Source organism: Nyctereutes procyonoides, unplaced genomic scaffold, assembly GCF_905146905.1.
Source record: "Nyctereutes procyonoides isolate TBG_1078 unplaced genomic scaffold, NYPRO_anot_genome, whole genome shotgun sequence".
Classification (NCBI taxonomy): domain Eukaryota; kingdom Metazoa; phylum Chordata; class Mammalia; order Carnivora; family Canidae; genus Nyctereutes; species Nyctereutes procyonoides.
In genome coordinates this window covers 96,564,600-96,636,688 of record NW_026575125.1, presented here as the reverse complement: position 1 = coordinate 96,636,688, position 72,089 = coordinate 96,564,600, and positions in this window count along the sequence as shown.

Here is a 72,089-nt window from a genome sequence, read left to right as displayed (position 1 = left end):
GCATCTCAGAAATTGAATGGGTTATTTTTAGTTAGTTGGTTTCAGAAAGATATTCTAACAGCTGAAGTTAGTAATTTTAATAATTACTTATGAACAATGAAATATTAATCTGAAATTGAAAGAATATTTAAGGAAGTAATTTAATGATGTTGCCATGATTACCATTACTAATCTTTAAAGTGAAAAAAATCATTTTCAAAGCATAAATTCTTCATCTAATAGATGTTCTGATCATATCATTTTACTGTGCATCTAAACTTCTCCCAGAATATTCAAGTGAACCTGCAGAATCGGAACGGGATCTGGTTTCTCTATAGAAAGTTCTTTCTCAGGTTTCCTATCTAGAATTTTCCTGCAATATATGATTTAGTTAGGCTAACACATTATGCTATTTTCTCATCAAAAGTGCCAAAAATGGGTTTTGAAGGGAAAATGGTGCACGTGGCATATGTACATTCATGTTTAGACTCATAGTTATGTAGGTACTTAAATGGAGAAATAAAATTTGTCTGTATGTAAGTCAATTTAGATTTAAAATGTTCACTCTTGGGATCCCTGGATGGCGCAGCGGTTTGGCGCCTGCCTTTGGCCCAGGGCGCGATCCTGGAGACCCAGGATCAAATCCCACATCGGGCTCCCGGTGCATGGAGCCTGCTTCTCCCTCTGCCTATGTCTCTGCGCCTCTCTCTCTCTCTCTCTCTCTCTCTCTATCATAAAATAAATAAAAATTAAAAAAATTAAAATGTTCACTCTTGAGAATATTGTTTGCTTTTGTCTTGTAAACATTCTGTCGTTCAATAGTTTGCAAATAGTTTCCAAAGAACAGCAGAATAAAAACATCTTTCTCCCCACTTCCCTTCATGTGTATGATAAAACAAGTGATTTCCTTAATAAATGTAGTACAATGTGTCTAAATCCTTACTTCTCCTGCAACGGGTAAAATATTTTGCCTTCTGTTGTTTACCTTTTGAAGGTCACAAATAAGACCATTGGTTCAATTAATTCCCTTTCAAATGTCACTAATCTATCTATACAACTTATATTAGCATTATTTTAATAAAAGTTTTTGTTTTAATTCCAGTTAGTTAACATACAGTGTTATATTAGTTTCAGGTGTACAAAATAGTGATTCAACAATTCTATACATCACCCAGTGCTCATTATAAAAAGTGCAATCCTTAATCCCCATGATCTATTTAGCCCATCTTTCCACTCACCTCTTCTCTGGTGACTATTGGTTTGCTCTCTATAGTTAAGAATCTGCTTCTTGGTTTATCTCTCTCTCTCTCTCTCTCCCTCTGCTCATTTGTTTTCTTTCTTAAATTCCACATATTAGTGAAATCATGTTATTTGTCTTTTTTCTGAATGACTTATTTTGCTGAGCATAATACACTCTTGCCCCATCCACATCATTGCAAATGGTAAGATTTCATTCCTTTGGATGACTGAGTAATATTCGGGTGTGTGCATGAGTGTGTGCATGTGTGTGTATTCCATATACACATGTAATATCTTTTTTAAAAGATTTTATTCAGAGAGAGGGATAGAGAGGCAGAGACACAGGCAGAGGGAGAAGCAAGCTCCATGCAGGGAGCCCGACGTGGGATTCGATCCCGGGTCTCCAGGATCGCGCCCTGGGCCAAATGCAGACACTGAACCACTGAACCACCCAGGGATCCCCAATATCTTCTTTATCCATTCATCAGTCAATGATTTAGGCTCTTTCCATAATTTGGCTATCGATCATGCCACTACAGAGATCAGGATGCATGTACCCTTTCGAATCAGTTTTTGTATACTTTGTGCAAATACCTAGTAGTGCAATTGCTGAATCATAGGGAAGTTCTAATTTTAATTTCCATACAGTTTTCCAGAGTGGCTGTGCCACTTTGCATTCCCACCAATAGTGCAAGAGGATTCCTTTTTCTCCAAATCTTCCCTGCCATCTGTTGTTTCGTGTGTTGTTGGTTTTAGCCATTCGGACAGGCGTGAGGTGATATCTCATTTTACATTTGATTTGTGTTTTCCTGGTGGTGAGTGATGTTGAACATCTTTTCATGTGTCTGTTAGCTATCTGTATGTATTCTTTGGGAAAAAAATCTATTCATGTTTTCTGCCTATTTTTTTAATTGTACTATTCATTTTGGGGATATTGAATTTTATATCAGCTTATTGTATTTGTTTTTTTCACTCACAAAGCTCTGTAGGGATAATCATCTATTGTTACTTTAAATATGGAGCAATGAATAGCTCAAAACACACACATTACCAGAAGTGACATTATGTTGGAAGCTTTTGAGGAAAATAATCAAAATAGATCATTACATCTCTTTAACAAAAAACCATTAAACTTAACATCCTTTGTGTATAATCACATTTGCAAAAGCAGTAAACTGTGCAATTATAAGCTTATATGCACACTAATAATCAAGATCTGAATTGTACAGCAATTTACCTATCCTGAATAAAACTGTGACTTAGTCCTCATGACTGCCATCTTTCCCTGTACCACATATGTCTCTGTTACCATTTTTTTTTGCGCAATTTCATTTTATTCCATCTTTGTTCAGTACACTTCAAGTGCTCATTGTTTTCTTCAACTAACATATTATTCAAGGTCACTGAACTAAATAAGAACCTTCTGACATGATGGTTTAGCGTTCTATCACTTTGAGAAAGCACAGTGACTAATTAAATATCTTTAAATTTTCTCAATAATGTGTATTAGGGTCTGCTTACAGCAAAGTTATTAACCTGAAGTAAATACTGCTATTTGGGGTCTCGATGTTATAGATAACCTTAATGTCAGACAATTTGTATGAAATCTGGGATAAAGTCTTTGTCTTTACAGTAACTTTTAACTAATGTTAGAACATGAAACTTATATGTAGATTTGAAGGCAATTATGGTTAAACAATTAGGTGATATTCGGTTAGTGAACTTAAGCACAACCTAATTATCCCTTCAAATCATACTTAGTATAGATGAACACAGAATTTGGAATTTGGGGTTTATATATACTTTATTTGTATTTAAATAGATTAATTTGTGGCAGCCCAGGTGGTTCAGTGGTTTAGCACCTGCCTTTGGCCCAGGGCCTAATCCTGGAGACCTGGGATAGAGTCCCACGTCAGGCTCCCTGCACAGAGCCTGCTTTTCCCTCTGCCTGTGTCTCTGCCTCTCTCTCTCGAATAAATACATAAAATCTTTTAAAAAAATAAATGGATTAATTTAATGCAACAACAGTAGACAATAGAATCTATCATGAGACGGGGAAAAGTACTTTCATAGAAGAGCAATTTTTAGTATAATCTTTAAAAAAAACTGTAGATGCCTTATTGCTTTACAAGAAGTAAGTCAATCAGAGAAGGACAAAGATTATATGGTCTCATTCATTCGGGGAATATAAAAAATAGTGAAAGGGAATAAAGGGTAAAAGAGAGAAAATGAGTGGGAAATATCAGAGAGGGTGACAGAGCATGAGAGACTGCTAACTCTGGGAATGAACAAGGGGTAGTAGAAGGGGAGGTGGGTGGGGGGATAGGGTGACTGGGTCACAGGCACGGAGGGGGGCACTTTACAGGATAAGCACTGGGTGTTATGCTATATGTTGGCAAATCGAACTCCAATAAAAATACAAAAAAATAAATAAAAATATTTTAAAACAGGAAAAAAAAGACAATTAAAGAAGTCCATGGAGAGGCACTAAAAAAAGGTAAACATAATTTTTTAAATAAAATATTAAAGTAGAATTATTTTGGTAATCTCTGGATATGATCAAAAGTAAACATTACTACTGTATACATATTTATAAAAGGAGAAGATAGGTGTGGGCATAGGGTGACTTGAGCCAAAATTAGTGCTGCAGAGAAATGCAGTCTTAGAGATCTTGATAAGCAAACTTCAGATACTTTAGAGTATAAGAGTGTTGAGAAAATGATAGAAAAGAAATAAGAAAGAATTAAAAGAATTCATCACCACTAAACTAGCCTTATAAGAAATATTGAATAGAAAGAAGAGATCATAATCAGGAGTCAGAAAATTTTAAAAGGAAAAAAATTCATAGATAAATACAAACATAATAAAAGTAGCAGATTAATCACTTATAAAACCAGTACAGAGATTAAAGCACAAAAGCAGTAAAATAAATTATATCTATAAAAATCAGGCAAGGGATGCACAAAATCAAAGGATGTAAAGTATGATAACATGTAGATAAAATGAGGGGAGTAAAAATTTACTGCTTTTAAAATGGGTTCAAACTTAAGTGATTATCAACTTAATATAGATTTTTATATGCATAGGACGTTATGTATAAACCTAACAGTAAATACATAATTAAAAACCAGTAGAAGATATGCAAAACATAAAAAGAAAGGAATCCAAGTATATCGCTAAAGAAAGTCATCAAACCACAAAGGAGGAGAGCAAGAGAAGACAGGAAAAGAGAACTACAAAAATACCCATAAAACAAATAACAAAATAGCAATAAGGTCATACCTATCAATAATTGCTTTAAATGTAACTAGACTAAATGCTCCAACCAGAAGACATGAGGTCACTGAATGGATAAAAAAAGCAAGACCTCGTTGAAAATATTTATGCACCCAAATTATGAGCACTTAAATTTATAAAGCAACTATTAACATATATAAAGAAAGAAATCAATAGTAATACAGTAATAGTAGTAATAGTAATACAGTAATTAACCACTTGTATCAGTGGATAGATCATCTAGAGAGAAAATCAAGGAAATAGTGGCTTTAAATAACACATTGGACCAGATAAAGCTAACAGATTATTCAGAGCATTCTATCTCAAAACAGTGGAATACATATTCTTTTCAAGGCACATGGAACGTTCTTCAGAATATCACATATTAGGCAACAAAATGAGTCTCAACAAATTCAAAAATATTGAAATCATATCATGCATGTTTTCCAAATACAATGGTGCAAATCAAAGGAAAAATCTGGAAATAACACAAATAGATGAAGTTTACATAATATGGTACTAAACAATGAATAAGTCAGTCAAGAAACCAAAGAGGAGACCAAAAATACATGGAGAGGAACCTGGGTGGCTCAATAAGTTAAGCATCTGCCTTCAATTAAGGTCATGATCCCAGGGTCCTGGTATAGAAATCCATGTCTACTCCCTGCTCAGTGGAGAGTCTGTTTCTCCCTCTCTTGCTCTCTCTCTCTGCCCTTTTGCCCACTTGTGCTCTCTCTCTCTCAAATAAATTTTAAAAATCTTAATAAGACACATGGAGACAAATGAAAATAAAAACAGAATGGTCCAAAATCTTTGAGATACAACAAAAGCTGTTCTAAGAAGAATGATTATAGCAATACAGACATAGTTCAAGAAGTAAGAAAAATTTCAAATAAACAACCTAACGTTACACCTAAAAGAGCTATAAAAAGAACAAAGCCCAACTCCTGGAAAGAAAGGAAGTAATAAAGATTAGAGCAGACATAATTAAATAGAAACTTTACAAAAGTAATAGAACAGACTCATGAAACCAGGAGCTAACTCTTTGAAGAGACAGATAAACAAAATTGATAAATCATTAGTCAGATTCATTAAAGAGAGACAGAGAGAGACAAAGAGGGAGGGAGAAGATTCAAATAAATAAAATCAGAAATGGAAGAGGAAAAATAACAAATGACACCACAGAAATACAAAGGATTGTAAGAGAATATAATAAAAAATTATATGCTAACAAATTGGACAATCTAGAGGAAATGAATAAATTCCAAGAAACATATAACCTTTCAAAACTTGTAGGGAAGAAATAGAAAATTTGAACAGATTCTTAGGAATGAAATTGAATCAGTAATCAAATATGTTTAAAAAAAACAAAACAAAACAAAACAAAAAAAACCACAAAAAACAGGACCAGATGGCTTTACAGATGAATTCTACCAAATATTTAGAGTTAATACCAATTATTCTCAAACTATTTCCAAAAATAGAAGAAAATTTCAAACTCATTCTATGATGTATTACCCTAATATCAAAACCATATAAAAACACTACAAAAAAAGAAAAATAAAGGTGAATATCTCAGATGAACATAGATGCAAAAATCCTTAAGAGAATATTAGCAAAAGAAATGTAACAATACATTGAAAAAAATAATTCACCACAATCAAGTGGAGTTTATTCCAGAGATACAAAGCTGATTCGATATTTACAAATCATTCAATGTGACGCATCACATCAACAGGAAAAATTATAAAAGTGGCAAATATAACTTCAGACTAATAAATGTAAATATTCAATGAATTTTGAATTGTGTGGTTTATAAGTTTTCATAGAAACTATGTCTATACTCATTTCTTATTAGAGAATTTTATTGAAATTTTATAGAAATTGCTTTACATACTGATTCAAAGTGGAAATAAGAGGGAGTTAATTTACCAAAACTACCATGCAAATTATTTAATTTATTGTTTTCTATGAAAATAGAGCAATTAATTATAATTTTAGGGCTGGAAAGAAAGGTGGAGGCGATGAATGGATAAAGAAGATATGATATATGTATACAATGGAATATTACTCAGCCATTAGAAACGACAAATACCCACCATTTGCTTCGACGTGGATGGACCTGGAGGATATTATGCTGAATGAAATAAGTCAATCGGAAAAGGACAAACATTATATGGTCTCATTCATTTGGGGAATATAAAAATTAGTGAAAGGGAATAAAGGGAAAGGAGAGAAAATGAGTGAAAATATCAGTGAGGGTGACAAAACATGAGAGACACCTAACTCTGGGAAATGAACAAGGGGTAGTGGAAGGGGAAGTGGGCGGGGGGTTGGGGTGACTGGGTGATGAGCACTGAGGGGGGCACTTGACGGGATGAGCACTGGATGTTATGGTACATGTTGGCAAATTAAACTCCAATAAAAAAATTTTTAAAAAATGAAAAAAAGAAAGATGGAGGCAACCTGGTTCAACACCTTCATTTTATAAATTTATAAATGAGAAAAATGGGAATTATAGGAATAAATCTCATCCAAGTTCAAATATTAAGTTAGGAATTAAGACTTGAGGGATGCCCAGGTGGCTCAGTGGTTGAGCTCCTGCCTTGGGCCCAGGGTGTGATCCTAGGGTCCTGGGATTGAGTCCCACATCAGGCTCCCTGCATGGAGCCTGCCTCTCTCCCTGCCTGTGTCTCTGCCTCTCTGTGTGTGTGTCTTTCATGAATAAATAAATAAAATCTTTAAAAAAAGGAATTAAGATTTGAGCTTAGGTTTTAGTACATTCATTTTAATATTTTTTCCTGATTCCTGATATTACTCTGGGCCCAATTTACTATATCTGTAGAATAAGAACAGTAATTGTACCTACTCGTAGGGTTATTTTGAAGAATAAGTGCAATAACAAAAGTAATGCACTTATCATAGTTCCTGTAATATAATAAAAGGAAAATAGAGCATTACTGGGCTTCAGTAAGGTCACCTAGTCAATTATCTGCATAATCACATTGCTCAAAATTGTGTTCTAGTTATGTCTTAGAATTCTAAAATTTTGATTCCCAGCCATATAAAATGTCATGTGTAGGCCTATAAGAACACCCAAGTCAGGGCACACTTCAAAATTCATCCCAGGCATGAAATTAATTACTTTTTCCTTCCTTCCTTCCTTCCTTCCTTCCTTCCTTCCTTCCTTCCTTCCTTCCTTCCTTCTCTTCTTTCCTTCCTTCCTTCCTTCATCTTTCTCTCTTACCTTTTTTTTAATTTTTGCAATCAAACATTACCAATGGCAAAGAGAAGAATAATATTTAATTATCCTACTCAGAAAGATTAAAAGTAAGGATAGAATGACAAAATTTGTGGTAAAAAAATGATGGATTTACCTTTGAATCATAGGAGCAGAAGCAAGAGAGAGAGGAAATACTGACAATAAGATCTTTAACTTCACAGAAATTAAGACTATAAATTTAGCATTCTGGCTTGCTTGTTTCCAGATTCTAATTCTTCTAGGAATATCATCTCTAAGTGTTTGATCCTCAGTGATCTTGTCTTTCTGTCTTTGAATCACCAAAACCTAGCACAGTGCTCACACAGAGTAGGGGTTTAATGAATGCTGGATGAATAAATGCTAATGGTAATACTGTCTATGCCAAATCATGTCATATTCATAATACTAAAAACATCTTTATATCAGTTAGTCATAATTAACAAATTAGTTTATTTTCATTAAGTATTTAGTAAACTCATAAAGTCACCAGCTAGAACCCAAGACCTGGCATTTACTGCCCATGTTTGTACTCACTGACCTTTATCTTACATTTTTCCATAAGCTCTTCTTTCAGGCTTTCCTGTTATCTAGGGCAAATGAAACCTGAAACCATACTCCAGATGATGGTGACTCTCTTAACAAAATCTCCTACCTGCTCAGATCAGTCAGACAGTTTGACCTAAACCTAGCTTGCACCTTTGTAGATGGACCCTGAATTGACTTCTAGAATGACCTACAATAATTTTTACCTCAATAAAATACTAAAATCTCTGCCCAGAGAAAAGTCTCATTTACATAGCATACAATGTATGTGTAAGCATGTTTTTTAAGGCACATGTGTGCCCTTATACCCACTTCTACATACAATGACAAGACTTCTCTATCTAAACATTTATCCAAACCCTAAAGAAAAAGAATCCTTTTTTTTCTTCAACCTCTTTCAAGAATTCACAGCTTCAGAGTCCATTCCAAGTGATTTCCTTATTTGCTGTAAATAAAAGCATTCTTTGTGTGATAACTCAACGTGGTGCAGTTTCAGCTCACCAAGGAGTCAACTCCCGTTGGTTTGGTTATAATAATTCATGCCAAATACCATGCTCCGTACTTTGTATATACTCTTCTTAATCATCATAAGGCCTTAGATGATCTTGCATATGAGAAAATGACATGGCTGTCTCATATCAAAGTCCAAGTCATTTAACATAATATCTATCTTTTTTCACTTTCTCCCTCGTGCCTTTTCCTCATTCTTCCCGACATATGGGCACCCAGTATGTGTTGCACATATTAGACATAGTCTCTTTATTCAGCATCATTTATTTCCTTTATAGTTGTATAGTACTTTAGAATTTTGTGCTTCACATGTGTGATCTCATGTGATTCAATATCTTACTCCATTTAAAAAAAAAGAAGCAACTGAAGCTCAGAGAAGTTAAATGGCAAGCCCAAGACTATACAGCTCTTAAGTGGGATGATGGAACATAAAACATGACATTAAGTTTCCAAGGCACCTCCCCCTACCCCCCAGGTTAACATATGATTTTAAAGTAGTAGACTTTGGGTGGAGACAAACCTGAGCTCTAATCTTAATTCTTTACTTAATAGCTGTGTGATGCTGAGCAAGTTACTTGACTTCTCTGAGATTCAATCTTCTTGTAATAGTAGTCACAGTGATAATTACAGTAGTCACATCAAAGTACTGATAAGTGTACTAAATAAGACTCATATAAAGTACTTATAGGTATTTAATAAATCCCTCGTTATTATCATGATCACTGTGAGGACTAAAGACAGCAGATGTAAAGTATTAAATGCAGTGGTTGGAAACAAGGTGAGTGGAAAAGAAGTTCACAACAGATATTAATAAAACTAAGATAAGCCTTTTCATGCTTAAAAAATCTAAATTTGAAGCAAATCAAATATAGTACAGTTAACTCATGAATCTCACAGGGTTTAACTGTGTGGATCCACTTACGTGCAGATTTTTTTATAGCTATAGTACTGTAAATGCATTTCTTCTTCCTCATGGCTTTCTTAATAACACTTTCTTTCCCCTAGCTTACTTTATTGTAAAAATACAAAATATAACACATAAAAAACATAAAATACGTTAAATGTTTATGTTACCAGTAAGGCTTCTAGTCAATAGTAAACTATGAATAGTTGTTTTTGAGGAGTAAAAATTTATACATGGATTTTCAACTGTGTGAGGGGTTGAAAACCCTAATCCCACATTATTTAAGGGTCAACTGTAATTCTTTCTTATACATACTAGAAAATGTATAAAGTTTATTATTCTTAGTGGCAGGAATACAAAAATAATTTGAGACTTACACAGGTTCAGATATCACTTCATAATTCTTCAGGAAAACTAGGAATTATTGTGATTTTTTTCTAGCCCTTGATGTATGAAAGATAACTGTCACTTTCTTTAATGTATATTTGTGCCCTGTTAAGAGGCAAAATCCTGACTAGGCAGTCTAATATATTAGTAAGGAAGAAGGGAGAGGCAGTTTTTTTTTAAGATTTTAGTTATTTATTCATGAGAGACACAGAGAGAGAGGCAGACACACAGGCAGAGAAAGAATCAGGCTCCATGCAGGGAGCCCAATGTGGGACTCTATTCCAGGACTCCAGTATCACACCTTGGGCTGAGGACAGGTGCTCAACCTCTGAGCCATACAGGCATCCCAAGGAAGAGGCAGTTTTGAGACAATTTAACTGGATCCTTAATGAGTTTCCTGGATTACTGCTGAGAGATGCTTAAACCAAATTCCACATAAATATATGATCCTTTGGGATGCCCATAAACTATGGGTTGATTTCAAAAGCTAATTGGTAATTTTCGGTCCCAGGGACAAATAAATTAGGAGTTATGAGCTTCCAAAATGTTTCACAAAATTCCACAGATATAGATGTGTGATTCTTATCATGGTTTTTTTTTTCTGTCTAGAGGAATAAAAAAACAGCCAATGGTTAAGTTTAAACAAAGATGTACAGAACAATGTTGTGTATTTTGTAATTTTGCCATTCATAGTGTATGGGTAACAAATTTTTGTGGCTATATGAACTTACTGAGTATTCCTACCAGGTAGGTGCTTAAATTTTTCAGGTCTTTACTATCAGTTTGAATAAATCTGGGAATCCATTTAATAAAGGTAGCTTTTGTTTTCTTAAGAAGGAATAATGAGGATAATAGAAATATTGACTTCTATACATTTTATAATGAGCAGATCATTTGTAGATGAGCTACATCATAGCTCCTTGCAAGTACTTCCACTGAAATTTTATCATGGACACTCATTTGCTTTTAGCCTTTGCACTTTCTAAAAATGTGTCAGAGATAGCAACAAGTGAGAGGAATAAAAGTGGAATCCACACATTTGAGTTGTTAACCAACATAGGACTTAATTTCTGCAGACTACCTTAGGAAACCAGAAAAACTCAAACCATATAGCATACTGCGTGAAAAAGAAGTTTCACTGGCTGAAAGCAAAATCAGAAACGTAAGGATAATATAAGATGTTTTTAAAAAATTAAAATTATTCACTTGAAAGGTGTTTTGTTTTGTTTCTGAGATTATGTCTTTCCTATTCTTTGGATGTTAAAATAACATTTCTTATGTGATAATATGTGATAGTAGCTGTTTCTTTAATATTTTTACAACATGAAAAGATTGAAAACCCAATTTAGGCCCTTCTTATTTTCTTTTCTTAAAAAGAGAACCCAGAAATAGATCCTGATAAATATAGTCAACTGATCTTTGACAAACAAGTTAAGAAAATACAATGGAGCAAAGACAGTGTTTTCAGAAACTGATGTTGAAACAATGGAATATTCACAGGCAAAAAAAAAAGTGAATGTAGACACAAACCTTACACATTCCACACAAAAAAAATCAAAATGGGACACCGACCTAAACACAAAATATTAAACTATAAAACTCCTAGGAGATAGCATAAGAGAAAACCTAGATGACTTTGGGTTTGGTGGTGTCTTTTTTAGATACAACACCAAAGGCACAATATGTGAAAGAAATAATGGATAAATTGGACTTCATTAAAATAAAAAAAAAACTACTGCCCTGAAAAAGACAATGCCAAGAAAAAGAAAAGACAAGTGAGAGACTTAAATATTTGCAAAGGACAGATCTGATAAAAGACTGTTATCCAAAATATTACTAATAACACTTAAAAGTCAACAATAAGGAAATAAACAATCTAATTAAAAAATGAACCAAAGACCTTCACAGAACCTTACCAAAGAAGATATACAGATGACAATACACAAATGAAAAGATGCTCCACATCATTTGCCTTCAGGGTGATGTAAATTAAAACAACAAATAGGAATCACTACATATCTTTTAGAACATTGACAACACCAAATTCTGAGGAGGATATGATGCAACAGAAATGCATTTGTTGCCAGTGGGAATGAAAACTGGTATAGATACTTTAGAAGACAGTTTGTTGATTTCTTACAAAACTAAATATACTTTTACCATAAATCTAGCAATCATGCTCTTTGGTATTTACTTAAAAGAGTTGAAAATTTATGTTCCCACAACAACCTGAACCCAGGTAAGTATAGCAGTTTACTCATAACTTCCAAATCACAGAAGCAACCAAGTTGTCTTTCAGAAGGTAAATGGATGAATAAACTTTGGTACATCTGGATAACATATTACTTTTCAGTGCAATAATGAAATGAACTGTTAAATCATGAAAAGATATGGAAGAAAGTTAAATGCATATCACTAAGTGAAAAAGGTCAATCTGAAAAGGCTATATATTGTATGATTCCAACTATATGACATTCTGGAAAAAGCAAAACTATAAAGACAATAAAAAATATTAGTGGTACTCAGGAGTGAGGAGGTAAACATAAATAGGCAGAGCATGGTGGATTTAGGAAACAGTGAAAATATTCTGTATGATATTTTAATAATAGACTTATGTCATTGTACATTTATTTAAACCATAGAATGTACAAGAGTTAATCCTAAAATAGATGATGGACTTTGAGCGATTGTGATGTATAAATGTAGACTCATCCTTGATAAAAATTGTACCATTGTAGTGAGTGATGTTGGGGAAGGCTATGTATGTGTGGAGGCAGGGAGTGTATGGGGAATCTCTGTACCAACCTCTCAGTATTACTGTAAACCTAAAACTGCTCTAAAAAATAAGGTGTCAGAGTCTGAAAAATATTTCACTGTTATGTATACCACAATTTACCTTAAGAAAAGATAAATATAATAATAAAATAAAAAAACATAATAAAATAAAATTACTCTTATATTAAATCCAATATTCTAGAAACCACTGGTCTAGAGAACCAAAGCTGATAATAAAATATCTCCTCCCATTTCATAATATATTATCTAGATATCTCTGGAACCTCAGTAATCGAAAATATGGTCTATATCAATACCTGCATCTGAATTGAGGAAAACATGCATACAAATAAAGTTAGTTACGTGAAAAGCTGGATTTGTGCAAATTCTGAATTAAATACAATTCTTAATGAAATAGAGTTTTATTACTTTCCAGTACATTAAAAACTATAAACTCATGACTAGCAAATTGTTACCAAGTAGAACTGTGGATCTGATTTCTATGAATAAATGACCCATTTATAATTACCATATTAATTATTCATATGGAAATGAATGCCTTTGGAATGCTTGCACCAGCTCAAATATGCACCCCCTGCAGATTTATTTCCATCTAAAACCCACATTCAAGATAATAATATTTAGGTTATGGGATATTCCAGTTAACTGAAATTTCTAATGAGCTGGGAAAAATCCTAAACTTCCTTTTTTGATTCATCCTAACTTTGAAAATGTTGCAAATTGAGCTCATTTTTTGTTAAATAGGTAATTTTTTAAATTATTTAAATCTATAAGGCAGTAGCCCTTATTACAAAATTTGTTGAGATACAAAAATGGAGATGTGACATAAGATGGATGTTGACTCAGAGCAACACATTCTTTTTGAAGGTTTTTGGCTCTATTTTATATAATATATCAGCTTGGCTTGGTATAATGTGTCTAACATGCTAGTGAAGATGCTAATTAATTGAGGTTGTGGGACTCAACTTGGTGATCTAATTACATACTCTGAAGTTGGGAAAAGAACGTCTGAATTGATATTTAATTTTAATTTTTGCAAGATTTAAAAATTAAAGAAGCACACAGGATAAAATAGCAAAATCTCATTTGCCTGCCAAAATTAATGAATGCTAGTTTTGTCATTTTGACTACGACACTTTTGATTATAAATGTAGATAAAAAATGTAGATCAAGCTGATTATGTATATGTATATATCTAGATATATAGAATATCTAGTATAATGTATTTTTATACACACAATATACTAACATATACACACATGTATTTATATACACACAGACAAACAGTGTATACTATACTGCTTTGGGTCACTTCTTGAAATTAACATAAATCATATCTTTTGCAATATATTGCAATTTTCTCCACTCAACATTGTTTCAAGTTGTATTAATATCAATATATTAAAGCCTAGTTTACTCAATATTATAATTATTTGAAGTATACATGGAAAAATATGTACTAATTATAATTATGCATATTAACTTCTTGATATTTCATTGTTTGAATATGCTGCAATTTGTTTATTTCCTCTAATGATATTTATATTGTTTTAGTTTTTACTTTTCAAATATTTTAATAAATTTCTCATCTATGTCTCTTGGGTAAACATGAGACATAGGCAACATTTCCTTTTTTTTTTTTTCTTCAAAAAAAAAGCCATTTATTTTTCTATAGTCTCTTGCTCCTGTTTTGTTCCATATTTTTTTCCTTTATTTTTTTTTTAAAATTTTTATTTATTTATGATAGTCACAGAGAGAGAGAGAGAGAGAGAGGCAGAGACACAGGCAGAGGGAGAAGCAGGCTCCATGCACCGGGAGCCCGACGTGGGACTCGATCCCGGGTCTCCAGGATCGCGCCCTGGGCCAAAGGCAGGCGCCAAACCGCTGCGCCACCCAGGGATCCCCTATTTTTTTCCTTTAAACACATTTAGCATAATTATTTTGCATTCTGGACTTGAAAATTTTAGTGTCTTATGTTTTTGCAGGTCTGATTCTGTTTTAGGTTGTTTTTTCTTTTTTTTATGCTGAGTGAAGTAAGTCAATTGGAGAAGGACAAACAGTGTATGTTCTCATTCATTTGGGGAATATGAATAATAGTGAAGGGGAATATAAGGGAAGGGAGAAGAAATGTGTGGGAAATATCAGAAAGAGAGACAGAACATAAAGACTTCTAACTCTGGGAAATGAACTAGGGGTGGTGGAAGGGGAGGAGGGCGGGGAGTGGGGGTGAATGGGTGACGGGCACGGAGGGGGACACTTGACGGGATGAGGACTGGGTGTTATTCTGTAAGTTGGTAAATTGAACACCAATAAAAATTAATTTATTAAAAAAAATAAAAAAAATAAAATTTCAAGTTAAAAAAAAAAGAAAAAAAAAGAAAAAAAATAGGCAACATTTCCAAGAAATGTTTTTGTCTTCTAGGTATACCTATAAGTAGAAATGCTAGGTTATAAAATACATTCAAGAGGAAGGGCAAGATGGCAGAAGAGTAGGGGTTCTCAACTCATCTGGTCCCACAAACTTACCTAAGGAACTTTCAAAACACCCTGAACACCTACGAATTCGACCTGAAATTTAAAGAGAGAATAGCTGGAACGCTACAGAGAGAAAAGTTTTTACTTCTAACAAGGTAGGTAGGCGGAAAAAAATAAATAAATAAAAAGGAATAATTTTGTGGGGGGCACCGAGAGTAGCAGGGCTAAAACGGAGTGCCAAAAGCCTCCAGGACAGGAAAGCCCAGGCCTGGAGAAGAGGGAACTTTAAAAATCCACACAGGAATTTTCCCCAGACGGAAAAGTGCTTAGGAGGGAAATCCGGCAAAATCTCAGGAGGGGCAGTGAAGCTTCAAGAATCCCAGAGACACTATTAGAGGAAGTGCACCCAGAGGAAAGCTCCCCACAAACCGCAAACTGAAGTCCAATATCAGTAAAGGGCTGGAGCGCTCCAGCCCTCCGGGACATTTGGGAGAAGCCAGTAGGTTAGGCTGGCCAGCTCCGAATGGAGGTTGCTGTGCCTCTTTCCCTTCAGGAGAGGTGGCCCCCAGGAGTGCAGGTCCAGTGGCACAGGGCCCCAGACTCCAGGGCCCCCAAGTGGACAAAGCCTGCAATCTTGCATTCCCCCTGGGACAGATGGAAGTAGGGAGGGCACAGGACAGCAATAAATCTCCTGCCATTGGGTGTCCCCAAGCTGTGCAGGTCAGTACACTCACACCGGCCCCAGGAGCATCTAGGCGGTGCAGACTGGGAGACTGCATTAGTTACTCATGGGGAGTTAACTCCAGAGATGGAAATCTGTCCACTGCAATTGTTTTTCCTCTTTGTTTCATCTTTTGCCTGGGAGAGGCAGGGCCTCAAGGGAACAAAGGCCTCACAGGATAAACAGCTCACACTGAGCCCAGCACCCGACAAGGGATGGGGAATCTCTGCCCAGGCAGAGACACCTGAGAATCAGAACAGCAGGCCCCTCCCCAAGAAGACCAGCTGGAAGAAGGGTGGGAAAAACAAGTTCTTGACCAAGCAGCACTGAAAAGCTCCAGGACCAAGGGTAAATAGAGGGAAAACAGTATATAGAAAAAGAGGATACCTTTTTTAAAAAATTATTTTTCCTTTTTCCATTACAACTCATTTTTATATCCGACTAAAAATTTCCAATATTTTTTTCTTTTCCCACTGTATATACAATATTTTACCAGATCTTCATTTTTAAGTTTTTTTTTTCATTTTGACTTTCATATTTCTACAATTACATGTCTTAGATATATTTTTCACTTCTGGATTCCCTTCAACATATTCAATTTAATTTTGGGAGATATATGAGATATGGGTTCTCATTTTGTGTTTTCTGCTTTCTCTGCCTCATTTTGTTGTACAATGACAGAAGTTAATACCTTCTAAAACATGACCAGCATACCCAGAACCAAGTAGAATACTGTGCTGGTTCGTTCTGTTAAATTATATTCTCTCTTCATTCCTATTCTTCCCCCTCTTTTATCTTATGCTTTGGTGGTCAGTGTTGGGCTTTATATAAGTATTGCTGGTTTATATACGTTTGGAATTGAGAATCTTTTAACATACAAAACAAAATACACTCAAAACCAAGGGGATCACCCTCTAGGACCCCTCAGGTAGACTACATTCTCTCTCCTACTACCACTTCTTCACCACCACCATCCCTGGGTACCCCCTCCCTTTTCTTATCTTTTTCCTCTTTTTTTCTCTGTTTTTGGGGGTTTGTGCCTTTTTATTTTTACTAATTTGTTTTAAAATTGGTTTTACCTGTTAGTGGTCCTTTTATTTGGTTCTGTTATTCTTTTTCATTTTCTGGTCTCTGGCCTCTTCAAAATGAACTAATGTGTATTATACTTAGGTCATAGTTGATACTTTTGAATCAGCTGGACCATACAGCAACTCTGCACTGGACAAAATGACTAGAAGGAAGAATTCACCACAATAGAAAGAACAGGAAACAATATTCTCTGCCACAGAGTAAACAGAATATGGATTTCAATACGATGTCAGAAAGTCAATTCAGAAGCACAATTATAAAGCTAATAGTGGCTCTGGAAAAAAGCATAAATGACTCTAAAATATTTTTTACTGCATAATTGAGATCTAATCAGGTCTATATTAAAAATAGATTAACTGATATGCAACCCAAACTGGGTGTCCTAAATGCTAGGGTAAATGAGGTGGAAGAGAGAGTGTGTGACTTATAAGACAAGTTGATGGTAAGGAAGGAAACTGAGGAAAAAAGGGAAAAACATTTAAGAGACCATGAAGAAAGGCTTAGGGAAGAAAATCATAGCCTGATAAGGAAGAATTTACCTATAACTGGGGTTCCAGAAGAGGCTGAGAGGTAGAGGACCACAAAATATATTTGAACAAATCATAGTTGAGAATTTCCCTCATCAGAGGAAGGAAATAGGCAATCAGATCCAGGAGATAGAGAGAACTCCTCAAAATCAATAAAAAACATTCAACGTCTCAACATTTAATAGTGAAACTTGCAAATTCCAAAGATAAAGAGAAAATCCTTAAAGCAGTGACACACGAGATTCTTAAATTATATGGGGAGACATATCAGATTAAGAGCAAAACTTTCCACAGACACCTGGCAGGCCAGAAAGGGCTGGCAGGATATATTCAGCAAACTAAATGAGAAGAACATGCAACCAAGAATACTTTATCTAGCAAGGCTGTCATTCAGAATACAAGGAGAGAAGGGGCAGAAACTGAAAGAATATGTGACCACCAAACCTGCCCTGCAAGAAATATTAAGGGCGACCTGATAAAAGAAGCCCAAAGAAACAATCCATAAAAACAGGGACTGAATAGGTATTATGATGACACTAAATTTATATCTTTCAATAGTTACTCTAAACGTGAATGGGGGGATCCCTGGGTGGCGCAGCAGTTTGGCGCCTGCCTTTGGCCCAGGGTGCGATCCTGAAGACCCGGGATCGATTCCCACGTCAGGCTCCCGGTGCATGGAGCCTGCTTCTCCCTCTGCCTGTGTCTCTGCCTCTCTCTCTCTCTCTGTGTGTGTGTGTGTGTGTGTGTGACTATCATAAATAAATTAAAAAAAATTAAACGTGAATGGGCTAAATAAATGATACCATCAAAGACACAAGGTATCAAAATGGATAAAAAGCAAGACCCATCTAAGAGACACATTTTGGACCTAAGGGCACCTCCAGCCTGAAAATGAAAGGTTGGAGAACCATTTACCATTCAAATGGTCCTCAAAAGAAATCTGGAGTAGCATTCCTCATATAAGATAATGTTTACACGAAAGGATGTAGTAAGCATTGAAGAGGGACATTACATCATGCTTAAAGGATCTATCCAACAAGAGAACCTAATAATCATGAATATTTATTCCCCTAATGTGGAAGCTGCCAAGTATATTAATCAATTAATAACCAAACTTAAGGCATACTTAGATAATAATACACTTATACTGGGATACTTAGACACGGTGCTTTCTGCAAATGACAGACCTTCTAAGCACAACAACTCCAAAGAAAAAAGAACTTTAAGTGATACACTGGACCAGATGGATTTCACAGATATTTACAGAATTTTACATCCAAACGCAACTGAATACACATTCTACTCAAGTGCACATGGAACTCTCTCCAGAAAAGACCACATATTGGGTCACAAATCAGGTCTTAACCGAAAACAAAAGATTGGGATTGTTCCCTGCATATTTTCAGGCCATAATGCTTTGAAACTAGAAGTAAATCACATGAACAAATTTGGAAGAAATTCAAACACGTGGAGGTTAAAGAGTATCCTGCTAAAAGATGAAAGGATCAACCAAGAAATTAGAGAAGAATTAAAGAGATGCATGGAAAAGAGTGAGAATGAAGATACAAGGGTTCAAAATCTTTGGGATACAGCAAAAGCAGTTCTGATAGGAAAATACATTGCAATACAAGCATCCTTCAAAAAACTGGAAAAAACCTCAAATACAAAAGCTAACCTCACACTTAAAGGAACTGGAGAAAGAACAGCAAATAAACCTATACCCAGCAGAAGAAGAGAGTTAATAAAGATTCAAGCAGAACTCAATGAAATAGAGACCAGATGAACTGTGGAACAGATCAACAAAACCAGGAGTTGGTTCTTTGAAAGAATTAATAAGATAGATAAACCATTAGCCAGCCTTATTAAAAAAGCAAAAGAGAAAATATTCAAATTAATAAAATCATGAATGAAAAAGGAGACATCACAAACAATATCAAGAAATAGAGGAAGGGGAAAGATGGCGGAAGAGCAGGGTCCCCAAATCACCTGTCCCCACCAAATTACCTAGATAACCTTCAAATCATCCTGAAAATCTACGAATTCGGCCTGAGATGTAAAGAGAGACCAGCTGGAATGCTACAGTGAGAAGAGTTCGTGCTTCCATCAAGGTAGGAAGACGGGGAAAAAGAAATAAAGACACAAAAGGCCTCCGAGGGGGAGGGGCCCCGCGAGGAGCCGGGCTGAGGCCGGGGCGAGTGTCCCCAGGACAGGAGAGCCCCGTCCCGGAGAAGCAGGAGCTGCACCAACCTTCCCGGGCGGAAAGGGGCTCGCAGGGAGTTGGAGCAGGACCCAGGAGGGCGGGGATGCCCTCGGGCTCCCTGGGACACTAACAGACACCTGCGCCCCGGGAGAGTGCGCCGAGCTCCCTAAGGGCTGCAGCGCGCACGGCGGGACCGGAGCAGCTCGGAGGGACTCGGGCGGCGGCTCCTCGGAGAGCACGAATCCAACAGGGCAGGCCCAGGAGCACAGGGCGCAGGGGATACAGCCCAGGATCCGAATTCCCCCCGGGACAGGCAGAGGCCAGGAGGGCCCAGGACAGCAAGGACGCTCCTGCCCCGAGCTGAGCAGATCAGCGGCCCCGCCCACCGAGCATCCAGGCCTCTGCAGACGGAGAGCTCCAGATCGGGCCTCCAGAGCTGGCCGCCGCCACTGTGGTTGTTCCTCCTGGGGCCTCACAGGATAAACAACCCCCACTGAGCCCTGCACCAGGCAGGGGACAGAGCAACTCCCCCAAGTGCTAACACCTGAAAATCAGCACAACAGGCCCCCCCACCCCGCCAGAAAACCAGCTAGATGGACAAGTCCCAGGGAAGTCAAGGGACTTAAAGTCTACAGAATCAGAAGATACTCCCCCGCGTTCTGTGTGTGTGTGTGTGTGTGTGTGTTTGCTTTTTGATTTGTTTGCTTCCCCCACCCTTTTTTCTTTCTCTTTTACTTCTCTTTTTCTCTTTTTTCTTCCTTTTTTCTTTTTCTCTTTTCTTTCTTTTTTCTCTCCTCTCTTTTTCTCCTTTTCTCAATACAACTTGTTTTTGGCCACTCTGCACTTAGCAAAGTGACTAGAAGGAAAACCTCACCTCAAAAAAAAAAAAAAAAAAAAAAAAAAAAAAACAGAAACAGTCCTCTCTCGCACAGAGTTACAAAGTTTAGATTACAGTTCAATGTCAGAAAGCCAATTCAGAAGCACTTTATAAAGCTACTGGTGGCTCTAGAAAAAAGCATAAAGGACTCAAGAGACTTCATGACTGCAGAATTTAGGTCTAATCAGGCAGAAATTAAAAATCAATTGAATGAGATGCAATCCAAACTAGAAGTCCTAACGACGAGGGCCAACGAGGTGGAAGAACGAGTGAGTGACATAGAAGACAAGTTGATGGCAAAGAGGGAAACTGAGGAAAAAAGTTACAAACAATTAAAAGATCATGAGGATAGATTAAGGGAAATAAATGACAGCCTGAAGAAAAAAAAAACCTACGTTTAATTGGGGTACCCGAGGGCGCCGAAAAGCAGAGGGCCAGAATATGTATTTGAACAAATCCTAGCTGAAAACTTTCCTAATCTGGGAAGGGAAACAGGCATTCAGATCCAGGAAATAGGAGATCCCCCCCTAAAATCAATAAAAATCGTTCAACACCTCAACATTTAATAGTTAAGGTTGCAAATTCCAAAGATAAAGAGAAGATCCTTAAAGCACCAAGAGACAAGAAATCTATGACTTTTATGGGGAGGAGTATTAGGGTAACAGCAGACCTCTCCACAGAGACCTGGCAGGCCAGAAAGGGCTGGCAGGATATATTCAGGGTCCTAAATGAGAAAAACATGCAACCAAGAATACTTTATCCATCAAGGCTCTCATTCAGAATGGAAGGAGAGATAAAGAGCTTCCAAGAAGCAGGAACTGAAAGAATATGTGACCTCCAAACCAGCTCTGCAAGAAATTTTAATTTACCCCAAAGACTGTAGTGAGAGATGAAGAGGGACACTATATCATACTTAAAGGATCTATTCAACAATAGAGACTTAACAATCATTGAGACTTAACAATCATCAATATATATGCCCTGAATGTGGGGGCTGCCAAATATATCAATCAATTAATAAACAAAGTTAAGACATAGTTAGATAATAATACACTTATACTTGGTGACTTCAATGTAGCGCTTTCTATACTCGATAGGTCTTCTAAGCTCAACATCTCCAAAGAAATGAGAGCTTTAAATGATACACTGGACCAGGTGGATTTCACAGATATCTACAGAACTTTACATCCAAACTCAACTGAATACACATTCTTCTCAAGTGCACATGGAACTTTCTCCAGAATAGACCACATACTGGGTCACAAATCGGGTCTGAACTGATACCAAAAGATTGGGATCGTCTCCTGCATATTCTCAGACCATAATGCGTTGAAATTAGAACTAAATCACGGGATCCCTGGGTGGCGCAGCAGTTTAGCGCATGCCTTTGGCCCAGGGCGCGATCCTGGAGACCCGGGATCGAATCCCACGTCGGGCTGCCGGTGCATGGGAGCCTGCTTCTCCCTCTGCCTGTGTCTCTGCCCCACCCCCCCTCCTCTGACTATCATAAGTAAATAAAAATTAAAAAAAAAGAACTAAATCACAACAAGAAGTTTGGAAGGATTTCAAAGACGTGGAGGTTAAGGACCATCCTGCTAAAAGATGGAAGGGTCAACCAGGAAATTAAGGAAGAATTAAAAAGGTTCATGGAAACTAATGAGAATGAAGATACAACCGTTCAAATCTTTGGGATGCAGCAAAAGCAGTCCTGAGGAGGAAATACATCGCAAGACAAGCATCCATTCAAAACCTGGAAAGAACTCAAATACAAAAGCTAACCTTACACCTAAAGGAGCTAGAGAAAAAAACAGCAAATAGATCCTACACCCAGCAGAAGAAGAGAGTTAATAAATATTTGAGCACAATTCAATGAAATTGAGACCAGAAGAACTGTGGAACAGATCAACAAAACCAGGAGTTGGTTCTTTGAAAGAATTAATAAGATAGATAAACCATTAGCCAGCCTTATTAAAAAGAAGAGAGAGAAGACTCAAATTAATAAAATCATGAATGAAAAAGGAAAGATCACTACCAACACCAAGGAAATACAAACTATTTTAAAAACATACTATGAACAGCTATATGCCAATAAATTAGGCAATCTAGAAGAAATGGACACATTTCTGGAAAGCGTGCTGGGAAAATTGGACATCCACATGCAGAAGAATGAAACTAGATCTCTCTTTCACCATACACAAAGATAAACTCAAAATGGATGAAAGATCTAAACGGGAGACAAGATTCCATCAAAATCCTAGAGGAGAACATAGGCAACACCCTTTTTGAACTTGGCCACAGGAACTTCTTGCAAGATACATCCATGAAGGCAAAAGAAACAAAAGCAAAAATTAACTATTGGTACTTCATCAAGATAAGAAGCTTTTGCACAGCAAAGGATACAGTCCACAAAACTACAAGACAACCTACAGAATGGGAGAAGATATTTGCAAATGACATATCAGATAATGGGCTACTTTCCAAGATCTATAAAGAACTTAATAAACTCAACAGGAAAGAAACAAACAATCCAATCATGAAATGGGCAAAAGACATGAAGAGAAATCTCACAGAGGAAGACATAGACATGGCCAACACGCACATGAGAAAATACTCTGCATCACTTGCCACCAGGGAAATACAAATCAAAACCTCAATAAGATACCATCTCACACCAGTGAGAATGGGGAAAATTAACAAGGCAGGAAACCACAAATGTTGGACAGGATGCGAAGAAAAGCGAACACTCTTACACTGTTGGTTGGAATGTGAAATGGTCCAGCCACTGTGGAAAACTGTGTGGAGGTTCCTCAAAGAGTTAAAAATAGATCTGCCCTACGACCCAGCAATTGCACTGTTGGGGATTTACCCCAAAGATACAGATGCAATGAAACGCCGGGACACCTGCTCCCCAATGTTTCTAGCAGCCATGTCCACAATAGCCAAACTGTGGAAGGAGCCTCAGTGTCCATCGAAATATGAATGGATAAAAAAGATGTGGTTTTTGTATACAATGTAATATTACTCAGCCATTAGAAACGACAAATACCCACCATTTGCCTCAACGTGGATGGAACTGGAGGGGATTATGCTGAGTAAAATAAGTCAATCAGAGAAGGACAAACATTATATGGTCTCATTTATTTGGGGAATATAAATAATAATGAAAGGGAATGGAAGGGAAGGGAGAAGAAATGTGTGGGAAATATCAGAAAGGGAGACAGAACATAAAGACTCCTAACTCTGGGAAATGAACTAGGGGTGGTGGAAGGGGAGGAGGGCGGGGGGTGGGGGTGAATGGGTGACGGGCACAGAGGGGGGCACTTGACGGGATGAGCACTGGGTGTTATTCTGTATGTTGGCAAATTGAACACCAATAAAAATAAATTTATTATTAAAAAAATAAAAATAAGAAAAAAACAATATCAAGAAATACAAACGATTTTAAAAACATATTATGAGCAACTATATGCCAATAAATTAGGCAATCTAGAAAAAATGGACGCATTTCTGGAAAACCACAAACTACCAAAACCGGAACAGGAAGAAATAGAAAACCCAAACAGGCCAATAACCAGGGAGGAAATTGAAGCAGTCATCAAAAACCTCCCAAGACGCAAAAGTCCAGGACCAGAAGGCTTCCCACAGTAATTCTATCAAACGTTTAAAGAAGAAACCATACATATTCTAGTAAAGCTGTTCCAAAAGATAGAGGAGATAGAGTACTTCCAAACTCGATCTATGAGGCCAGCATCACCTTAATTCCAAAACCAAACAAAGACCCCATCAAAAAGGAGAATTACTGACCAATATCCCTGATGAACACGGATACAAAAATTCTCAACAACATACTAGCCAATAGGATCCAACAGTACATTAAGAAAATTATTCATAGGACGCCTGGGTGGCTCAGCGTTTTAGCGCCTGCCTTCTGCCCAGGGCCTGATCCTGGAGTCCTGGGACCAAGTCCCACATGGGGCTCCCTGCATGGAGCCTGCTTCTCCCTCTGCCTTTGTCTCTGCCTCTCTCTCTCTCTCTCTCTCTCTCTCTCTCTCTCATAAATAAATAAATAAAATCTTAAAAAAAAAAAAGAAAGAAAAGAAAATTATTCACCATGACCAAGTAGGATTTATCCCCGGGACACAAGGCTGCTTCAACACTCGTAAAACAATCAATGTAATAGATCATATCAACAAGAGAGAAAACAAGAACCATATGATCCTCTCAATAGATGCAGAGAAAACATTTGACAAAACACAGTATCCATTCCTGATAAAACTCTCAGAGCAGACAGTCCAGGTGGCTCAGGCGTTTAGCGCCACCTTCTGCTCAGCACGTGATCCTGGAGGCGCCAAATGGAGTCCCACGTTGGGCTCCTTGTATGGTGACTGTTCTCCCTCTGCCTGTGTCTCTGTCTCTGTCTCTGTCTCTCTCTCTCTCTCTCTCTCTCTCTCTGTGCGTGTGTGTGTGTCATTAATAAATAACTAAAATCTTTTAAAAAAAATCTACAGAGTTTAGGGATAGAGGGAATATTCCTCAGCATCTTAAAAGCCATCTACGAAAAGCCACAGCAAATATCATTCTCAATGGGGAAACACTGGGGGGCTTTCCCCTAAAATCAGGAGCACGACAGGGATGTCCACTGTCACCACTGCTATTCAACATAGTACTAGAAGTCCTAGCCTCAGTAATCAGGCAACAAAAAGAAATAAAAGGCATTCAGATTGGCAAGAAGAAGTCAACTCTTCCTCTTTGCAGATGACATGATAGTGTACATAGAAAAACCAAAACACTTCACCCCAAGATTGCTAGAACTCATACAGCAATTCGGCAGTGTGGCAGGATCCAAAATCAATGCCCAGGAATCAGTGGCATTTCTCTACACTAATAATGAGACTGAAGAAAGAAATTAAGGAGTCAATCCCATTTACAATTGGACCCAAAAGCATAACATACCTAGGAATAAACCTAACCTAACATCTTTAGGGTAAAGGATCTATACCCTAAAAACTACAGAACACTTCTGAAAGTAATGGAGGAAGACACAAAGAGATGGAAAATACTCCATGCTCATGGATTGGAAGAATTAAAATTGTGAAAATGTCAATGTTACCCAGGGAAATTACACATTCAATGCAATCCCTATCAAAATACCATGGACTTTCTTCATAGAGTTGGATCAAATCATCTTAAGATTTTTGTGGAATCAGAAAAGACCCCGAATAGCCAGGGGAATATTAAAAAGAAAGCCAAAGCTGGAGGCATCACACAATGCCAGATTCCAGGTTGTACTACAAAGCTGTGATCATCAAGACAGTGTGGTACTGGCACAAAAACAGACACATAGATCAGTGCAACAGAATAGACAATGTTAGAATGGCCCCTCAACTCTATGGTCAACTAATATTCAACAAAGCAGGAAACACTATCCACTGGAAAAAGGACACTCTCTTCAATAAATGGTGCTGATATAATTGGGCAGCCACGTGCAGAAGAATGAAACTAGACCATTCTCTTACACCATACACAAAGATAAACTCAAAATGGATGAAATATCTAAATATAATAGAAGAATCCATTAAAATCCTAGAGGAGAACACAGGCAACACCCTTTTTGAACTCGACCACAGTAATTTCTTGCAAGATACATCTATGAAGGCAAGGGAAACAAAAGCAAAAATGAATTATTGGGACTTCATCAAGATAAAAAGCTTCTGCACAGCAAAGGAAACAGTCAATAAAACTACAAGACAACCTACAGAATGGGAGAAGATATTTGCAAATGACCTATCAGATAAAGGGATAGTATCCAAGATCTATAAGAACTTCTGAAACTCAACACCAAAGAAACAAAAATCCAATCATGAAATGGGCAAAAGACATGAACAGAAATCTCACAGAGGAAGACATAGACATGGCCAACAAGCTCATGAGAAAATGGTCCGCTTCACTTTCCATCAGGGAAATACAAATCAAAACCACCATGAGGTACCCCCTCACACCAGTGAGAATGGGGAAAATTAACAAGACAAGAAACAACGAATGTTGGAGAGCATGTGGCAAAAGGGGACCCCTGGCATTATTGGTGGGAATGTGAACTGGTGCAGCCACTCTGGAAAACTTTGTGGAGGTTCCTCAAGAGTTAAAAATAGATCAATTGCACTGCTGGGGATTAACCCCAAAGATACAGATGCAGTGAAACGCCTGAACACCTGCCCCCCAGTGTTTATAGCAGCTATGTCCACAATCCCAAACTGTGGAAGGAGCCTCGGTGTCCATCGAAAGATGAATGGATAAAGGAGAATTCGTATTTGTATACAATGGAATATTACTCAGGCATGAGAAACGACAAATACCCACCATTTGCTTTGACGTGGATGGACCTGGAGAGTATTATGCTGAGTGAAATAAGTCGATCGGAAAAGGCCAAACATTACATGGTCTCATTCATTTGGGGAATATAAAAAATATTGAAAGGGAATAGAGGGGAAAGGAGAGAAAATGAGTGGGAAATATCAGAAAGAGAGACAGAACATGAAAGACTCCTAACTCTGGGAAAAGAACTAGAGGTGGTGGAAGGGGAACTGGGCAGGTGATTGGGGTGACTGGGTGACAGGCACAGGGGGGGCACTTGATGGGATGAGCATTGGATGATATGCTATATGTTGGCAAATTGAACTCCAATAAAAAAATAAAAAATAAATTTAAAAAATGTAGGTGAACTGGAACACAAAAAATAAATAAATAAAAATAAAAGAGAATACTCTTGAATAACCATTCATAGTGTCATTTACTGTGCTAAATAATTGTCTTCTTTTTGATCATCCCTGACCTCTTTAGGATACTCTGAATGCATACATAGCTAGACTTCTACCTCCACAGTAAACACCTTGGACAGCAGCTTTGACACTGCCCTGTCTTGACCAAATCACTGGATTGTAAAACTGAAAGTATTATTAAATTTTCATTATTCAAAATCTGCCTAATTATAATTGAATAATTTAGCAAATGTTTATTGAGCACCTTGTATATACAAAATATTGGGTGAATATAATTCTCTTTTTACACTTAAAGATTTTGGGTAGATTTGTCCTCTCTATACCTCTCTGTCTCTTTCTTTACTTCTATTTCATATATGTTTCGAGGAAGTTATTGGGATACACATGAATGATATTCTCTGAATTGTGTAAAGATTATTATTCATATAACTTTCACTAACAAGTTTGATTGCCAGAATGGATCCAATTGATGGAGCCATGGATCAATGATAGCAACTTGTTCAGAAGAACAACCAACCCAATGGTTGGTAGGTGTGGCTTTAAATGCTTCTTTAAACTCTGTCAGTGTCTCATTATAGATACAGGAATTAATAGTGGTTTGACTGTTCTAATAACCCAAAGGGATAAATACAAGAGTCTGAGAGAAATATCAGCCCAATATTTTTAGTGCGAGACAGGAGAAATAATCCAGTTAATAATGAAGTTAGCACTTTTTTGATTTATATTTAAGTTCTCACAGTGTTCTCCATCCTCCTTCCTTGATGGTATGTGAAAAGTAGATCATATTCATGGTAATAGAAGTTGAGTTGATGATATAATAAGGAGCACTGGTCAGACTAATATTTTCTAACATTTACGATGCAATTACTTCATTATTCAGCTTTGGAGTTATAATTAATATAGTTTAGTTTGTTTCAACTAGATCTTCTGTTGTCGTTTCTATGATTCCTTTTGACATGAGTCTACATTTGTATCCTAGCACAAATGTATGAAATTGAAAGCAATTTAAGAGAGTTTGACTAGTTAAATGATGCCTGAACCGTTATTAGCATTTTAATTTGTTGCATTATGGAGAAGGGTTGTTCTACTGCATTTCGCCCCTCGCTTTCATCCTTATATAGCTTCCTAATGGCTTAATGGTCCATCTGGATCATTTCCTCTACAAGAGTTTAATTCTATTTACTAGTTTTTTTTCATCTGTAGATTTCCAATTTAAATATTTAGAAACATCACATGATGTCATCTTGGTTAAGTGGCTTAGTGTAATTGTCTTGAAAGCATGAACAAAACATGCCTCAAATCTTATTTTTACAAAATTTAAATGGAAGTTAATTTACACAGAATAATCAAACCCCTGCAGATATATGTGTCATTCATATATCCTGCTCTGCATGGGACATCAAACATGAGCAACTGAAAAATTTACTTTCCTTTTCCCCTGATGATGTTAGGTTTCAGATTTGTGCATAAATGGCTCATCTTACACAATTGTTCCTTAAATATTTACTCTAGGAGGATAGGAAACTCAAGAACATCAAATGCTCTGTTTCTTGGATTTTTCTGGAAAAATAGGTGATAATTATATTTAAAAGTAGTAAGAAAAATGCTCATTCAAATTTATTTCTGTACTGTGTAGATAAATAAACCATTATCAAGGAAATGCTGTCTCCTGGGCCCAGAAAAATCCATCAAGTAATCCGACCCAGTTTTATCAATTCTAACAGTTTGGTTAGGGTGTATGTGATTAAATATAGTAATTAAAGAGATATGGTAGCTATCCTCAAGTATTTAAAAAATGTTATGTAGGAAAGAATTTCTGGGCCCGGGTGGCTCAGCGGTTTAGCGCCACCTTCAGCCCAGGGCCTGATCCTGGAGACCCGGAATCAGGTCCCCGTCGGGCTCCCTGCATGGAGCCTGCTTCTCCGTCTGCCTGTGTCTCTGCCTCTCTCTGTCTCTCATGAATAAATAAATAAAATCTTAAAAAAGAAGAAAATAATTTAACTATTTTCTCCCAGTGGCAGAATTAGAAGCATTAGGTTACAGATGAGGCAGAAAAATGTTGATTTTTTTAAGGGAAATATTTTCAGTGGCAAAAATTGCCAAACATAAAGGAATGAGGAAAACATGATCCCTGTCTTCAGAAGGGGTGCCATCTAATGGAGGAAAAAGATGCCATATTTATAAATAAGCATGTTTGTCTTATTTAATTGCTGTAAATCAAATGGCTATAATATACTAAATATCTGTTCATGTGCTATATTAAAATCATGCTATTTGTACAAAGAATATTGTCTCCCCCTTTCCTCTTTTTCATCATTAACCAGGTAAGCCAACTTCTTAAAAAGAAAAACTAAATTTTTATAACCTAATATTTTCTTAGCATAAAATACAGAAACAAATAGTTAATAAGTTATAAATATAATGGATAATTTGGGATAAGTCTTCTTTATTAATTTTTGGTACACAGTCTAATTTACTAACTTACTTTGCATATGAATAGAATGCACGACCGCAATTTTTTTAGGAAGAGATGACGAGGCTATTTTCCGTAACTAAAGTTTTAGTTTAAGAAGTTATGGATCAAGTTCTTTCTCCGGTGAAAAGTTTTCCTTTTTATTCTCTTTTCATGACCACTATTCCATATTTCAGGCTGAACATCCTATAAACAGATAAAATAAGATCAAGTTGGCTGTCTTTCAGAGAGTCTGGGTAATCTTTCCAGACCAAAATTCTGTTTGTATCACAGATTCTAGATGATGGTAGATGATAAATTTCCTCTGTGACTGATTGAATATGTATCTTTAATAACATTGAAAATCAAATATATCCAGTTGAAATCTGATCTCTGTTATCTACTAGTTAAGTGCCTTGGATGAGTCATTTATCTTTTTTAAGTCACAGTTTCTGTGTCTATTAAAAGGAGATAATTTCCATTTAGCAGTATTATTTTAGTTTTTAGACATTAAAACACCAAGTACAGTTCCTGGGATGTATTAGGTATTCAAAAAATGTTAGTTCTCTTTTATCCCTCTGATATGTACAAAATCTGCTGTACAAATAGGTTCCATTTTGTTTTAGTTCATGGTCACACTGTTTCATGGTCACACGGTTTCCTTAACTTTAGGGAGTCATCTTGCAAATATATACCTTTTATTCTGGGCAAAAAATATAAATGCTTTAGTGCAAAGTCATGCCACCACTGGAGCCTCAAATATAAATGTATCTCTTATTTATAGTGAAATGTTAAGATAGGCTACAAGGATCAAAGCCAAGATGATGTTGATATATGGTTTGGAGAGCAATGATTAAGTATCTGATTCAAATCCTTACTAGGAAAAAAAAAACAAACAAATCCTTACTAGGGGGGCTTGTAGAAACATAAAAGCTAGGAAAAGTCACTTAAACATTAGATACCCTGGTTTCTCTAGTTTCAGAAGCAGTAATAATCCCTGCTTACTAGAAATATATTAGCATTTTAGAGTCTAATAAAAAAGCTTCCGAAAGTATTAGTGTTGCTATTAATTTAAAAATGATTCAGTAACTTGTAAAGCCTTTCCAAATAATTAAATTAGTTTTTAGAAATTCTTCAAGATGAACACATAATGAATTTTTCATAACAAAGGGTTCATATTGTCAGAAGTTTATCAGCAGAGGGTGGAAATCATTATTATGATCATACAAAACACAATTTTTTAATTTTTATTTATTTATGATAGTCACAGAGAGAGAGAGGGGGGGGGCAGAAACATAGGCAGAGGGAGAAACAGGCTCCATGCACTGGGAGCCCGATGTGGGATTCGATCCCGGGTCTCCAGGATCTCGCCCTGGGCCAAAGGCAGGCACCAAACCGCTGCGCCACCCAGGGATCCCACAAAACACAATTCTTAGAGTCTACAACGATCATTTATATATGTTGAACATTGTGGAATTTAGCAACATGGCAGGATATAAAATCGATGCACAGAAATCAGTTGCATTTCTATACACTGAGACAGAAGAAAGAGAAATTAAGGAATTGATCCCATTTACAATTGCACCAAACCAATAAGATATCTAGGAATAAACCTTGCCTAAGAGGAAAAAAGATCTGTACTCTAGAAACTGCAGAACACTTATAAAAGAAATTAAGGAGAACATAAAGATATGGAAAAAATATTCCATGTCATTGATTGGAAGAATAAATATTGTTAAAATGTCAATGCTACCCAGGGCAATTTGAACATTCAATGCAATCCCTATCAAAATACCATTGGCATTTTTCACATAGCTGGAACAAATAATGCTAAAACTTTTATGGAACCAGAAAAGACCCTGAATAGCCAGAGAAAGGTTGAAAATGAAAACCAAAGTTAGGGGCATCATGATGCCAGACTTCAAGCTATATTACAAAGCTGTGATTATCATAGGCACAAAAACAGACACATAGATCAATGGAATAAAATAGAGAGCCCAGAAATGGATCCTCAACTGTATGGTTAACTAATACTTGACAAAGCAAGAAAGAATACCCACTGGAAAAAGGACAGTCTCTTCAATAAATGACGCTGGGAAAATTGGACAGCCTTACGTAGAAAAATGAAACTGAACCATTTTCTTGCACCATACACAAAGCTAAAATAGTGTTTTAAATAACTGTAACCAAAATAATTTTCTTATGTATGGAAGCCTTTAATATAACACATTAACAATTTACCTACTATATAATACTGAAGATATGGAAGGAAGAATTCAGGGATATACCATACACAATCCCTATCCTTAAGAAGTTTAAAATCTAATTATCTCATCTCTCTTATTAGAGAGATAAAACTAACAAGCATGAATCAACAGCTTAAAAACCCGATAGGATGTAATTCATAAGTAAGCTATATATTATTAACTCTTAAATATTGTATAGATTATGAAAAGAAAGGTGATTTGTCTCAAGAGAAACTTAAGATGCCTTTAAGCAGAATGGTAGAGCTTGACCTGAATGTCAATGAAATTTACACAGGTAGAAGTGGCATCTACAAATCAGACTACAATAATTGAAGAAGCAAAATAATTGAATAGTGAGTGACCAGTGGGAAAGGATCCAGGGGACACATTTTAGTGAGGATGAAGGCTGTAGAGTTAGAATAAGTCAAGTTTAAATCATGAAAGACAGATATTTGGATTTGTCATATGAAACAATATAATGGTATCACTTGCTAGAAATCTACTGGATGTGTTATTTGGAAGACTGGATGCAGGAATATCACCAAATAGCCTGATGTAAGCATTCAATTGTTAACTTGAAGGAAGAATGAAGAGGAATTAGTAATGGACTACAAGGCTAAAATATTATCTGGTGAAAGTTTACATATTTTGTTCTGTATGATAAACTTCCAACACATTTACATACTCTTCAAAATATTTAAACTTTCATTTAGAGTATATCACCAGGTGCAATAGTCATGGTAACATAGGTTGAAGAATACACTAAAGGTAATGCTGCTTTGCAGAAGATTGAGATATGCAAGTTTTTATGCATTTGTGAAAAAACAGAATGTTCTGTTAAAAGAACTAAAATTGAAAATCATTAGACACATTTTTAGAAAAAATATGTAAATATTTACTATTTGATGTATTTCCTGCTTGCTTTTCTATTATTAAATTTCTCATATCTGGACTCTAGTCTTTATTTCCAGGTTTCATTTAGAACCCTTCATTCAAACTTAATCGTAAATCATTACCTGGGAGTGTGCCTCTATTATGTCAACTATACAACACCAAGCCTCTTAGTATCAGAGACCTTTCCAGTTTTTTGCAGCTGTAAGGGGCTTTAATTCTGTCTCATCCAAGGGCTCTTTATCCACCTGATTCAGATAATCAAAAAGATGTTTTAGTTCTCCTGCCTCCAATAATTTTAGAGGATCTTTTGTTTTGATTTTTTTTATTCAAATGCATTTTTATCATGGCTAGAGAAGAAGGTAATTAAAGTACCTGGCTATGTCTCCATTTCAGTGTGAAACCCAAGTATCTTGATTTTGAGAACAGAAAAAAAAATGACTACATATTTGACAATGAGCCAAAATTTCCTTGTAAAATACATTCTTACTGCTAGCCAAGGTAGCTATTATTTTAAATAAAGTATAATAATTTTCTTAGCAATACTAAAATGGCCTCTTTTGGAACAGCTTACCTTCGATATTTTTTTAACTCTTCACTGTATCCTAAAACTGTCAAGTTTTTACAAAATTCCTATCATCTAGAATATTGGCCTTCAAGATTTGATGAAACAGATAACTTCCTAGTTAATGTTATACACTTTTTATATAACAGATTAGTTCATCCAGTATGTATTCATTGAAAACAAGCTATATGTTAAGTGTTATGCTACAATCTGAGGACATAATAGTAAACAAGGCAGGCTAGGCAGAGATCTTAAAGAAATACCCAGCCAGGCAGATGGAAGACACTTCTTCATATGGACACAGGGAAGTACAAAAACTTGAGTGCAGCTGCAATCAAAAGAGATTAAAAGGTGTATGAGCATCCAGAACATAGGGGCTAATCTTCATTGTTATTAAAGCTGAATTTTATTGCAAAAACACTTTTCTGAAAGACTCAATAGCTTCATAAAATATCTATATTCTAACACATTGAAAATAGGAAACAATTTATACCAAAATATAAAGTGGTTAAATCTACTCATAAAGATAAAGCAGCATCAATAAACCCAAGGATGATAGAATATCAAACACATCAAACTGTAAAATGCTGATTAGATATTGAGAACAGAAAAAAGTCTGTTGGATTGGGTGACCTTCTAGACAAAGGATTTCAGCAGAGTTATGAGATCCTGAACCAGATTCAGAGAATAAAGAGTGTGAGTGGTAAGAAAATGGAGGACAAGAGTTAGAGACTAAATATTAGAGAAGTTTGGTAAACAGAAAAAGAGACACTTCTAGAATGGGTGAGTAGGCTAAGTAAAGTTATTGTTTGTTGTTGTTTTCCTAGCTAAAAAAGACCTGATCATTTTAAAGATCTACTTTTAAATAGATTGCATTCAATTTTTGGTTGAAAAAACCCACTGGTTAACATGTTGTATACTTTTATGAAAAATATATTATAGAAACAAAAGCCTCATGATTATAAATATTAAACTTCACATTCCTCAGGGAATGCTCTTATCAGTGGCCATTAGTTCCCTGATCTAAATAGTACATCGTGGCAAAAGTTATTTAGTCATGTGATAATGAAATTAAGACTGCCTAGTTCTAGCAATAAGACTGCTTGAAAAGATTAAACTAAGGTAGAAGCTATTCATTTCCTGACTAGGTTTGTTTGGAAAACATGCAGCTAGTTAATTTGAACATAGCCATTACTTTTGAACTATTAACTAGGATCCATTATGCTTCAATGACATCCCTTCTTGTAAACTAGATTATGTTGGGAAAGGAAGACTAGTAATCAAAGCCACCATTCTTTCTAGTTTTTTAAAAATATTTTAATAGTCACAGATTTCTTCCCCTAACATAGCTTACAGTCTGCATAATTCACCTATCTGTACTTTTACTTCTAATTCATCCTAAGAATTTTGATAATGAATGTTTTTCATTCATTAAATATAATACATTTTAAACATTTTAAAATGTTGACCTTCCTAATAAGTTACTGAGTTAAGAGAGCTATGTAATATTTTATAATATTTCCTTTTTCTTTGAAGTTTGAGTTTACTTCCAATTATGAATCAGATAACTATACAGTTAAAGCTGGAGTCTTAATATACACTATATGTGCACAAAATTGTGTTTATAATGTACTAATATTCCAAAATGTAATCATACGGGGAAAGAAATAAGGAATAAAGAATACTCCTGAGATTAAAGGCTCTATTCTACTGACTTTCCTTGTTAAGTTCTAAAGAGTACACATAATCTACAATTCTCTTGAAAAGAAACAAGGGAAAGATGAATTCATTTGCAGAATGATGTGTAGGCCCTATTCAATTAGAATCTTTGCAATCATATTTTTTTAAACTCATGTGTCCACAAAAAGAATACCTACCAGAATAAATCAATGGAAAAAATAAGGGGCCTTCTTTCATTTTAGCTATTTTTGAAAAACAGTGATCACAATATGGTATATACATTTTTTAGAATTATAGATGCTTAATTTTATTGAAGATTGATAAAAGAATGACTAGAATGTTAAATAACTTACATCATTGAATACCATGTTAAAAATAGAGTCGTGAATGTTTATGAGGAAACACTGTGGTGATATTGTTATGCATATGCAGGTGTAGATGTGAGATACTGTTTCTTTAACACTTTATCATTTTATGACATTTTAATTTCCCAGTGAGTATGATTAATACTACTTGGAAATAATTTATCACTAACACTAATTCAAATGGTGGATCATTTCTAAAAGTCAGTTGGCAATGAAACTGATATCCCGCTGATATCCTACTAGTTTAATGCATTAACATACACTTTCATTAATACCATGTTTATCCTTGTTGACAGGTATCACATTTGCTGTTTTTTTCTAAAGTATCCCCTCCAGTTCAAAGATATATTGGTCTTTAGAAAACTAAATTATGCTAAAGCAAGAAAATGATCCATACAAGCTTATTCTTAGCCATATGTTTAAAGCAATCAAAAACTTAAAGTTTCATCTTTGCAGTGTTTACTCTGCTATTAAAGGACTAATATAATGAATCATGTGGTGCTGCAGAGAGGGAGGATTTCCTTTTTTGTCTTCATTTTCTATTAAATTTAGCTTGCAATTTCAATGACACTAAAAGCAGGTTATGCATACATGCTGAAATCAGGAATCACTCGCCAAGAAATCTACATTGTGTAGATTCATTGTGTACATGATTTAAATATGCCATGTTGTTTATTTTTAGAAAATAAACTTTTCTTTTTGCTTCCTTCCAGAAGGTTGGTCTTTAAAAAAAAAATCAACATACATTATGAGGTGCCTCCTTTCATAAGACAAAGATTCTCTGAAAAATCACAATGTTTCCAAACTGAAGCATCCTATGCAATATGAACAGAAATAGATAGGCTATAATGCCGGGCTGATACAAAAAAATGGGAGACAGGGAAAAAGGAACCAAGTTTTAAATCAACTCATTATTTTCATGTATATGGCATTTAGTTTCAATGCTTTTTTTTTTTTTTTTTTGCCCATGTGGCAGCCTCAGTCATTCACACAGTTGTGCTAGCTATAAGAAAATCTACCATGAAGGAACTGAGACTCTGTACCTTCCTTTATTATTTCTAGGTATTGATATCAATTGTTATAGTCAGTCTGAATATAAAAACCATGGAATGTCTGCCTTCCTCTCTCAATGTCAATGATTATTTTCACCTTTTAACAAACATGCTTTAAGTTCTATCCATGTACATGGCATTGTTTACTTGTCAAGGATAGTAAAACAAGATATGGTCTCTGATCATAAGGAGCTCTCTGATATCTAACTGTTCCTAAAACCACTTAATGATGGAGTAGAAGTACTAGTGATCAAGCAATACTAACAAATAGTTTACTGTAGGATTCAAAACCATTGTTATGGTCTCTGGTTAAGTCACAACCTCCTCCCAAGACATACTCACCAAATGCAATTCCCTTTGCTACAGTACATCATAACACGAAGGCACTTGAGAAAAGGAATCCGTGTATTAATAGGTACCATATTATTTTCTTGTAAATCTCATGCAGCAAGGTCTATTCACACCACCTAAGGTGAATTGGATTAGAATTTCCAGAGAGTTAGCTTTAATTTTGGGTGTAAAATGTGAGCTGATCCATATTAAAGAAGTCATGTGACTGAAAGTTAAGTACCACTGAGTCACAGGAAATCTAACCATCAAAACAGTTGGATCAATCCTGCAGAGCTCAGAAGATAAAGACTACTAACTCTGGGAAATGAACTAGGGGTGGTGGAAGGGGAGGAGGGAGGGCGGGGGGTGGGGGTGAATGGGTGACGGGCACTGAGGGGGGCACTTGACAGGATGAGCACTGGGTGTTATTCTGTATGTTGGTAAATTGAACACCAATAAAAAATAAATGTATTATATAAAAAAATAAAAGTTGGAGTGAAATTGAAAAAAAAGAGATAACACTCTGGAATGAAACGGGGTAAATGGTTAATAAAGTTGTTTAAAAAAAAGTGATTGTCATTAGGTAATCACATGACTGGAATAATGTGAAAGCCTATTTTGTCAACAGCATTCACCTGACTGTAACCTTTCAGTTGTAAAAACGGTCAAATACTTTCAAAAACCAAGCAGTCAGTGAGAATGGGGAAAATTAACAAGGCAGGAAACAACAAATGTTGGAGAGGATGCGGAGAAAAGGGAACCCTCTTACACTGTTGGTGGGAATGTGAACTGGTGCAGCCACTCTGGAAAACTGTGTGGAGGTTCCTCAAAGAGTTAAAAATAGACCTGCCCTACGACCCAGCAATTGCACTGTTAGGGATTTACCCCAAAGATTCAGATGCAATAAAACGCCGGGACACCTGCACCCCAATGTTTCTAGCAGCCATGTCCACAATAGCCAAACTGTGGAAGGAGCCTCGGTGCCCATCGAAAGATGAATGGATAAAGAAGATGTGGTTTATGTATACAATGGAATATTACTCAGCCATTAGAAACGACAAATACCCACCATTTGCTTCAACGTGGTTGGAACTGGAGGGTATTATGCTGAGTGAAGTAAGTCAATCGGAGAAGGACAAACAGTGTATGTTCTCATTCATTTGGGGAATATGAATAATAGTGAAGGGGAATATAAGGGAAGGGAGAAGAAATGTGTGGGAAATATCAGAAAGGGAGACAGAACATAAAGACTTCTAACTCTGGGAAATGAACTAGGGGTGGTGGAAGGGGAGGAGGGCGGGGGGTGGGGGTGAATGGGTGACGGGCACTGAGGGGGACACTTGACGGGATGAGCACTGGGTGTTATTCTGTATGTTGGTAAATTGAACACCAATAAAAATTAATTTATTAAAAAAAAGAAATCTCAAATAATTGGAAATATCAAAAATTAGGGCATTGATTAAATAGCTAATTGCATGTCCATACAACAATTAATGATGTTGCAGAGATGCACCAACTGAAATGAAAAAAAAAATTCAGAATATATTGCTAAGTGAAAAGAACAACTTATTAAAAAAAAGTATGTGAGGAAAAAAAAACAAGCAGTTAAAATAATAAAATTTCTCAAGAAGGCAAAAAAAAAAAAAGAAGATAATACTTGATAGGTGAGGTCTAATAAGAATTAGTCACTGGGGGTTCCATCTAATAAAAGACTGTGCTGTGACAATTTCTGAAAGTTTGAGAATGTTAATATTTGGGCTATTCAACAGAAGTGTGAAAGACTACTCTTTGCTAGAGTATACAGTTATGTCTTCCTTATTTATAACCCCTAAAATAAAAATAGGTACGTCATACAGGAAAAAGAATGTTTAACTTCCAATTAATTCAGACCTCTTTCCTTTATAAATATACATATATCACATTTAATCTTCATATATCCTCATTTTATAAAGGAGAAAGCTAAAACTCAGAGAGGTCAAGTAACTTCTAAGCTCTAGTTTCAGCTAGTAATTGGTGGGCTTAGGATTCTGATAGTTTGGTCTGACGATAAATCTCAAACTTTTTCCAGTCTACCATGATGCACTAGAAGGAATGGTGGGGTGGTAGAGAATGTCCCAGTCCTGCAATTCCTGCAGAAATGTGGAAGACTAAGCTTTAATAGTCACTTCTAAATGACATCTCTCCTTTGTGGCAAAGGAGAATTTAAGGGAATAATCAGAGTTTCCCAGTTTTAGGCATTATATATTAATGTATGAAAAGGGACAATAAGAATTTAGTTTGTGGTAGGCAAAATAATGGTCCTCCAGTCCTGGGAACCTGTGTGTCACAGGGATATGTGACTGAGAAAGATGTCATTGTCATCTTTGAAGATGAAGGAAGGGGGACATGAATCAAGGAATGAAGATAGCCCCTAGAAAATGGAAACACCCCTCAATTGACGGGCCGTAAGGAAAGAGAAACATTAGTCATATAATGAACCAAGAAAAATTTGAATAATCATGAAAACAGATTCTCCCTTAGAGCCTCTAGATGGGAGTTTAGTCCTGTCGGCATGTAGATTTTGTCCCCATGAGATCCATATAAGATTTCTAACCTACATACTGTTATTTTTTTTAAGTTATTGTACATTGCTAAATTTGTAGTAAATTTTTCTTTAGGTTAGCAATGGACTAAACTAAAACACAGTTATTCTTTCACACACAGTTATTCTTCCCTGACACCCATATACATGTTTCTCTTTCTCCCACCACTTGAATATAGTTTTATTTTTCTCACTGGTTGAATAATATTTACATTTTATAACTTTGTAAATTCTACTAATAGCTGAATGGTGGAATGGATTTTATTTTTCCTTTCCTAGGCAGTTAATTTCTTGTGCCCCTAGTTTCTTATCTACCTCTCTCAAAGTTTGGAAGTAGTCCATCTCTTTCTAACTTGTGGAACAGCTCTAATAGAATAGGTATGGTTTCTTCTTTAAACATTTGATACAATTCCCCTGGGAAGCCATCTGTCCCTGGACTTTTGTCTTGGGAGGTTTTTGATGACTGCTTCAATTTCCTCCCTGGTTATCAGCCTGTTTTGGTTTTATATTTATTCCTGTTCTAGTTTTAGTAATTTCCGGTTTTCCAGAAATGCATCCATTTTTTTCTAGATTGCCTAATTTATTGGCATATAGCTGTTCATAATACATTTTTAAAATCATTGATATTTGCTTCCTATTGGTAGTGATCTCTCCTTTTTCATTCATGATTTTATTACTTTGAGTCTTTTCTCTTTTCATTTTAATAAGGCTGGCTATTGGTTTACCTATCTTATTAATTCTTTCAAAAACCAACTCCTGGTTTTGTTGACCTGTTCTACAGGTCTTCTGGTCTCTATTTTATTAAGTTCTGCTCCAATCTCCACTTATCTCCAAGAGAGTTAATAACTCTCTTCTTCTGCTTGGTGTAGGTTTTATTTGCTGTTCTTTCTCCAGTTCCTTTAGGTGTGAGGTTAGGCTGTGTATTTGTGTTTTTTCCGATTTTTTGAGGGATGCTTATATTGTGATGTATTTGCCTCTTATGACTGCTTTTGCTGTATCCCAAATATTTTGAAGGGTTGCATTTTCATTTTCATTAGTTTCCATGAATCTTTTTTAATTTTTCACTAATTTCCTACTTGACCCATTTATCTTTTAGCTAGATGCTCCTTAACCTCCATGTGTTTGAATTCTTCCAAACTTCTTCTTGTGATTGAGTTCTAGTTTCAAAGCATTGTGTTCTGAAAATACGCAGGGGATAGTTCCAATCTTTTGGTATTGGTTGAGACCTGATTTGTGACCCAATATGTGGTGTATTCTGGAGAATGTTCTTTGTGCACTTGAGAAGAATGTGTATTCATTGGCGTTCGGATGTAAAGTTCTGTATACATCTGTGAAATCCATCTGGTCCAGAGTATCATTTAAAGCTCTTTTTTCTTTGGTGATGTTACGCTTTGAATATCTGTCATTTGCAGAAAATGCCATGTCGAAATCTCCTACTATTAGTGTATTATTATCTAAGTATGTCTTTAGTTTGGTTATTAATTGATTGATATGCTTGGCAGCTCCCACATTAGGGGCATAAATATTCATGATTGTTAGGTCTTCTTGTAGGATTAACTCTTTAAGTATGATATAATGTCCCTCTCCATCTCTTACTACTGTCCTTCAGATATACTTTAATTTATCTTATATGAGGATTGCTACCCCAGCTTTCTTTGACGACCTTTTGAATAGTAAATGGTTCTCCAACCTTTAATTTTCAGGCTGGAAGTGTCCTTATGTCTAAAATGTGTCTCCTGTAGGCAGCAAATAGATGGGTCTTACTTTTTTATCCATTCTGAAACCCTGTGTCTTTTGATGGGATCATTTAGCCCATTCACATTCATAATAACTACTGAAAGATAGGAATTTAGTGTCATCATAATACCTATTCTGTCACGGTTTTTGTAGAATATTTCTTTGGGCTTCCTCTTTCTTTTACAGGGTCCCCCTTAATATTTCTTGTAGAGTTGGTTTGGTGGTCACATATTTTTTCAGTTTCTGCCTATCTTGGAAGCTCTTTATCTCTCCTTCTATTCTGAATGACAGCCTTGCTGGATAGAGTATTTTTGGCTGCATGTTCTCCTCGTTTAGTATGTTGAATATATCCTGCCAACCTTTTCTGGCCTGTCAGGTCTCTGTGGAGAGGTCTGCTGTTAATTTAATATTTCTCCCCATATAATTAAGAATTTGTTGTCTCTCACTGCTTTAAGGATTTTCTCTTTATCTTTGGAATTTGCAACTTTCACTATTAAATGTTGAGATGTTGAACAATCTTTTTTTTTTTTTTATTTTGGGGGCAGACCTCTCTATCTCCTGGATCTGAATGTCTGTTTCCATTTCCAAATTAGGGAAGTTCTCAGTAATGATTTGTTCATATATGCTTTCTGGCCCTCTGGCCCACTAGGCACTCTCTGCAACCCCAGTTATATGTAGATTTTTCCTTCTGAGGCTATCATTTATTTCCCTTAACCTTCCTCATGGTCTTTTACTTGTTTTTCTCTTTTTTCCTCAGCTTCCTTCCTTGTGATCAACTTGTCTTGTATGTCACTCACACTTTCTTCCACCTCATTAACCCTTGTTGTTAGGACTTTCAGTTTGGATTGCATCTTATTTAATTGATTTTTAATTTTTGCCTGAAGAGATCTAATTTCTCCAGTCATGAAGTCAATGGAATCCTTTATGCTTTTTTCCAGAGCTAACAGTAGCTTTATAATTGTGCTTCTGAATTGGCTTTCAGACATCAGATTGTAATCCAAATTCTGTAACTCTGTGGCAGAGAGTACTTGTTTATTCTTTCTTTTGTGGAGAGTTCTTCCTTCTAGTCATTTTTGCTCAGTGCAGAGTGGCTGAATGAGCAGGCTGAGTCATCAATATCAACCACAATTTAAGTAAATCTCACCGTAGATCATTTTGACATGGTCAGAGACCAGAAATTGAAAAGAAAGATCAGAACGAAATAAAACCAAAGGACCACTAAAATGAAAAACAAATTTTAAAAGAAAGTAGTAAAATATAAAAGGCCAAGAATCCTGAGGAAAAAAATAAAATAAAAAAAGAAGAAGAAAAAATCAAAAGTAAAGAGGAAAAAAAAGGAGAAGAAAAAATGGGGGTACTGGGAGATGGTGATGGTGAAGAAGTTGTAAGGAGGAAGAATGTAGTCTACCTGAGGTGTCCTTGAAGGTGATCCTCTTGGTTCTGGGTATATTAAGTTCTATATGTAAGAAGATGCCGAGTCACAAATTTATATAAACCAGAAATACTTGTAGAGAGCCCCACCATTGACCACCAAAACATAAATGGAATAAAAGAGGGGGGCAGAATTGGAATGAAGAGTGAATATAATCTCACAGAATGAACCAGCACTGTATACCACTTGGTTCTGGGTGAATGCTGGTCATGTTTTAGAAGGTATTAACTTCCACCATTGTAGAACAAAATGAGGCAGAGAAAACAAAAAGCAGAAAACAAAACAAAAAACATATCTTGTATATCTCCCAAAATTGAGTATCTTGAAGAGAATCTAGAAGTTGAAAATATATCTAAGACCTCTAATGTAGAAATATGAAATCAAAAAGGAAGAAACTTAAAAATGAAGAGGTGGTAAAATATTGTAGTTAAGGTGAGAAAAGACATAGAAAATTGGAAATTTATAGTCTTATATTAAAACAAGTTGTAATAGAAAAAGGAAAAAAAAAAAGAGAGGATACCATTAGCTCTATATACCGTAAGTCCCTGGGGCTTTCCAGTGCTGCTTTGTCAAGAACTTGCTCTTTCCCTGTCCTTCCAGCTGGTCTTCTGGGGGAGGAGCCTGCTGTGCTGATTCTCAGGTGTGTGCACCTGGGTGAGATGCCCACCCCCCACTGGGTGCTGGGCTCAGTGGGAGCTGTTTATCCTGTGAGGCCTTTGTTCCCTGGTGACCTCACCTCCCAGGCCTAAGGTGAAACAAGGAGGAACAACAACAATAATGGCGACAGCCAGATCTCCAGCTCTGGAGTCAGCTCCCCACAGTAACTACGGCAGTCTCCCAGTCCACACTGGCCTATGGGCTCCCAGGGCAGCGTGGGTGCGCTGATCTGCATAGCTCAGGGGCGCCTGGTGGCAGGAGAGTCCTTGCTGTCCTGTGCCCTCCCCGCCTCCACCTGTCCCGGGGGGAGTGCAGGATTGCCTGCTTTGTCCGCCCAGTGCCCTGGGATCCAGGTCCTGGGCTGCTGGAATCACGCTCCTGGGGCCACAGTTCCTGGAGGCAGCAGAGCGCAGACCTCTCCATCCTGACTGACCAGCTTCTCCCGATGCCCCGCTGGGTGCGCGCTCCAGCCCTTTACTTAGATCGGCCCACAGTTTGTGGCGTGCTTTCCTCCAGGGCGCACTTCCTCTATTAGTGACTCTGGGAGAATGGAGGCTCCACTGCCCCTCCCGCGATTCTGCCCGAATTCCCTGCTAAGCACTTTTCTGTCTTGGAAGAATCCAGTGCAGATTCTTAAAGTTCCCGCTTCTCCAGGGCTGGGCTTTCCTGTCCTGGGCTCCTTGCGGGGCCCCTCCACCACTGAATTCTTTTTAATTTTTTTTCCACTTTCCTACCTTGTTAGAAGCAAAAACCCTTCTCTGTAGTATTCCAGCTGTTCTCTCTTTAAATCTCAGGTCAGATTCATAGGTGTTCAAGTTGGTTTGAAAGTTATCTAGGTATTTGCTGGGGCCAAGTGACTTGAGGACCCTACTCTTCCGCCATTTTGTCCCCAATCTAAAGACATTTTCTTGCAGAAGTGTCTCCTGGAGCACTATGAAATCTTTTTTCTAATAAATATATTTTATTGTAATATGAACCATAAAAAATGCAAATATGTTCACTGCAACTTTTGGCAAATTTTGCCTACTGAATACACTACTATAATCATCCAAAACAAAATATAGAACATTCTCATAACCAGAGAAACTTCCCTCATGCTCTGTACTGTAAGTCTCTCCCTCCAGCCCCAGCCAAACCTGAGGCAAACCATGATTGATATCTATAACCATAAATTATATTATCTTATGTAAATAAATACATACTTTAGGTATTCTTTTATATTGGGTCATTTTCACTAAATGCAATGTTTATTAGATCAATGCACTTTATTGTGAATTTTAGCAGTTCATTCATTTTTCTAATTTTTCTTTTTCCCTCAGCTTGAGATATAACTGACACATAACATTGTATAAGCTTAAGATGTACCACACATTGATTTGATACATCTATATATTGTATAATGCTTGTCACCAAAGCATTAGCTAATACCATCATCCTATCACGTAATTTCCATTTCTTTTTTTGTGTTGAGAAAATTTAAGATCTACTCTATTGGCAACATTCAAGTACATGATACAATAATATTAGGTATAATCACCATGCTGAACATTGCATTTCCAGAATTTGTTAACCTTATCCCTGGAAGTTTATATTCTGAGCAATAGCTTCAGATTTCTCTCAACCTCTGGCAATCACTATTCTACTCTATTTTTCTGAGTTCAAAATTGTTAGATTCTGAAAGTGATATCATACATTATTTTTTTCTGTCTGACTTATTTCACTTACATTGCACTTGTTTCATCAAGTTGTTTCCTATGGCTGGATAGAATTCCATTGTGTTTATGTGTGTGTATATGTATGTGTATGCATGTACATATACATACACACATATATGTCTTCCTTATCCATTCATCTATTTTTGGACACAGGTTTTTTTTCTATATTTTGGCTACTGTAAATAATGCCTCAATAAGGGTGAGAATGCAGATATCTCTATGAAATCTTGAATATAATTCCAAAAGATATATACCCAGGAATTACTGAATGCTATGATTTCTAATTTTTAAATTAAATTCCAGTAAGTTAATGTACAGTGTAATATTAGTTGCAAGTATACAATATTGTGATTCAAAATTTCCATACAACACCTGGTATTAATCATAAGTGCAATCCTTAATCACCAATCACATAATTAACGCATCACACCCACTCACCTCCCTCTGGTAACCACCAGTGTGTTCTCTATACTTGAGTGTTTCTTGATTTGCCTCTCCTTTTTTATTTTGGTCATTGCTTATTTGTTTTGATTCTTAAATTCCACACAAGCGAAATCATATGATATTTGTCTTTCACTGACTTATTTTGCTTAGCATAATACTCCCTGCCTCTCCATGTCATTAAAAATGACAAGATTTCAATTCAATCTTTTCATGGTTGAGTAATATTCCTGTGCATCCATCTCTTCTTTATCCATTTTTTAGCCATTACGTACATGGGCTGTTCCTATACTTTTGCTATTCTAGATAACTCTGCTATAAATATTGGGGTACATGTATCCCTTTAAAATTATTATTTTTGTATTCTTTGGGTAAATACCTAACAGTGCAAATGCTGGATCAGTAGTAGTAGTAGTGTAGTTCAACTTTTAACTTGTTGAGGAATCTCCATACTGTTTTCCAGAATGACTGCACCAGTTTGCATTCCCACCAGCAGTATAAGAGGATTCCTTTTTTTTTCCGTATCCTCCAACATCTGTTGGTCCTTGTCTTGTTGATGTTAGACATTCGGACAGGTGATAGGTGATATATGTCATTGCAGTTTAAATTTGCATTACCCCAATGATCAGCAATGTTGTTGAGCAAATTTTCATCTGTCCATTGGGCATCTGTATATCTTCTTAGGAAAAGTGTCTATGCATGTCTTCTACTCATTTTTAAGTCATTCATTTCTTTAGTATTTTTAGTAAGTTATTTATGTATTTTGGATACTAACCCTTTATCAAATATGTCATTTGAAATATCTTCTCCCACACTGGAGGTTGCCTTTTAGTTTTGCTGATTGTTTTCATCACCGTGCAGAAGCTCTTTATTTTGATGAAGTCCCAATAGTGCATTTTAATTTTTGTTTTTTCCCCCTTGCCTCAGGGGACATATCTAGTAAGAAGTTGCTATAGCTGGCTGATGTCAATGAGGTTGCTACCTGTGTTCTCCTCTTGGATTTTGATGTTTTACTGCCTCACATTTAGGTCTTTTATCCATTTGGAATTTAATTTGTATATGGTGTAAGAAAATGATCCAGTTTCATTCTTTTATATTAAGTATCTCATTTTTTTTTGTAGCTGTGAATGTGATTGGTTCCTTAATTTGTCTTTCTGCTACTTCATTATTGGTGTATAAAAATGCAACCAATTTCTGTATGTTGCTTTTTCTTAAGATTTTATTTATTTGTTCACGAGACACACACACACACACACACACACACACACACACAGGCAGGGACACAGGCAGAGGGAGAAGCAGGCTCCATTCCATGCAGGGAGCCTGATGTGGGACTCAATCCCTGGTCTTCAGGACTACACCCTGGTCTGAAGGCAGCACTAAGCTGCTGAGCAACCTGGGCTGCTCTGTATGTTGATTTTTTATACTGAAACTTTATTGAATTTGAGTATCAGTTCTAGCAGTTCTTTTGTTTTAATTTTGTTTTTGATTTTGTGGAATCTTTTGGTTTTCTATACATAGTATCATGCCATCTGCAATTAGTGAAAGTTTTACTTCTTTTGACTATTTGGATACATTTTATTTATTTAAAAAAGATTTTATTTATGTATTCATGAGAGACACAGAGAGAGACAGTTACATAGGCAGAGGGAGAAGCAGGTTCCATGCAGGGAGCCCGATATGGGACTGGATCCTGGGACCTCAGGATCACGCCCTAAACCAAAGGCAGATGCTCAATCGCTGAGCCACTCAGGCATCCCCCTTTTATTTCCTTTTGTTGTCTGATTGCTGAGGCTAGGACTTTCAATACTATGTTAAATAACAATGGTGATAGTGAACATCCCTGTCTTGTTCCTGACAGAGGAAAAGCTCTCAGTTTTTCTGCACTGAGGATGACATTAGCTGTGGGTTTTTCTTTTTCTTTTTTTTAAACCTCATAAAATCTTTTAATTACTTTAATTACTGTAAGTTTATAACAATCCCCCAAACTACTATTTCAGTAAATATAGCAAAAATTGCGTTCTAATTATTTCGGCATATTTATTTAATTGTATTGCTTATAAACTATTTATACCCCATCATTTTTTAAATAATAAATTTATTTTTTATTGGTGTTCAATTTGCCAACATACAGAATAACACCCAGTGCTCATCCAGTCAAGTGCCCCCCTCAGTGACCGTCACCCATTCACTCCCACCCCCCGCCCTCCTCCCCTTCCACCACCCCTAGTTCGTTTCCCAGAGTTAGGAGTCTTTATGTTCTGCCTCCCTTTCTGATATTTCCTACCCATTTCTTCTCCCTTCCCTTCTATTCCCTTTCACTATTATTTATATTCCCCAAATGAATGAAAACATATAGGGTTTGTCCTTCTCTGATTGACTTACTTCACTTAGCATAATCCCCTCCAGTTCCATCCACGTTGAAGCAAATGGTGGGTATTTGTCGTTTCTAATGGCTAATATTCCATTATATACATAAACCACATCTTCTTTATCCATTCATCTTTTGATGGACACCGAGGCTCCTTCCACAGTTTGGCTATTGTGGACATGGCTGCTATAAACATTGGGGTGCAGGTGTCCCGGCGTTTCATTGCATCTGTATCTTTGGAGTAAATCCCCAACAGTGCAATTGCTGGGTCGTAGGGCAGGTCTATTTTTAACTCTTTGAGGAACCTCCACACAGTTTTCCAGAGTGGCTGCACCAGTTCACATTCCAACCAACAGTGTAAGAGGGTTCCCTTTTCTCCACATCCTCTCCAACATTTGTGGTTTCCTGCCTTGTTAATTTTCCCCATTCTCACTGGTGTGAGGTGGTATCTCATTGTGCTTTTGATTTGTATTTCCCTGATGGCAAGTGATGCAGAGCATTTTCTCATGTGCATGTTGGCCAGGTCTATGTCTTCCTCTGTGAGATTTGTGTTCATGTCTTTTGCCCATTTCATGATTGGATTGTTTGTTTCTTTGCTGTTGAGTTTAAGAAGTTCTTTATAGATCTTGGAAACTAGCCCTTTATCTGGCACGTCATTTGCAAATATCTTCTCCCATTCTGTAGGTTGTCTTTTAGTTTTGTTGACTGTATCCTTTGCTGTGCAAAAGCTTCTTATCTTGATGAAGTCCCAATAGTTCATTTTTGCTTTTGTTTCTTTTGCCTTCGTGGATGTATCTTGCAAGAAGTTACTGTGGCCGAGTTCAAAAAGGGTGTTGCCCGTGTTCTCATCTAGGATTTTGATGGAATCTTGTCTCCCATTTAGATCTTTCATCCATTTTGAGTTTATCTTTGTGTATGGTGCAAGAGAGTGGTCTAGTTTCATTCTTCTGCATGTGGATGTCCAATTTTCCCAGCACATTTATTGAAGAGACTTTCTTTCTTCCAGTGGATAGTCTTTCCTTCTTTATCAAATATTAGTTGACCATAAAGTTAAGGGTCCACTTCTGGGTTCTCTATTCTGTTCCATTGATCTATGTGTCTGTTTTTGTGCCAGTACCACACTGTCTTGATGAGCTGTGGGTTTTTCTTATATGGCCCTTGTAATGTTGAGGTATGTTCCTTTGATCTCTATTTTGTTGAGGATTTTTTATCATGCATGAATATTTTACTTTGTCAAATTCTTTTTCTGCATCTATTGAAAGGATTATATGGTTCTTAACCTTTCTTTATTAATGTGGTGTATCACGTTGATTGATTTGCAAATATTGAACCACTCTTGCAGCCCAGGAATAAATCCCACTTGGTTGTAGTGAATGATTTTTTAATGTATTGTTGGATTCAGTTTGCTAGTAGTTTGTTAAGAATTTTTTCATCCATGTTCATCAGGGATATTGGCCTGTATTTATCTTTTTTTAAAGATCTTATTTATTTATTCATGAGACACACACACACACACACATACACACACAGAGGCAAAGGCACAGGCAGAGGGAGAAGCAGGCTCCATGCAGAAGCCTGACGTGGGACTCAATCCCAGGACTCTAGAATCACGCCCTGGGCCAAAGGCAGGCACTAAACCACTGACCCACCCAGGGATCCCTGTATTTATCTTTTTTAGTGAATTCTTTATCTGGTTTCAGTATCAGGGTAATGCTGGCCTCATAGAATAGATTTGGAAGTTTTCCTTCATTTTCTATTTTTTGTAGTATTTTGAGAAGAATAGGTATTAACTTTTTTAAATGTTTGGAAAAATTTGCCTGTGAAGCCATCTGACTGTGGAAATTCATTTCTTGGGATTTTTTTTTTTTACTAATTCGATTTATTTGCTAGTTATCAATCTGTTCAATTTTTTTCTCTCTTCCTGTTTAAGTTTTGGTAATTTATATCTTTCTAGGAACTTATTCATTTCTTTCATGTCATCCAATTTGTTGCCATATATTTTTCATAATCCCTTATAATTGTTTGTATTTCTGTCGTGTTGGTTGTTACTTCTCCTCTCTCCTTTGTGATTTATTTATTTGGGACCTTTCTCTTTTCTTTTAATTATTTGAGCAAGCTACATATAGCATTCATATTAGCTGTATTACTTTCCATTTTCATCAACAGTGCAGAAGGATTCCCTTATATCCATAGCATCATCAATACTTTATTGAGCAACTGTTATGGAACTATTATCCATTTGTATGTATTCTTGGGAAAAAAGATATCTGTTCAGTTCCTCTGGTTATCATTTTTTTTAAGGATTTTATTCATTTGGGAAAGAGAGTTTGAGTAAGGAGAGAGGCAAGGGGAGAGGGATAAGCAGACTCCGTGCTAAACATGGAGCCAGACACAGGGCTCAATCCCACTAACCTGAGATCATGACTTGAGCTGAAACCAAGAGTTTGACGCTTAGTCAACTGAGTTACCTAGGCACCCCTCTCTGCTTTATCTTTTAATCTGTTTGTTTTCATGCTATCAAGCTCTATGAATTATTTATATATTTTGGATATTAACTCCTTATCAAATATATAATTTGCAAATATCTTCTGCCATCCCATTGGTTGCCTTTTCATTTTGTTTATTGTTTCTTATCCTGTGACAAAGCATTTTAGTATAACCTAGTCTCATTTATTTACTTTGTTTTTATTACATGTGCTTTTGGTGTCATATCCAGAAAATCACTGCCAAGACCACTGTCAGAGAGATCTTCCTCAGTGTTTTCTTCTAAGGGTTTTAAGGACTCACATCTTAAATATGTCTTTTTTAAAATTATTTTTTATTGGAGTTCAATATGCCAACATATAGCATATCACCCAGTGCTCATCCCATCAAGTGCCCCCCTCAGAGCCCATCACCAGTCACCACAACCCCCGCCCACTTCCCCTTCCATTACCCCTTGTTCATTTCCCAGAGTTAGAAGTCTCTCATGTTCTGTCACCCTCACTGATATTTCCCACTCATTTTCTCTCCTTTCCCCTTTATTCCCTTTCACTAATTTTTATATTCCCCAAATGAATGAGACCATATAATGTTTGTCCTTCTCTGATTGAGTTACTTAACTAAGCATAATACCCTCCAGTTCCATCCACATCGAAGCAAATGGTGGGTATTTGTCGTTTCTAATGGCTGAGTAATATCCCATTGTATATATAGACAACAACTTCTTTATCCATTCATCTTTCGATAGACACCAAGGCTCCTTCCACAGTTTGGCTATTGTGGACATGGCTGCTATAAACATTGGGGTGCAGGTGTCCTGCCATTTCACTGCATCTGTATCTTTGGGGTAAATCCCCAGCAGTGCAATTGCTGGGTCGTAGGGCAGATTTATTTTTAACTCTTTGAGGAACTTCCACACAATTTTCCAGAGATGCTGCACCAGTTCACATTCCCATCAACAGTGCAAGAGGGCTCCCCTTTCTCCACATTCTCTCCAACAATTGTTGTTTCCTGTGTTGTTAATTTTCACCATTTGGTGTAAGGTGGTATCTCATTGTGGTTTTGATTTGTATTTCCCTGATGGCAATTGATGCGGACCATTTTCTCATATGCTTGTTGGCCATGCCTACGTCTTCCTGTGTGAAATTACTGTTCATGTCTTTTTCCCATTTTGTAATTAGATTCTTTGTTTTTTTGCTGTTGAGTTTAATACGTTGTTTATAGATCTTGGATACTAGCCCTTTATCTGATAGGTCATTTGCAAATATCTTCTCCCATTCTGTAGGTTGTCTTTTAGCTTTGTTGACTGTTTCCTTTGCTGTGCAGAAGATTTTTCTCTTGATGAAGTCCCAATAATTCATGTTTGCTTTTGTTTCCCTTGCCTTCATAGACGTATCTTGCAAGAAGTTGCTGTGGCCAAGTTCAAAAAAGGGTGTTGCCTGTGTTCTCCTCTAGGATTTTGATGGAATCTTGTCTCACATTTAGATTTTTCATCTATTTTGAGTTTATCTTTGTGTCTGGTGTAAGAGAATGATCTAGTTTCATTCTTCTGCATGTGGCTGTCCAATTTTCCCAGCATCATTTATTGAAGAGACTGTCTTTTTTCCAGTCTTTCCTGCTTTGTCGAATATTAGTTGACCGGAGAGTTGAGGGCCCATTTCTGGATTCTCTATTCTGCTCCATTGATCTATTGTCTGTTTTTGGGCCAGGACCACCCTGTTTTGATGATAACAGCTTTGTAGTACAACCTGAAATCTGGCGTTGTGGTGCATTGGCTATGGTTTTATTTTTAATATTCCCCTGGCTATTCGGGGTCTTTCCTGATTCCACACAAATCTCAAGACTATTTGTTCCAATTCTCTGATGAAAGTCCATGGTATTTTGATAGGAGTTGCATGAAATGAGTAAATTTCCTGGGTAACATTGACATTTTCACTATATTAATTATTCCAACCCATGATGATGGAATGTCTTTCCATAACTTTGTGTATTCCTCAATTTCTTTGAGAAGTGTTCTGTAGTTTTTAAGGTATACATACTTTACCTCTTTGGTTAGGTTTATTCCTAAGTATCTTATGTTTTTCTGTGCAATTGTATGTGGGATTGACTCTTTAATTTCTCTTTCTTCACCCTCATTGTTCGTGTATAGAAATGATACTGATTTCAGGGCATTGAGTTTGGATCCTGCCACACTGCCGAATTGCTGTATGAGTTCTAGCAATTTTGGGGTGGAGGCTTTTGGGTTTTCTACATACAGAATCATGTCACCTAGGAAGAGGGAGAGTTTGACTTCTTCTTTGCCATTTGAATGCCTTTTATTTCTTTTTGTTGCCTGATTGCTGAGGCTAGGTCTTCTAGTATTATGTTGAGTAGCAGTGGTGAGAGAGGATATCCCTGTCTTGTTCCTGATCTTAGGGGAAAGGCTCCCAGTGTTTCCCCATTGAGAATGATATTTGCTGTGGGCTTTTCATAGATGGCTTTTAGGATGCTGAGGAATGTTTCCTCTATCCTAACACTCTGAAGAGTTTTGATCAGGAATGGATACTATATTTTGTCAAATGCTTTCTCTGCATCTATTGAGAGGATCATATGGTTCTTGTTTTTTCTCTTGTTGATGTGACTATCATTTTGATTGTTTTATGAGTGTTGAACCAACCTTGCATCCCGGGGATAAATCCCACTTGGTCATGGTGAATAATCTTCTTGAAGTGCTATTGGACCCTATTGGCTAGTATCTTCTTGAGAAATTTTGCATCTATGTTCATTAGGGATATTGGTCTATAGTTCTCCTTTTTGGTGGGGTATTTGTCTGGTTTTAGAATTAAGGTGGTGCTGGACTCATAGAACGAGTTTGGAACTATTCAATCCCTTTCAATCTTTTGGAACAGTTTTAGTAGAATAGGTATGGTTTCTTCTTTAAACTTTTGATAGAATTCCCCTGGGAAGCCATCTGGCCCTGGACTTCTGTGTCTTGGGAGATTTTTGATAACCGCTTCAATTTCCTCTCTGGTTATTGACCTGTTTAGGTTATTTCTTCCTGTTCCAGTTTTGGTAGTTTGTGGTTTTCCAGGAATGCGTCCATTTCTTCCAGATTGCCTAATTTATTGGCGTATAGGTGCTCATAATACGTTTTTTAAATCGTTTGTATTTCCTTGGTATTAGTGGTGATCTCTCCTTTTTTATTCATGATTTTATGAATTTGAGTCTTTTTTTTTCTTTTAATAAGGCTGGCTAATGGTGTATCTATCTTAATAATTCTTTCAAAGAACCAACTCCTGGTTATGTTGATCTGTTCTACAGTTTCTCTGATGTCTAATTAATTGAGTTCTGCTCGAATCTTTATTAACTCTCTTCTGCTAGGTGTGGTGTAGGTTTTATTTGCTGTCTTTCTCCAGTTGCTTTAGGTGTGAAGTTAGCTTTTGTATTTGAGTTTTTTCCAGTTTTTTGAGGGGTGTTTGTATTGCGATGTATTTCCCTCTCAGGACAGCTTTTGCTGTATCCCAACAGTTTTGAATGGTTGTATCTTCATTCTCATTAGTTTCCATGAATCTTTTTGATTCTTTTCTAATTTCCTGGTAGACCCTTTCATCTTTTAGCAGGATGGTCTTTAAACTCCATGTGTTTGAGGTTCTTCCAAGTTTCTTCTTGTTACTTAGTTCTCGTTTCAAGGCATTATGGTCTGAAAATATGCAGGGGGCATTCCCAATCTTTTGTTATCAGTTAACACCTGGGTTGTGACTCAGTATGTGGTCCATTCTGGAGAAAGCTCCACATGCACTTGAGGAGCTATGTATTCAGTTGTGTTTGTGTGTAAAATTCTGTAAATATCTGTGAAATCCATCTGATCCAGTGTATCATTTAAAGGTCTTGTTTCTTTGGAGATGTCGTGGTTAGAAGATCTGTCATTTGCAGAAAGCGCCGTGTCTAAGTCTCCCAGTGTAAGTGTATTATTTTCTAAGTATGTCTTAACTTTGGTTCTTTTTGATTGATTTACTTCGTAGCTCCCACATTAGGGACATACATATTCATGACTGTTAGGTCCTCTTGTTGGATAGATCCCTTATGTATGATATAGTGTCCCTCTTCATCTCTTACTACAGTCTTTGGGATAAACTTTAGTTTATGTGCTATGAGGATTGCTACCCCGGGTTTCTTTGGAGGACCACTTGAATGGTAAAGTGTTCTCCAAACTTTCATTTTCAGGCTATAGGTGTGTTTAGGTGTAAAACGAGTCTCCTGTAGACAGCAAATAGATGGGTCTTGATTTTTTATCCAGTCTGAAACCCTGGGGGTTTTGATGGAATCATAAAGCCCTTTCATGTTCAGAGTTACTATTGAAAGATAGGAATTTCATGTCATCATAATACCTATTCAGTCCCTGTTTTGTAGATTTTTTTATTTCCTCTTTCTTTTACTGGGTCCCCCTTAATATTTCTTGTAGAGCCGGTTTGGTGGTCACATATTCTTTCAGTTTCTGCCTATCTTGTTAGCTCTTTATCTCTCCTTCTATTCTGAATGAGAGCTTTGCTGGGTAGAGTATTCTTGGCTTCATGTTCTTCTCATTTAGGACCCTGAATATATCCTGCCATCCCTTTCTGGCCTACCAGGTCTCTGTAGAGAGGTCTGCTGTTAATGTAATACTTTTCCCCATATAGAGTCTCCTCTGCTTTACCTTTTCTCTTTACCTTTGGAATTTGCAGGTTTCACTTTTAAATGTTGGGGTGTTGAGTGGTTTTTATTGATTTTAGGGGCATCTCTATCTCCTGTATCTTGATACCTGTTTCTCTCCCCAAGTTAGGGAAGTTCTCAGCTATGATTTTTTTCAAATACACTTTCCAGTCTTCTGTCCCTTTCGTTATCCTCTGGAACCCCAATTAAGTGTATATTTTTCCTTCTGAGGCTGTCATTTATTTCCCTTAACCTTTCCTCATGATCTTTTAATTGTTTTTCTCTTTTTTTCCTCAGCTTCCTTCCTTGCCATCAACTTGTCTTCTATGTCATTCACTCATTCTTCTACCTCATTAACCCTCATCGTTTGGACCTCCAGTTTGGATTGCATCTCATTTAATTGATTTTTAATTTCGACCTGATTAGATGTAAATTCTGCAGTCATGAAGTCTCTTGAATCCTTTATGCTTTGTTCCAGAGCCACCATTAGCGTTATAATTGTGCTTGTGAATTGGCTTTCTGACATCAAATTGTAATCCAAATTATGTAACTCTGTGGCAGAGAATACTGTCTCTGATTCTTTCTTTTGTGGTGAGTTCTTCTTTCTAGTCATTTTGCTCAGTGCAGAGTGGCTAAAAGCATGTTGTACTGGAAAAAAGAAGACAAAAAAAGGTAAAAACAACAATCAAAGAAACAATCAAAAACAAAAGAAGAAAAAAAATAACAACAGCAAAAAAAAAAAAAAAAAAAAAAAAAAAACAAAACACCCATGGAGGTGGATCCTCTGGTTCTATATATTGTAAATCCCTCGACTTCCCTTGGAGCTTTCCAGTGCTGCTTGATCCATAACTTGCTCTTCCCTTGTCTTTCCAGCTATTCTTCTGGGGGAGGGGCCTGCTGTGCTGATTCTTAGGTGTGTGCATCTCGGGAAGCTTGCCTGTCCCCTGCCAGGTGCACGGGTTAGTGGGAGCTGTTTACTCCGTGAGGCCTCTGTTCTCTGGCATCCCTGACCCTCCCAGGCAAAGGGTGGCACCTGGAGGAACAACCACACTGGCAGCAGCCAGCTCTCTAGCCCTGGAGTTAGTTCCCACAGCAACTACTGTAGTCTCAGTCCGCACTGGCTGGAAGCTCCCGGGGTCGGGGAGCACTGACCTGCACAGCTCAGGGACACCCGGCGGCAGGAGCGTCCTCAGTGTCCTGGCCCTCCTGGGCTCCGCCCGTCCCAAGAGTAGCACAGGATCCTGGCTGTGTCCTACATCGCCCTGGGATCCGGGGCCTCTGCCCCTGGAATCGCACTCATGGGCCGCGCAGCCCCCTCTGCCCAGCGCTGCTGCCTGAGCTTAGCCTGAGGCCCTGCCAGGCATGCACTCCAGCTGTTTATCGCGCTTGGTGCATGTTGTGTGGCGCGCTCTCCCCCCGGGGAGCACTTCCTCTCTTAGTGACCCCGGGAACCTGGAAGCTCCATTGTCCCTCCTGGGATCCTGCCCGAGTTCCCTGCTAGTGCCTTTCTGTCCAGGTAGAAGTTAAAGTTCCTGTTTCGCTGGGGCTGGGCTTTGCTGTCCTGGAGGCTCTTGTTGCCCGACCTTAGCCAGGCTCCTCACGGGGGGGGGGGGGGGAGGACGGCGCTCCCCCATTGGATTCTTTTTTATTTACTTTTTTTCCATCTTCCTACCTTGTTAGAAGCGCAAACTCTTCTCTCTGTAGCATTCTAGCTGGTCTCTCTTTAAATCTCAGGCTGAATTCATAGGTTTTCAGGATGATTTGAAGGTTATCTAGGTAAGTTGGTGGGTACAGGTGACTTGGGGACCCTACTCCTCTGCCATCGTGCCCTGCCCCCTCCAAATATAAGTCTTTAATCCATTTCATTTCTGTGAGTTATGTAAGATAGAGGTTTAAATTCAGTCTTTCCCTTGTGGTTATTCGGTTTTCCCAACACCATTTGTTGAAGAGACTATCCTTGCCCCATTCTGTATTTGTGGATCCTTTATCAAATATTACTTGATAATAGATGATGAGAGGTTTACTACTGGGTGCTTTATTCTGTTCCATTAGTCTATGTCTTTTTTTAATGTTGATAACATACTGTGTTGGTTACAATTGCTTTTTAAAATAGTTTAAAAAATGAAAAATTAAAAAAACTAATCAAATAAAATAAATAAAATAAAATAAGATAAATAAGTGAAAAGTGACCCCTATAGCTTTGCTTATCTTTCTCGACATTGATTTGGCATTTGGGTCTTTTTTGGATTCTTACAAATTTTAGGGTCCATTTTTCTATATATGAAAAAAATGTTATTGGAATTTTGAGAGGTATTGCATTGAATCTATAAACAATTTTGGGTAATATGGACATTTTGACAGTACTAATTCTTCTAACTCATGAACACAGGATATCTTTCCATTTGTTTGTCTTCAATTTTTTTCATTGAAATTTTGCAGTGTCTAGTGTAAGATTTTTCACCTTCTTAGTTAAATTTGTCATTATTTTATATTTTTGATGTTATTTGAATCAGATTTTTTTTTCCCAGCAGCACCTGGTTGGTACACTTGGTTAAGTGTCTCACTCTTCGTTTCAGGTCATGTCTGATTTCAGTGTTGTGAGATCAGGCCCCACATTGAGCTCCACACTCAGTGGAGAGTTTGCTTGAGTTGATCTCTCTCTCATCCTCTGTCCCTCCCCCCATACTGTCTCTCTCTGACTAAAATAAATAAATAAATCTTTTAAAAAAAACCTCCCCCCCAATTAGTGTATAGGAACAAAACTTTTTTTAGTGTTAATTTTGCATCCTGCAAATTCACTTAATTTTTTTATTAGTTCTGGCAGTTTACTGAAGGAATTTTAGGATTTTTTACATAAAAGGTAATAACATCTGCATAAAAAGACAATTTTACTTCTTTCCTTTCAGTTTATATGACCTTTATTTCTTTGTCTTTCCTAATTGCTCTAGTTATGATATCTAACACTATATTAAGTAAGATTGGTGAGAATAGGCACCCAAGTCTTGTTACTAATCTTAGAGAAAAAACTTTCATCTTTCTCCGTTGCATATGACATTTGGCTGTGGGTTTGTTATATATGGCCTTATTGTTTTGAGGTATGTCCCTTCTATACTCAATTTGTAGAACATTTTAATCATAAAAAGATATTGTATTTTGTCAAATGCTTTTCCTGCACCTATTAATGTGATCATGTTTTGTATCTTTTTTTTATTTTTTGTTTTGTTTTGTATCTTTCATTCTATTAATGTGGTATATCACATCTATCAATTTGTACATGTTGAACCATACTTGCATTTTTTGGGATAAATCCTACTTGATTGTGGTGAATCATCTTTTTAATGTGCTGTTGATTTTCATTTGCTGTTGATTTTCATTTTACTGAGAATATTTGCATCTATATTCATCAGGGGGCATTGGTCTGTAATTTTCATTTCTATTTTGTAGTGTTTTTATCTCTCCTTGGTATCAAGGTTATGCTGGCCTTGTAAAATGAGTTTGGGAGTGTTCCCTCCTCAATTTTCTGGGTCTGTTAGAATGGTTAACATTATTCCTTTTAAATGTTTGATAGAATTCATCAGCGAGCCATCAGATTCTGGACCTCTGTATTTAAGAGAAGTCTTTGGTTACTGATCCAATCTCGTTACTCAGCTTTGGCCTACTTAAATTTTGTGTTTCTTCATAATTCAGCCTTGATAGCTTATACATTTCTGAGAATTATGCCTTTCTTCTAGGTTACACAGTTTGTTGATGTATCAATTGTCCATAATAGTTATTAGTGATCCTTTGTATTTCTGTGATGTCAGGATAGTGTTTCCTCTTTTATTTCTTTAAAATAATTTAATTGAAGTTCGATTTGCCAACATATAGTGTAACACCCAGTATTCATCCCATCAAGTACCCTCCTCAGTGCCCATCAGTCAGTTACCCCATCCCCCCACCCACCTTCCCTTCCACTACCTTTTCTTCATTTCCCAGAGTTAGGAGTCTCTCATGTTTTGTCAACTTCTCTATTTTTTCCCACTCATTTTCCCTCCTTTCCCTTATAATCCCTTTCACTATTTCTTATATTCCCTGTATGAGTGAAACCATATGATGATTGTCTTTCTCTAACTGACTTACTTCACTCAGGATAATAACCTCAAGTTCCATCCACGTTGAAGCAAATGGTGGTATACATCCTTTCTTGTGTGTGTGTGTGTGTGTGTGTATTTTTTTATTGGAGTTCAATTTGCCAACATATAGCATAACACCCAGTGCTCATCAAGTGCCCCACTCAGTGCCTGTCACCCAGTCACCCTTTCTCCCCTTCCCAACTCCCCTTCCACTATCCCTTGTTCGTTTCCCAGCATTAGGAGTCTCTCATGTTCTGTCACCCTCTCTGATATTTTCCACTCAGTTTCTATACTTTCCCCTTAAATCCCTTTCACTATTTTTTATATTCCCCATATGAATGAAACATATAATGTTTGTCCTTCTGATTGACTTACTTCCTCAGCATAATACCCTCCAGTTCCATCCATGTTGAAGCAAATGGTGGGTATTCGTCATTTCTGATGGCTGAGTAATATTCCATTGTATATATAGACCACATCTTCTTTATCCATTCATCTGTTAATGGATATCAAGGCTCCTTCCACAGTTTGGCTATTGTGGACATTGCTGCTATAAACATTGGGGTGCAGGTGTCCCAACGTTATTGGATACTCTCTTTTCTCTGAGTTAATATAGCTAAAATTTTGGCAATTTTGCTTATTTTTAAAAAGCAAGCTCTTAGTTTCATCAATCTTTTCAATTGATTTATAGTTTCTACTTCATTTTTTCTGATTGATATTACGTATTTCTTTCCTTCTGCTAATTTTGAGGTTTGTTCTTCTTCCACTACCTTGAGGTGTAAAATTAGCTTATTCCTGACTTTTCTTCATGTAGATTTTTTATAAATATCCCTCTTAGAACTGCATTTGCTGTATCAAATAAGTGTTGGTATGCTGTCTTTCAATTTTTGCTTGTTTCAAGATTTTTGTTAAATTTCCATTTTGATTTCTTCTTTATCCCATTGGTTGTTTAGAAGCATGTTGTTTAATTTCCAAATTTGTGAGTTTTCCAGATTTCTATACATATCAATTAAGTCAATTTGTCAGTGTTATTAAAGTCTTCTATACATTTGTTAAGTTTTACTTACTCATTCTATCAATAACTGAGAAGGGAAGATGATATAACCTACAATTATGATTATAGATTTAATTTTTCCCTTAATTTTGTTGATTTATGTTTAATGTGTTTTAAAGATCTTTGATAGCAGAAAACACATTTGGTATGTTTATGTACTCCTGTTGAGTTGACTTTTCTTTCCATCAGTATAAATATTTCTATTTATATCCAGTAATACTCTTTTCTGTCTCTCTTTATTTCTACTTTTAATCCATTTGTTTTTATATCTAGAGTACTTGTCTTTTAGCAACATAGTTAGGTCTTGTTTTTTAATTCAGTCTGAAGATATCTTCCTTAATTAGTGTGTCTGATCCATTTGTCTTTGATGTAATAACTGACATAGTAACTTTAGTTCTACCATTTTTTTTCTATTTGTTTATTTGTCTCATCTGTTTCCTTTTCTCTTTATTACTCTATTCTTATTTTCTTTTGGGTATCAATTATTTTTTACATTATTTCATTTTACTTCTTATATTGTTTTTATATTATAATTATTCTTATGAATTCTATATTCATTAAAAATATCCGTTGTAAATAAGCATGAAATAGGACATTTTATCGATAAATATAAGATAATTTGGTGCCTACAAACTTTTGTTAGAATCAATCCTAGAGGAAGTTTTTCTTTTTTTTTAATTTATTTTTATTTTTATTTATGATAGTTACACACACAGAGAGAGAGAAAGAGAGGCAGAGACATAGGCAGAGGGAGAAGCAGGCTCCATGCACCAGGAGCCCGACGTGGGATTCGATCCTGGGTCTCCAGGATCACGCCCTGGGCCAAAGGCAGGCGCCAAACCGCTGCGCCACCCAGGGATCCCGAGAGGAAGTTTTTCAAGCTGAAAAGAAACAATGTCATTCAGATGTATAAAGAAGAATACAGAGTAGGAGATAAGGCAACATTGCAGATGATAAATACATAATATGAATTATTTTTTCTCCCTTAACTCCCTTAAAAACAATTGAGAGTAAAATAAAGGCATTTTAAATAAAAATATGATATGTAAAAAGGAAAACAAAACTACTTCACACTATACACAAAAATGAATTCCAGATGAATTTTAGATCTAAATATGAAAGACTAACCAATAAAAGTTCTAGAAAATAATGTAGCTTTATACCTTCATAATATTCTATAAAATCTCTCAAACAAGACAAAAAATAACCACAAAAGGATAAACTGAAAATGTTAATTATGTTAGAATAACAATTTCCCTTCATCAAAAGGCATCATTGGCAGAGTGAAAAGGAAAGCCAATGTAGGGGAAAATATAAGCAACAAATGTGCACACACAGAACATATGAAAACTACACATCACTAAGAAAAATCCGGGAAAGGAGTTGGGATGGCAAAGTGGTAGAAGGACCCTATGCTGTCTTCATTCCTTGAACTCAGCTAGATAAATGTCAAATCATTTTGAAAACCCAGGAAATTGATCTGAAGATTGAAAAACAAACTATACAACTGGGGGAGAAAAGTGGCCACATTATGGGAGGCAGGAGATGCAAAGACGTGATCTGGGGGAGAAAAGAATCCTGGTGCTGTAGAGAGAAGGGAGTCTTGATCAGGAAGAAAGGAGAGAAGGGAGAGAGAGAGAGATTGAGAGAGAGAACAGAGCACAGGGCGTATGAAAAAGACAAACACTTTCCCAAAATCATTGATGAGGAAAATGAGAGAGGCCAATTATTGCAAGTTTTTACAAGCAGTGCAATTCAGGTGGAGCCTGGTAGGTAAAGAGGTGCTCCTGTGGGGAAGGAGGGCAGAGGCCCAGGAATGGACAGAGTGGTTTGCAGAATCACCTGGGAGAGGCAGTTCTTCTTGGAGTGCATTGGGAGAGGTGGCATTGCCTCTCAGGGGAAAAAAGAGCCATCAGGCACCATTGAGCTGCCTCATTCATTAGCATGTGTGCAAAGCTATCAGCTGATGGCAGCTAACCTGGACTCTGGCTTTTTGCTGTACTTTACCATAAACTCCAAGCCCCTCTGCATTCCAGCAACTACTCTTCTGTGACAAACTCGCACCAGCTATAGTGCTATGAAACCATCCACCTGAGGATCTGTATGGGTCCTTGCTGTACCTGGTCCCTAAAATTTGGAGTTTTGAAGCCCAGTCAGTGCACCTGAGATAAAACACAGGAACACTCCTTCCGTCAGGAGGAAGATAGCTCAGACACAGATAGGGTGAAGGAAAAGATCTGAGGGATGCCAGGGACAAATGAGGAGAGATTTTATGCTCTTCTGTGAGGGCTTCCTGATCTGTGGCAGGAATAATCTCCCCTCTCTGGAGATAAGAGAGCCAGCTGACACCATTCCCCTTCACCCATCAGCCAGAGCTGACTTCATAAAGCAGCAGAGTGCCCCACAGTGTAGGCTTGAGCCTACTTACACAGAGTCCACCACACTGCGTTCTGTAGATAATTCTGAACTAGAACAAGTGTACTTGAGGGTCAGAGCAGCAGCAGGCCCCTCCCCTAGAAGACCAGCACAAAGTCCCCACACCAACCAAGTCTACTATCCATAGAGTGCTGCAATGCTTAAGCTCTAGAGGAAAGAGGATCTAGCCCCTTTTAACATGCAGACCAAAACACACTTAGTTAAAACTCACCAAATGCTGAACAAGGTGCAAACACAAGATCACAAAATAGGTCTCAAGAAGTACAAAAAGATTGAGATCATATCATGCATATTTTCAGACCACAACACTATGAAACTTGAAGTCAACCACAAGAAAAAATTTGGAATGATCACAAATTCATGGAGGTTAAAGAATGTCTTATTAAACAATGAATGGGCTAACCAGGAAATTAAAAAAGAAATTTTAAAATACATGGAAGCAAATAAAAATGAAAACACAACAGTCCAAAAACTTTGGGATGCAGAAAAAGTGGTCACAGGAGGGAAACACATACTAGCTCATGTCTAGCTCAAAAAACAAGAAAAGCCTAAAATACACTGCCTAAACTTACACCTAAAGGAACTAGAAAAGGAACAACAAATAAGCCTAAAGCCAGCAGAAGAAGGGAAATAATAAATATTAGAGCAGAGGTAAATGATATAGAAACAATAACAGCAGAAAACCCCAGTAGAACAGATCAATGAAACTAAGAGCTGGCTATTTGAAAGAATTAACAAAATTGATAAACCCTTAGCCATGCTTATCAAAAAGAAAAAAGACAAAATCACAAATGAAAGAGGAGAGATCACATTCAAGTCTTCAGAAATATAAACAATTATAGAGAATATTATGGAAAATATATGTTAACAAATTGGGCAATCTGAAAGAAATGCATAAATTCCTAGAAACATACAAGTTACCAAAATTGAAATCAGAAGAAATAGAAAACTTGAACATATCCACAACCAGCAAATAAATTGAATCAGTAATCAAAAATCTCAAAAAAAAAAAAAAGTCCAGGGCCAGATGGATTCCCAAGGGAATTCTACCAGACATTTAAAGATGAGTTAATGCCTATTCTTCTCAAACTCTTCAAAAAAAATAGAAATGGAAGGAAAACTTCAAAACGCATTATACAAAGCAAGGATTACCTTGATTCCAAAACAAAAGAAATTCCCCACTATAAAGGAGAATTACAGGCCAATATCCCTGATAAACATGTATGCAAAAATTCTCAACAAGATACTAGCAATACTAGCAAATCAAATACAACAGGACATTAAAAGAATGATTCACCAAGATTAGGTGGGATTTATTCTTGGGCTGTATGGGTGGTTCAATATTCACAAATCAATTAACATGATACATCACATTAATAAAAGAAAAGATAAGAAGCATATGATACTCCCAATAGATGCTAAAAAAGCATTTGACAAAGTACAAAATCCATTCTTGATAAAACCCTCAATAAACTAGGGATAGAGGGAACATTCCTCAACATTGTAAAGACCATATATGAAAGACCCACTGCTAATATCATTCTCAATGGGGAAAAACCGAGAGCTTTCCTTCTGAGGTCAGGAGCAAGACAGGGACATACACTCTCACCGTCGTTATTTAAGATAGTACCGGAAGGCCTAGCTTCAGAAATCAGAAACTAAAAAGAAATAAAAAGCATACAAATTGTCAAGGAAGAGGTAAGACTTTCACTATTCTCAGATGACATGATACTCTCTATAGAAAATCTGAAAGACTTCTCAAAAAAATTGCTAGAACTGATACAAGAATTCGGCAAAGTCACAGGACGATAAAGTGCACAGAAATCTATTGCAGTTTATTTTTGTTTTTTTATAATAAATTTATTTTTATTGGTGTTCAGTTTACAAACATACAGAATAACACCCAGTGCTCATCCCGTCAAGTGCCCCCCTCAGTGACCGTCACCCATTCACCCCCACCCCCCGCCCTCCTCCCCTTCCACCACCCCTAGTTCGTTTCCCAGAGTTAGGAGACTTCATGTTATGTCTCCCTTTCTGATATTTCCCACACATTTCTTCTCCCTTCCCTTATATTCCCTTTCACTATTATTTATATTCCCCAAATGAATGAAAACATATAGTGTTTGTCCTTCTCTGATTGACTTACTTCACTTAGCATAATCCCCTCCAGTTCCATCCACGTTGAAGCAAATGGTGGGTATTTGTCGTTTCTAATGGCTGAGTAATATTCCACTGTATACATAAACCACATCTTCTTTACCCATTCATCTTTCAATGGACACCAAGGCTCCTTCCACAGTTTGGCTATTGTGGACATTGCTGCTATAAACACTGGGGTGCAGGTGTTCCGGCGTTTCACTGAATCTGTATCTTTGGGGTAAATCCCCAGCAGTGCAATTGCTGGGTCATAGGGCAGATCTATTCTTAACTCTTTGAGGAGCCTCCACACAGTTTTCCAGAGTGGCTTCACCAGTTTACATTCCCACCAACAGTGCAAGACGGTTCCCCTTTCTCCACATCCTCTCCAACATTTGTTGTTTCCTGCCTTGTTAATTTTCACCATTCTCATTGGTGTGAGGTGGTATATCTCATTGTGGTTTTGATTTGTATTTCTCTGATGGCAAGTGATGCGGAGCATTTTCTCATGTGCTTGTTGGCCATGTCTATGTCTTCCTCTGTGAAAGTTTTGTTCATGTCTTTTGCCCATTTCATGATTGGATTGTTTGTTTCTTTGCTGTTGAGTTTAATGGGTTCTTTATAGATTTTGGATACTAGCCCTTTATCTGATAGGTCATTTGCAAATATCTTCTCCCATTCTGTAGGTTGTCTTTTAGTTTTGTTGACTGTTTCTTTTGCTATCAATTTAAAGAATAACAACCAAGTTTTCTATAATGCTTGAAAATTAACAAAGAACTTTAATATATGATTAATCTTATTCTCAGAATAACTCTATGTGATATGGTATTAGTCCCATTTTATAGACAAGGATACAGTTATGAACTGAACGTTCATGTTGTGCACCACTATCCCCATTCATGTTGAAGCCCTAATCCCCAATATGAGGATATTTGCAGGTGGCACCATAAGGTAATTAAGATTAGATGAGATCATGAGGGTATAACCTTCACATGGGATTAGTATCCATATATAAGGAAGAAAACAAGGACATCTTCCTCTCCATGCACAGTCACTGAAGACAGAGTATATGAGCACACAAAGAAAAGGTGGTTGTTTACAAGCTAGGAAACAGGTTCTCACAATACACTTAATCTTCGATTTCCCAGCCTCTAGCACTATGAAGAATACATACTTTTAAGCCATTTAGACTGTTATTTTGTTATTGGAGCTCAAGCTAAGACACATCTTGAAGTCCAAAAATCATATAAATATTTTATTAAAGGGACACCTGGGTAGGTCAGTGGTTGAGTGTCTGCCTTTGGCTCAGGGTGTGATCCTGGGTGTGGGGATGGAGTCCCACATCAGTCTCCCTGCAGGGAGCCTGCTTCTCCCCCTGCCTATGTCTCTGCCTTTTTTTCTCTCTCTCTGTCTCTCACAAATAAATAAATAAGATCTTAAAAATATTTTATTAAAGATGCATAACTATTATATAATAGAACCAAGAAATGATCTCAAGTTACTGGACTCTAAAATAGATGCATAAAAAGCATTTGACAAAATAAAGCATCCTTTCTTGACAAAAACCTTCAACATAGACAGAACATACCTCAACATCAAAAAGGTCATATGTGAAAGACCCACAGAATATAGAACCCAGAACTGGACACACAACTATATGGTCAACTAATCTTTGACAAAGTAGGAAAGAATATCCAATGGAAAAAAAGACTATCTCTTCAACAGATGGTGTTGAGAAAACTGGACATCGACATGCAGTAGAATGAAACTGCCATTTTCTTACACCATATACAAAAATAAATTCCAAATGCATGAAACACCAAATGTGAGATAAGAAATTATGAAAATCCTAGAGAAGAACACAGGCAGCAACCTCTTTGAACGTGGCCATAGCAACTTCTTACTAGACACGTCACTGGAGACAAGGAAAATAAAAGCAAAAATAAACTATTGGGACTTCATCAAAATGAAAAGCTTCTGCACAGTGAAGGAAACAGCAAAACTAAAAGAAAACCTACAGAATAAAAGATAATATTTGCAAATTACATATCTGATAAAGGATTAGTATCCAAAATGTATAAAGAACTCATTAAAATCAGCACCCCCAAAGCAAATAATCCAGTTAAGAAATGGGCGGAAGACATGATCAGACACTTTTTTAAAGAAGACACCCAGATGGCTAACAGACACATGAAAATAGTCTCAACATCATTCATCAGGGAACTGCAAAACAAAACCATGATGAGATACCACATCACACCATTCAGAATGGCTAAAATTAGCAATACAAAATTTAACAGGTGTTGGCAAGGATGTGGATAATGGAGAACCTTTTTGCATTGGGAATGCATACTGGAGCAGCCACTCTGGAAAACAGTATGGAGGGTCCTCAAAAATTTAAAAATAAAACTACCCCATTTTCCAGCAATCACACTAGTAGGTATTTACCCAAAGGAGAGAAAAATGCAGAGAGAAAAATACAGATTTGAAGGGGTATATGCACTCTGAAGCTTATAGCAGCATTACCAATAATAGCCAAATTGTGGGAACAGCCCAAGTGGTATCCATCAGCTGATGAATGGATAAAGAAGATATAAATATATGGATATGTGTATATGTGTATACACATATGTGTATATATATTATATATTAAATATATAATGGAATATTACATATACATATAATGGAATATTACTCAGCCATCAATAAACGAAATTTTACCATTTGCAATGACATGGATAGAGCTAAAGTACATTATGCTAACTGAAGTAAATCAGAGAAAGACAAATACCATATGATCTCACTCATATGTGAAATTCAAAAAGAAAACAGAAGAACATATGGGGTAGGGGGAAAGGAAAAGGGAGAGAGGGTAACAAGTCATAAGACACTTAATACTAGAGAACAAATAGTTGATGGAGGGAGGTGAGGCAGGGATGGGCTAAATGGATGATGGGTATTAAAAAGGGCATTTGTGATGAGCATGGCATGTTGTATGTAAGTGATGAATCACTGAATTCTACTCCAGAAACCAATATTGCACTGTATGTTAACTAAAATTTAAATTTAAAAAAGTTATCTGGCTCTAAGTTTACATAGTAATCGCAAGAGAAATTAAAGGGAGAGACAGGTAATATGAGAGGAGTAGTCAGTATTAATTTATAAATATATATATACATATATATATATAACTTTTATGTACAAAACATTTAAGAACATACTTCACTTCCAAAAAGTAATAGGCTTCTCCAGTAATTTGTGAAATACAGAGTTCCAGCTTTCTCTTCATCTTTTGATAGAGAAATGAAAGATTTCCTTTTATAAAAATAACACAACATATTCCTGTATGTAAAAACCTTAAGGACTGAAAAAAGCCACTAAGTAGTAAGCAAATTCAAGAAATCACAGGATATAAGATCAATATAAAAATTCAGCTGCATTTGGTATAATTTCATTTAACAATCTAAAGTGAAATTAATAAACAATTTTATTGACAACATTATCAAAAATTAAAACACTTAGGTGAAATGCTAGCAGGAGTATGAGACTTGTACAAAGATAATTACCAAACATTGCTAAAATAAATGAAAGAACTAAGAAATGGAGAAATGGTCTACGCTCATAGATCAGAAGATTCAAAATTATCAAGATGGCAATACTTACCATATTGATGTATAGATTAAATAAAATTCCTAACAAAATATCAAGTAGATTTTTATTAGACAGTAACAAGCAGGGATGCCTGGGTGGCTTAGAGGTTGGATGTCTGCCATAAACTCAGGGCATGATCCTGGGGCCCTGGGATTGAGTCCCCATCAAGTTCCCTGCAGGGAGCCCACCTTATTCCTCTCTCTGCCTATGTCTCTGCCTCTCTCTATTTCTCATGAATAAGTAAATAAATAAAATCTTTAAAAAAAGAAAAGAAAGTAACAAGACGATCCTTAAATTCATATTAAAATTCAAAAGTTTACAATTATACAAAACTATCTTGTAAAAGAATGAAGGTGGAAGATTCACCTTTCCTCATTTATTACACTATAAAGCTAGAGAAATCAAGATAGTGTGGTACTGGCATAATGATAGATACATAGATCGATGGAACAAAACTGAGAGTCTCCAAGTAAATTCTTATATTTATGTCAGTAATTTATGATTAATGATATTTTTGACCAAGATAATCGAATAAAAATAATAGTCTTTTTAGCTAATGATGCTGAAACAACTAGATAGTCATTTGCAAAATAATGAGGTTGGAACTTAACTCCTACCATATTCAAAAATTAACTCAAAATGGATCAAAGACCTAAATGTAGGAAATAAAATTATAAAACTCTTATAAGAAAACGTAAGAGTAAGTATTTGTGGCATTGGATAAGACAATGTTTTTGTTTTATTTTTTGTTTTTTTTTAATGTTTTTGTTTTAAATATAACACCAAAACCACAAGCAACACACAATAAAATTAATTGGACGTCATCAAAAATTTAAAAAAAAAGTACTCCAAAGGACACTATCAAGGAAGTGAAAAAGCAACACACATAATGGAAAAGATATTTCCAAATCAATAATCTGATAAGTACATTTATACAGAATATATAAATAACTTTTTAAAAAATACATAATTATTTATTATAGAGATTGAAATAGAAAGAGAGCACGAGTGGGAAGGGCAGAGGAAGAGGGAGAGAGAATCTTAAGCAAACTCTGCACTGAGTACAGAGCCTGATGTGGGGCTCAATCTCATGATCCTGAGATCATGACCTGAGTCAAAACTAAGAGTCGGACACTTAACTGACTGCACCACACAGGTTCTCTTGGAATATATAAAGGATTTTTTTAACTTAATAGTAAAAAGACTTATACCCTTATTTAAAAATAGGTGAAAATTTTAAATAAGTATTTCTATGAGGAAGCTATGGAAATGACCATTAAGTACATGAAAAGATGCTCAGTATCCTTAGATATTAGGCAATGTGAACCAAAATCATAATGAGGGCAGCCCTGGTGTCTCAGCGTTTTAGCACCGCCTTCAGCCCGCGGTGTGATCCTGGAGATCCAGGATCGAGTCCCACGTCAGGCTCCCTGCATGGAGCCTGCTTCTCCCTCTGCCTGTGTCTCTGCTTCTCTGTCTCTCTCTCTGTGTGCCTCTCATGAATAAATAAATAAAATCTTTAAAAAAATCATAATGAGAGACCACTTTACACCTATTAGCATGGCTATAATAAAAAAGAAAAACAGAAAATAACAATTGTTGGGTGATGTGTGGAAAATGGAACTTTCATATGTTGCTAATGGGAATGTAAAATTATAGAGCCACTACGGAAAAAAGTTTGATAGTTGCATATAGTAAAACCTCACAGCGTGAGAGGACAATATATGTGTATTGTATGATTCCATTAATATTAATTGTCATGAATAGGCAAATTTATAAATATAAAAGTATATTCGTTTCTAGGAGAGAAGATAGGGAAATTTGAAATAACTGCTTTAAAGGTGAAGTTTCATTTTGGACTGATGATAATCTGGAATTAGATAATAATGATTGCCATACAAATTTGTGAATATCCCCAAAACTGGTAAATTATGTATATTTTTTTAAGATTTTATTTATTTATTCATGAGAGACACAGAGAGAGAAAGAGGCAGAGATGTAGGCAGAGGGAGAAGCAGGCTCCATGCAGGGAGCCTGATGTGGGACTTCAACCCGGAACTCCAGGATCATGCCCTGGGCCAAAGGCAGGCACCAAACTGCTGAGCCACCCAGGCATCCCTAAATCATATAATTTAAAAGAGTGAGTTTTATGGTTGTGTGACTTTTTTCTCAGTACAATTGTGAAAAATAAATAAGTGATAATGTCAACTGGTCCTTGGCCTTATTTAGTGACAGGGAGAACAATACTTGCTACCTTTTTATTATTAACCCAATGGTGCTTGAAGTACATTGGCATTTTGATTTCAATTTACAAAAACAAATGGATCCACTCCACTTTTTTTTTTTTTATGATAGTCATACAGAGAGAGAGAGAGGCGGAGACACAGGCAGAGGGAGAAGCAGGCTCCATGCACTGGGAGCCTGACGTGGGACTCGATCCCGGGTCTCCAGGATCGCGCCCTGGGCCAAAGGCAGGCGCCAAACCGCTGCGCCACCCAGGGATCCCCACTCCACTTTTTTTGTTTGCTTATTTCAGCATTATGAAATCTAATCTTATAATAGTAAAGTAGAAAAAGACTACAGTTGACAATGAGATTCTTTCCCTTCAATTGATTCACTAGTGCTTCATGATTACAACCATGCTAAGACTGAAAATGAAACAGCCAATATGACATGATCTATGCATCTGTCTAAAAAATTATCTTTTCTTATATGATACTCTCCTGCAAAGTCTCCCCAGGGAGCTACAAGACTCAGAGCCAACTACAGGAGACATGTGACATGGTTTCAATACATTTTTTTTTTTAGCCTTTCTGAAACTTTGAGGGACAAAAAGAAGGGTTGTCTTGTTGATAATTAAAGGAAGTAGGTTATCAGTTGTGTTATGTCCATAAGAATAAAGTATGTAGTTTGAAGGGATATTGCTTTGGGGATGGTGCTGTGATCGACACCATCCAAAAACTCAGTTACTCAGGCACTCACAGAACTTCCAGCAGTTTGCTTTATTTGGGAAACAAGAAAAGGGGAAGAAGACACACTACAGATATTGTAAAAGAAAAGGGAGGGGCACAGAAGTAAAGACCTAATGACAGGTCAGAATTTTGTTTACCATTTAAGCAATGCTTCCTTCTTATGGCCCATTCTTATTCCCTTGAACAATATAAAAACATTATTTATTTAATATCCCCCAAGATATTCTGGTTAAATATCATTGATTTAAGACAGTAGTTCTCAACTAAAAGTGATCCCCTACTCCATCCCCATAGGACACTTGGCAATGTCTGGAGACATTTTTGTTTATGATAATAAAGGTGAAAGGTGATAATAATATCTAGTGGAGAGAGTCCAAGGATTATTGCTAAACAGCCTATAATGCACAGGACAGTCCTCAGCAACAAAGAATTATCTAGCCCAAAAAATAAATAGTGGCAAAGTTAGTAACCCTGATTTAACGATAAAATTTACCTATTAATTA